The sequence below is a fragment of the Mercurialis annua genome, linkage group LG1-X (genome assembly GCF_937616625.2).
Source record: "Mercurialis annua linkage group LG1-X, ddMerAnnu1.2, whole genome shotgun sequence".
In the NCBI taxonomy this organism is placed as follows: Eukaryota; Viridiplantae; Streptophyta; class Magnoliopsida; order Malpighiales; family Euphorbiaceae; genus Mercurialis; species Mercurialis annua.
The window spans coordinates 13,417,385-13,487,140 of record NC_065570.1 but is presented as its reverse complement, the minus strand read 5'-3'; the positions used below and the strand labels follow the sequence as shown (position 1 = coordinate 13,487,140).

The window sequence follows — 69,756 nt, the reverse complement described above, 5'->3', positions numbered from 1 at the left end:
TAAGTAAAGGAAAAGTAATACTAGTCTGATATAGATCAATAGAGTCAAAGAATCGAGAAATGAGATACGTTGTAAAAGATGGATGTGAGACATATCAAGTAATGCCAAGAGTGCATTCAACTTCATGAGATTCAATACCAGGAAACCATGAAGTATAAAAAGGAAACATTAAGTTAAACTTCACACGTATGGAAACCGTGTGCAGATAGCACAGAAAAGACAAACAATATAAGAAGATTTTCATGGTCTAAGCAAGACCACTTCGATAAAGACGTAGACATATATATGGACAATTTGAACGAGGTTTGGTACATATGCCATAGAGCAGTTCTAAGAGAGACTCGACTCATGATACAAGATCATGAAATTGACAAGTTAACGCAGCAAAGCTAACAATCAACAACAAGGACATAGTATCTTTTCACTCTACGAGCAACTAGAGTGAAGTTAAGCATCATAAGAAGGAAAGTAATGATAAAACGATGGACATAAACTCAAGGGTAGTAGACTACAAGTGAGGCAAATACTTTAGATAAGTAATTCAAGTAATGAAAAAATTCAGAAATGTTGCTCATGGGAAGTGAGTGGAAGATCACCAAAGAACGACAATGTGAAACGTTTCATGAAAACAATGGATTCTAAAGGTAAAAGTGTACTATGCTCCAGAAGGTATAGTATAAGAAGTAAGACTTTAAGTCTTTATAAGGGGCAATAAGAATTTTTAAGAAGTGCAATACTTGATGGATAGAGTATTACTATAACTATGAAAATTCGAGGACGAATTTTAATAAGGGGGGAAGAATGTAATACCCCGTATTTTAAAAGTACCAATTATAGGTGCCACGAGGCGTAAGTATGAAAATATAAATCAAGAACGTCGAAATTAAGTTCAGGAAATAAGAAGCTAGACCGAAGCGGGTCTATTAAAAGTTATTGTAAAATAATAATTTAAGTGGATATTATTATTTTATAAATTGGGTTTCTAGCGGGACTAAGAAGAGATCAATAAAGTAAAATAAAATAAATGATAAATTCCGAGCTAATGAATTTTACGATAAAGTTCGTAAAATAAAATAAAGGAGCTAAGATTAAATTTATAAATTTGGACAAAAGTATTTTATTAAGCGGAATTTGAATATCGGAAAAGGAAAAAGGATATACATAAATAAATGGATCCGGATAAATAAATAATGTGATAAAGTCCATTATTTATTATTGATGAACTACCGTCGAGGTTTCATTTAATTACGAAAAAGATTTGAGATTAAATTGAAAAAATAAAAGTGAAGAGTTGATTTGGTTTAAGTGGGAAGTTTGAGGCACTTGTGTGTCCTTTTCCTCCACTAATTACCTAGTAAAATATCCACCACTCCTTATCATTAAGTCATTTGATGTCTTCATCTCATATAGCTTAAGATAGAAAAATCATAAACCTCCATTTTTCCCCTTAAGAACCGAACCCCTACCCCTTCCCCATACTCCATCAACTTTCAATCAAATTCATCAAGCTTGGAGGCAAATCATCACAAATTCAAGGGAGATAAAGGTAAGGCTATCTATTCATGGAATTATTGATTTTTTTTTGGTGATTTGATGATAGAAAGTGTTAGGGTTTTTGGTAGGTTTTAGTATTGTGATGTGTTGTTGATTTTGGTGAGTTTGAGGGTTGTGATTGTTGTAATTTGGAGCGTGTAAATGGAAGAATCTCGCTAGGCCTCGAGAGCACGTCGGAGTCGGACTCCGACGGCCGGAAACTGCTCCAGTGAGCAGCAATTGCTGCTCACCAAGAGCAGAAAAAAAAAATTCTGCTCACAAGCAGAATTCTGCCAAGAGCAGAATTCAGCTCTGCTCTTGCGAGCAGAGCTGAGCAGCTCTTAGAGGGCTGCAATCGCAGCCCTCGGCCGTCGTAGGGAGTGTAATTTTGACACTAAGACAGCCCCTATTCGAATGGTAATTGGTTCGGATTAATAAGAGTTTGTTTAAAGGTTTCGCGACGAATAGTTACGACAATTTAAGTTGACGTTGAAGCGTTTTTAAGAGATAATTCTAAAAGCAAGAAAAATGTATAAAAGATACATATTTAAAGTTAAAATGAAGTTGGTTATATGATAATAAGAATGGTGTTTAAGTCTAGTGTTAGAATTTTAATATAAGTGAAAAATTATAAGTTAAAACAAGGATTAGTACGTAGCGAGGAGCTAACTTTGAGAGAGGATTGCGAGCTGACGAAATGTCGGAATGAGTCGGTTTTGGTGTCATTGTGTTCGTTACGGAACAAAGAACAAAAATGTGGGACAGCCGCTGCCACAACAGTGGCATGATAGCTGCAGATTTGACTGCAAACAGCAGCCCTTAGGGCTGTTTTGCTGTCAATAAATCAGCCCGGGGAGGCAACTTCGGAGCTAATTTCCGACACCTTCGAGTTTGATTTTGAGTCCGAGGTCTAAATGAAAGTTGTAAAGGACGTCATGGACTATAGGAATATTAAATTTGTTTTGGATTATAACCAGTTTACGTGCTCTGTTTCTTAGCCCGAAACAGCAGCCATGGTGGAATGTTTTGCGGCCAAATATGACAGTTTTAGGGAACCAACTTCGGGACAAATTTTCAACACCTTAGGACTATTATTTCAGTCTAGAACCTAAAGGAAAATTGTAGATGGGATTACGGACTATAAGAGTGTTAAGTTTGTTTGGTACTTGGGCTATTTTACGGGAACGTTTTAATAGTTCAAAGTCGACTAGTTAAGCTAGTTTTGGAAAAACTAGATTTGAGTTAACAAAATGTTAACTCGTTAATGATTTGATTATTAATTTGACATTTTGAGTTAAAGTTGATTATAAAATATGGAAAAGGGAATTATTAAATTAATTATCGATTATCTCGATAATTAATTTAATTTAGCAAAATTGGATAACTAATAAATAACATTTGGACTAATGTTATTTATTACACGAAGTTATATTTTTAAAAGATTGTCGATTAATTCCGAGGCAATAGAAATGAATTTATTCGCTAAGTATTATATAGCTAGAACGCCTTCGGATTAGAATCCATTTTAATCGAGTCTAGTTATCGTATTTGTGTAGACCCGGCGAGGCAACTACCGACGAGACCTGGAACTCGAGGAGCGTGACATAGCGTTATCCGGTTTGGAAACTAGGAATAGCAAGTGGTGAGTTTATATTAATACTGTCGATTTTTAATACTTGCATTATTTTACCAAATGCTTTATTTAAATTGTTTTATTGCATTTAAATGTTTTAAAACCCTTATATAGATCCGATGAAACGAGCTATCTATTGGGCAACAATAGAACTGTGTGTACACCAGTCATAATAAACTGAATATACATAAAATACAAACGAATATTCAGTAAGATATGAAGCCATAAAGAATATCCTTTAATATCGACTGATGCTAGTAACTCGGTTGAACTATCTCGGGACTGCTTCAGAAAATGATTAATGCTAGTAACTCGGTTGAACTATCTCGGGACTGCATTAATCGAGATACAAGGTAACTCGGTTGAACTATCTCGGGACCTGTATCTCTCCCATTTAACTCGGTTGAACTATCTCGGGACTTGGGCCAATAACTAAGCTTTGAATTGTATCGGTATGATCGTAATCGGAAGAACATAATGAATAATAAATGTAATGAATAAGAAACATAATGAACTTAGGGTTTCATTCGGTTCCGTATTTGGATACATAAAAATATGTTTTGTTTTTATTAATTGTCTGCAGTATTATATGAACTCACTCAGCGTCGTCTGACCCCCCCCCCCCCAACAGTGTTTTATTTCAGGTGATAGTATTTTGAAGGCAAGGACTTCCATTCTTGTTCCGGAAGTCTGCAATATTTTAAGTATATGTATTGAAGTATGCTTCAAATCCTAGCGCTGCAGTAGTCAGTAGATGTCAGTATAAAAATAATATTTTGTGTCAAACGATATTTTGCTATTAACTCTGAGATGATAAATGTATTTTCATAGTTTATATAAATCACGCTTTTTATTCGTGTTATTTCTTTACCAATTATCCATGAATGGAATTGATTATTATTTTATGAATTGGCATAAGTTGAAACAGGGCAATGCTAAATGCGAGATATCGCTTTATAAGACCCTGATTTCTAATATCGTTTCGCATCGGTTTTCAGAAAGTAATTTAGATATTTTGAAATCTATATAATTGTATTGTATAAAGAAATTTTCTGAAAACATTTTACATAATGATATATGTTTGAATTGCGAAAAATTTCTACTCATTTTTAGGCTTGCTACGGGTTTCGGAGCTACCACTCCCACTCCCTAGCGCCGGTCTCGACCCTCGATTTTGGGTCGTGACAAAGTTGGTATCAGAGCAGTTGGTCCAGGATACCACTGCTTTGTGTGTCCGTCTACCTAAGGACTACTGCAGCACATAAGATTCGAGTCATGTATTTGATCAGTTTTCATTTGATTTTAAAATTTTCAACTCTCCTCTCTAGGAAGCGAGGCTGTTTGTTCGTTCGATAGGATTGTTTGACGAGATACGCATGCGTAGATATTCTGCTTATGCATAGATATTCAACTTATGTTTAAATGTTCGTTGAGGCGCTTACATGTTGCTTTTGCGTGGAAATTTGATTATATGGATGTGCGCTCTTCGTGTTAGTATGGTATAGCCGTGTTGCGATTGTTTAGTTTATGATTCGGTAATAGATTGAACGATTTGTGTGTTATTAGAAGAATGGAAGATCAAAGGCAATTGGGTGTTCATGCTATGAGTGCACAAGGTGTAGAAGAGGCTTATGGTGGATCCTCTAATTTCATAAGGGAAAATGAACATGTACAGATGGAAGAAGTAGACCATGAACAAGTTGAAAATCAAGGTAATGCTGGAATGGAGGATGCATTAGAAATGCCGCAACAACTTGATGATCAAGAAGATAATATGAATCAAGATTTTGAAGAAGAGGCACCAGTATTAGAAGAACAACCACAACCCAACATCAGTATAAATCAATTGCTACCAGGAATTGCTGTTATGCAAAGTTCTGTATTAAGTATGAATCAGCTTATACAGCAACAAGGTCAACGTATTAGTGAGCTGGAGAATAGGTATGAGATGTTGGCATGTAGGCAGTTAACCATATTAGGATCTAGATTTCATAATGGTGCACCGGAAGTGTTAGAAAGATCCGGACAAGGTACCCATGAGTCACAGGTAAGGCCCATAAATCTACAAGAACCTATAAGAGTTAACCCAAACACGAATGTTGAACGTGTAAGAGGTGATCATATCTACCAAAATCTCAGGTTAAGATATTCAGACCTCATACCATCAGCTTGTCCAATGTGTCGAGAACAACTAGGTGTTTATCGTTATGAGATGGGCGCTTGTTTTCTATGTGGGCAATTTGGACATTTTGCAAGAGAATGCCCTATTTTAGGACAAGAGAGATTTCAGGCAGGAATGATGGATCCCTTTGATCAGCAAGCAAGACCAATGGTTGGGGAACCTTATGGAGATACTCGATGGAATGTCTATGAAGATAGACATCAAGTTCAAGATTATGGACGGAGAAGAAACAGGCGAATGGGGAATAGGCGTAGATTTAGAAACTCAAGAGTTGGTCCAAGTGAGCCCATTAACCTATGGGAACAAGCTACGACAAGTGGAACAACACAACATGCTCAAGATACTTCAAACCGTGATATCGTCAACCGAGGTATTATTACGTCACGAGCAAGTTATATATTTATGTTGCGCTTATTGATATACTGGCATTAAATGATAAACTGTTATGCGTTTAGTAAAGACAATTGTCTACCTACGAATATTTGGATTAGGTTTATCACCCACAGAGTTGAAAAGTCTAGTGAAGCTTGAAAATGTTTAAGAGAATTATAGAAAGGATTTGAACTTTTTGAAAATTTTGCTGAAAGTTTTGAACTCGCATGATTGTGGCCAGACATGTCATAAGCATACTACATTATGCATTCACTACTAGGAGTACACATATCATAAATGATGAAGTGCAAGCTTCTCCAAATCACTCGCTGTTTTGATCCTTAGATTCCACAAAAAGTTGGTAAAATAAACACAGTCCCGCTTTCTGCTCTAAGTTCAACAATGGTACTCTGCCATTTAAGTTGTCATTTGACCTAAAACAAGACTAGCAAGATGGCGAAGAGAGCGAGAATTTGAAGCAGATGGTTTTGCATTATCTCTGATTATGAAAATACCTGGTAAAACAATAATTGAAATTATTCATGGTTTGAGAAAAAACAAAGTACCCTCCACGTCTTCAGTTCAAAAATGAGATTGGAGAAGCAGAGAACCAAAAGATTTTCTACCGGTTGTCCCCAGATAAATGGTCAATCCTGAAAATTGGATATCTTTCCACGGTTCATATTCTCAAAAGAAAAAAAACAAAGTGACGAGCTAGGCACTGCATTAACAAAATTATTCGGAGGAATTGACAAATAAAAAAGGCAATTGGAAACTCTCCCACCTGCACACGCAACTTGTCATTCTCATTTAATAAGTTGATTGAGAATCAAAAACTAAACAATGACCGAAGAGGAAGATGTACTTAATTCCAAGTTTCCTGAATTTCCAAAAACTCCAAGCTACCCATGTCATCAACAAAGTTAAGATACGTCAAACAAATGTGACGCATTTGTTCTCAATAGCCAACTTTTCTTCACAGTTCTCAATAGCCAAACTCATCTCTTATTTGCAAGTCAATGTCTTCCTAACCATGATTCTAAGTTCAACATCGGTCATCTTACTCCAAGCATAACCAAACACCACTAAGTGCTGAAACCAAACACACAGAATTAATGATATAACATGAAACATAACATCAGTATGAAGCTGCTTAAATTATAGAAAAAATTGAAGTTTAAACTTTCAAATTTTTATACTCCAACTATCAACAGTGATGTCAGTTGATTCATCTTCATTAAAATCAAAACCAATTTCTTCTTTTATCTCGTCTGAAGATGTTACAGAAGATAACAAAATCTCCAAAAGGAGTGTCCTCTTTTTCTGGATTCACCAGGGTGGCCACTGCACCTGTATTGAAATCACTATATAACCAACTGGACATTTTTTCTCTGTGGTACTACTCTGCGAAACCGGTCTACGTTTGAGTTGATGAGGGTTAATAAGCCAGGTCATCTTCATCTATTCTGTTACTTCTTCTAGAAGTAATGCAGTTTACAACTTCTGCATTTTTGGTCATTGGATTCCTTTACTCTGAGCCTCTCATTGGTGGTTTCTCTTTCACCTGGATTGCTGATCTGGAAGAGCTGAGCTCCTTGCTGTGCACATGTGAAGATTGCTGCTGAATGCATCTGGACTGATCTTAGTTGTTAGATTCATTTTAGTAGCTTAAGCTTGTATCACACACTGAATGTGTGTTTTCTGTTTCTGTTATTCTCCTTTGCCACATCAACAATAGTTAGTTATGCTGATGTAGTATAAAAGGAAGCCTTGTATTCTTTTATTGGTTAATGAGAAAAAAAATTCATTTTCCTATTATGGTATCAGAGCAATTCGCTCTCTAATTTTCTCATTCATTTTCTTGGTTGCCAAACAGAAAAACGGTTATTTTTCTGATCATCTTCTTTCTCTTGTTTTTGAAACTCAAAGCTTAAAGTCTAACAATGGCAGATAACTACAGACCTGAAGATATACCTTCAAGTCCTTATTACCTTCACCCAAGTGAAAATCCTTCACTTCTTCTGGTTACAAATGTTCTCACTGGTCCTAATTACCATTCGTGGTGTAGAGCTATGAGAAAAGCTCTCATATCGAAGAACAAGCTTAGGTTCATCGATGGAACAATTGAGATTCCTGACAGAGATCATGCTTCATTTTATGCCTGGGATAGATGCAATAATATGGTGTGTTCTTGGCTGACAAGAGCTGTAAGTGATTCAATCTCAGATAGTTTATCTTGCATAGACAATGCCATTGATGTTTGAGAAGATTTAAGGGAGAGACTTTCTCAAATTGATTCAATTAGAATCTCTGATTTGCAAGAAGAAATTTTTTCTTTCAAACAAAATAATTTGTCAGTAACAGATTATTTTACTCATCTCAAGATGTTATGGGATGAGTTTGCAAGTCTAAGGCCTGTGCCTAGGTTCTATTGTGTTCCTGCTTGTTCCTGTAGTTTGTTGAAAACTATAAAGGATTATTCTACAAATGATATAGCAATCAGCTTTGTAAAAGGATTAAATGATAACTATGGAGTTATCAAGAGCCAGATTATGATGATGGAACCTCTTCCTCCCATAAATAAAGCCTTTTTTATGATAATCCAACATGAGAGAAAATTTGGATTAATCAATTCAAGTAATGATGCTATTGCTTTTATGGACAAAGGAAACTCTACTGATAATCATGATGATTGTGGTAGTTCTAAGCAAGGAGAGTCATATGTGAATTACAGAGGGAATTTTCATAGTTCTGGAGGTCATGGCAACTCTGGAAACTATGGAAAACAGAGGAAATTCAACTATAGTCAAAGCAAGAAGCCAATTTGTTCTTATTGTGGCATGGAGGGTCACACTGAAGACATTTGTTATAAAAAGCATGGATATCCTCCAAACTACTTCAAAAACAAGAGAAACAACATTCCTCAAGCTAATCAAGTTGAGTTTGATAATCAGTATGAACACTCTAGTGCAGACTCTTATGATAGGGAGATCCCTTTTAAGAGTGAACAATCTGATGCTCAGTTTCCTTTCACAAAGGATTAGTATACAAAACTCTTGGCTTTGATTCAACAGAATGGTGGCAGTTCTCATGTCAACACAATTTCATCTCATTTTAAGCCTGACAGCAATCCAGGTACTGAAACACATTTTTGCTTTATAACAGAAAAGTCTAAATGCTGTGATTGGATAATTGATACTGGTGCCACAGATCATATTACTTGTAATATGGAATTATTCAAATGGTCAAAAGTTGTAAAAGGTATGGTTGTTAAACTACCTAATGGACATCAGGTCCCTGTTGACAGAATTGGTGACATTCAACTTAGTCCCTATCTCATGTTAACTAATGTACTATATGTACCTGCTTTCAGTTTTAACTTGATATCCACAAGTAAACTGACAAGCTCATCCTCTTTGTGCTTAATCTTCTATCAAAATGATTGCATAATTCATGACATGTTCAAGATGATGATTATTGGATCAGCTAAAAAGGTCAATGGACTTTATGAATTACAACTGAAGACAGCATCTCACTGTAATTCTGTTACTACTCAACCATTTTCAAATGCAGACTTATGGGATTTCAGACTTGGACATCCATCAGCACAGAGGATAAATAAGATTCATGAATTAGATCCTAGAATAACTTGTTCTAAGAGTTCAGTTTGTGATTTTTGTCATATGGCAAAACAGAAAAAGTTACCATTTCCTGTTAGTGAATCTAAAACAGAAGCTATTTTTGAGATCGTTCATATGGATATTTGGGTGTTCTTAATGCAACATAAGTCTCAAACAAGACAGTATGTGCAGCATTTCTTCTCTTATGTTGCAACACAGTTTTCTAAGAAAATCAAACTTCTTAGAACTGATAATGGAGCAGAGTTTAATATGGTTGATTTCTTTGCTGAGAAAGGAGTAATTCATCAAACTTCATGTGTTTATACACCTGAGCAAAACAGTGTTGTTGAACGAAAACATCAACACATACTTAACATAGCCAGATCTCTCAAATATCAAGCAGGAATACCAATTTTCCTATGGAACCACTGCATAGAGCATGCAGTACACTTAATGAACAGAATACCATCTCCTGTTATTGATGATTGATCCCCATATGAGATTCTTTTCAGCAAGAAACCAGGTTATCAGCATTTGAGAGTGTATGGTTGTCTTTGCTTTGATCCTAGAGTAGTAAAGGGGATTTTCATTGGCTTTCCAGCTCACACAAAAGGTTATAAACTCTACAATCCTGTTACTAAACGTGTTTTCATTTCAAGGAATGTAATATTTCATGAAAATTGCTTTCCTTTTCTAGAAAACACTGCACACAGATTTTCACAGTGTGTTCCCTCAAATGCTCCTTCCTTTTCTCATACCATTGATCCTGCTTTTGATTCACCACTCATACCTTCTCCATCTGCTCCAACTCTTTCTCCAAATTCTCCATGGAATTCTCCTCCTGTTCTTCCCACTCACACTAATCCCATTTTTCAAACTGCTGATTTCCCAGTTCTCAGAAGAAGCAGCAGAACAATAAAATTTCCCTCTACTTTAAAAGACTTCCACTGCAACCTTCCTTCTCACTCAGCAAATCTTCTTACCACACCACATCTTCTTTCAAATGTCTACACCTATTCAAATCTATCCCAGACACACAAAGCCTTTTCAGTAGCTCTTACTGCTGAAAAAGAACCTACATCATATAATGAAGCAATAAAACATATTCACTGGCAAAAGGCTATGGAAGCAGAACTCACTGCTTTAATGGATAATGGTACATGGTCTCTTTCAACTTTGCCAACAGGAAAACAACCCATAGGATGCAAATGGGTGTACAAAATAAAGTACAAGTCAGATGGTACTATTGAGAGGTATAAAGAAAGGCTTGTTGCCAAAGGCTTCACTCAACAACCTGGTTTGGACTATAATGACACTTTTAGTCCTGTGGCTAAAATGACTACAATAAGAACCTTACTTGCTGTTGCTGCAATTAAAGGTTGGAAATTGGAGCAATTAGACATCAATAATGCCTTTTTACATGGTGACTTGCTTGAAGAGGTTTACATGACAGTCCCTCCTGGTTTTCAAGCTTCAAACAAAGTCTGCAGGCTTCACAAATCCTTGTATGGATTGAAACAAGCAAGTAGACAGTGGCACAACAAACTAACCGAGGCTTTAATATCCAAAGGTTTTACTTCTGCTCCTTCAGATCCATCACTCTTTATAAAACACAGTGAGCATTCCTTTATTGCTTTACTTGTGTATGTTGATGATGTGATTTTAGCCAGTGATTCTTCCTCTGCAATCTCTGATGTCAAGACCTATCTACATGATCTTTTCAAGATAAAAGACCTTGGTCCTCTGAAATATTTTCTAGGACTGGAGGTTGCCAGGACCACTGCTGGTATAAATCTCAGTCAAAGAAAATATACATTAGATCTTTTATCAGAAACAGGCTTCTCTGATGCCAAACCTGTTCCCACACCAATGGTCAACTCTAAAAAGATGTCCAAATCTGATGGAGTGCCCCTTTCTGATGTTCAAGTTTACAGACAACTAGTTGGCAAGCTGTTATACTTATGCACCACCAGGCCTGATATTCAATTTGCTATTCAGCAATTATCTCAATTTATGGCTTCTCCCACTGATGTTCATCTCAAAGCCATTCATAGAGTCTTGAGGTATCTTGCATGGACACAAGGAAATCAGTTTCTGGTTACTGTATTTTTCTTGGAGATTCATTAATTTCTTGGAAATCTAAGAAACAATCAACTGTTTCTAGATCTTCATCAGAAGCAGAATACAGAGCTTTAGCAACTCTTACTTGTGAGTTACAATGGCTTCTTTATTTGCTTAAAGACTTGTCTTAATCTCATCCTCAAGCAGCTGTTATCTTCTGTGATAGTCAATCTGCTCTCCAACTTGCTCATAACCCAGTCTTTCATGAGCGTACTAAGCACATAGAGATAGACTGCCATATGATTAGAGACAAACTTCAGAAGAATATAGTTCATCTTTTGCCTGTTGCTTCTGCTGGGCAACTAGCTGACAGTTTCACCAAAGCTTTGGCTCCTGCTTTGTTTGATCAGGCTGTATGCTCCAGCTTGAGGGGGCATAATAAGCCAGGTCATCTTCATCTATTCTGTTACTTCTTCTAGAAGTAATGCAGTTTACAACTTCTGCATTTTTGGTCATTGGATTCCTTTACTCTGAGCTTCTCATTGGTGGTCTCTTTCACCTGGATTGCTGATCTGGAAGAGCTGAGCTACTTGCTGTGCACATGTGAAGATTGCTGCTGAATGCATCTGGACTGATCTTAGTTGTTAGATTCATTTTAGTAGCTTAAGCTTATATCACACACTGAATGTGTGTTTTCTGTTTCTGTTATTCTCCTTTGCCACATCAGCAATAGTTAGTTATGCTGATGTAGTAAAAGGAAGCCTTGTATTCTACAATTCATTTTCCTATTAAGGGTGATAACTTTTCTTAGAAGACTTTCTAATTTGTTTAACTTCTCACTAATAGATCATAGAGTTGTTTTCTTCTATGGCTGTCATACACCCTTTGTCCAACGGCTCAACTACACAATTGACCAATTCACAAGAACTCTTCGTTCACACAGATATGGAAAAAGCATTAACATTTAAATTGATTCACCAAATCAAGCATAAACAGCTTCAAGTGTGTACCTGAAAAGTCAATATTGCACCACAGTTTCCATGTAATCAACACTAATATAGGACATGATAAAAAGGCACCACAAATAATGCAAGATAATATACTCCTCGGTGCTCACCAAACAAGTAACCATCGAAGCTGTGCTCCCTCTAAGAGAATCCTGTAATATGCGGCGAGTCAATTTGACTTCTCGATATAGCACTCTTGGCTTGTTGTATACAGTGCATAAATAATATTTGATAATGAGGAATTTTCTTGTAGGCTTCATTTAAGGTCCTATAATCATTACATGACAAACTAAAGGCTAAGAAGTGAAGACTAGATAACTACCCAAGCTTAATTGAGTAGGTGAAAACATGACCTGCCAAGTCTATGAGGCTAAAACAGCTCCAAAGCCATCACAGCAAACACCAATCAGAAGAATTCCGTGGCTTCTTTGATGCATCATTAAGAATTGAAATATCTTTTGCTCCTACCTTGACATATCAATAGAATAGTGGACATGGCCAATGACATTAATCCTAAAACTTCATCAGTACCCTCTAGCATCAAAAGACACATTAACGCTAGGATTTATATTGTGTAATTCGAAAGACACTTTAACGCTAAGTCAGGTCAGAAGAAGCATATGATATATGTATGACCAATTTTTTAACAAGAATGGAACATCAAGTTTAACAGATTCTTTAAGAAAAAGTATAATCAGTAGTAGCAGCTCCAGTGACATAGCCTGGAAATTATTAACTGGATACCCAAGCTTAATTTGAGAGGTAGGTGAAAAAATGACCTGCCAACTCTATGAGGTTAAAACAGTTCCAGAGCCATCACTGCAAGGAGATGAGTTTAACCTCTTGAAACTCATATATAGAATTTAGCTGGGACTTTAGATTATCCTTTGAGGTGAGTTTGAGCTTGTTTTGAGTTCTAACAGATCACAACACTATCCATGTACACTACTAATGCATAATGTGAAATCTCCACTTTGCTGCCTCCAAAGCACATCGATACAATATGTTAGACTGCATGCTTTCTTCTACCAGGGACATAGCCTGGAAATTATCAAGCCCAATTCACACAATTAAGATCACTTTCATAGCAGTAATAGAGAGTCACAAGTATATTGTGATGTAACTTATAGAAAGCATAAAACAATTCAAATTGAATTTCATTTGTAGTTTATCATCTGTAAAGGTTAAAAAAATTGCCAGAACTCTGTTATTTTAACTAAAAAGTTTGAATGAAAGAGAAATCATGCCTAAAATGTCATAGTAATGCCAAAAACAATTTAATTGAATTTGTTTCATATTTCATAATGGCTTCTCTTAGGATATTATGTACAATTTGAAACACACTTGACGCCAAAAATTATAAATAAAGTGCAGCAGCTCTAAAAGTTGAGTCAGGTCACAAGCATATGCATAATATATGTATGGCAAGGTTTGTGAATTCGAGTTGTGCGTCTGGTGTCGTGTTTGAATATGCGTTGTCACTAAGTATGTTTGTTGATTGTCTAGTGAAACTTGTGGAAAGTTGGTTTTGATTAACGATTGTTGTTGATATTAATGACAACGGTTAAAGGAAACTTTTTTTTTTTTACAAATTACGGAAACGTCTAGTTACAAATTCGTTTGCAATCGGGAAGTAGTTTTTCGTATAGATTCAATAGTATTCTAACCTCAAATTCTACAAAACTTAGAAGGCATTTTGAACCAAGCAACAATTAGCAAAAATTTCATCCTTAAGATGTGAGTTTGTACCTGGTATGTTCATTAGATTCCACAAAACTGTCTATGATTATCGAAATACCTAGCAAAACAATAATTGAATTATTCATGGTTTGAGAAAAAACAAAGTACCCTCCACTTTTTCAGTTCAAAAATGAGATTGGAGAGCAGAGAAAAGAAAGATTTTCTACCAGTTGCCCCCATTCTCAAAAGAAAAAAAAACAACTAGCTTGATGATTTTGTCTGAGCAGCAGAAGAATTTGAACTGGCCAAAGGCTGGTCTGGCACTGCGCATCAAATATTCCGAGGATACAGAATTAATGATATCAGTTTGAAACTGCTTAAATTACAGAGAAATTGAAGTTTAAACTTTCAAAATATTACTCTATGAAACAAACCAAAAAATAACTTTCAATCCTCTTTTACTGGATTCAACTCTTTTGAAAATCGCTCTTCAAGAACCAACAAAAAAATAACTTTCAATCCAAAAGTGCAATCTAACAAATATCTCCACAACAAGTTATCGATAGAAACAATATCATCTCATCTCTTGCCACACAAGTTGATTTGTTTGATATGTGTTAATTGTCTTCGGATTCGAGTCATGTCTGTAAGTCATCGTTTTCATTTGTTCTGTTTTTAAATGCTTCGAGTCGTGTCTGTACGTCATCGTTTTCATTTGAATATAGTTATATATTTGTTGTTCTGTTTTTAAATGCTTATAACGTGTTATTTTTGGTTGCCATGATTTGTTGTTGGACGGTAATGCCGTGATTGCATTTTTTTCAGTCGAGATTAGTTTACAAAGTTTGTGAATTCGAGTTATGCGTTAAGAGGGTGGTGTCGTGTTAAGTATTCTTGATTGTCTAGTGAAACTTGTGGAAATTTTGTTTTATTAAACGATTGTTGTTGATATTGTTAGAATAGTTTATGAACACCTAATTGCCCAGACCCATCGTCATTATTAAATTGTTTTTCCATGATGACATTGTTAGAATAATAAGAAAGAAACTTTACATGAAGAGCGCAAGAAAGATATATCTAGAAGAGAAGCGTACCTCGAATATGCAGCTCTACATACCATCTTCAATTCACGTAGTTTGCCCTTTTGTTTTGGTTCAATTCTATTCTAAATTTCTCTTCATTTGACAACATTGTCAATTCTACAAAACTTAGAAAGTAAACACAAAATTTTCAAGAAAAAAAATACTAATATTCAAGAAATTTCACCTAAATATTTGATCTTCTTCAGCTCACGAGCTAGGGCACTGCATTAACAAAAATATTCGGAGGAATTGGTAAATAAAAAAGGCAATTGGAAACTCTCCCACCCTGCACACGCAACTTGTCATTCTCATTTAATAAGTTGATTGAGAATCAAAAACTAAACAATGATGCAACATGCTTAAAGTATACCGAAGAGGAAGATGTACTTAATTCCAAGTTTCCCGAATTTCCAAAAATTCCAAGTTACCCGTGTCATCAACAAAGTTAAGATACGTCGAACCAAATTCACTTCCAGGAACAAATCACAATAACAAGTAATACACTATCTCATATGTGACGCATCACATACTAACCTGGTAGGTTTATCTTTTAAGAAAGTCATCCAAGTTTTTCTTCACAGTTCTTCCTCAATATAGCCAAAGTCATCTCTTATTTGCAAGTCAATGTCTTCCTAACCATGATTGTAAGTTTAACATCGGTCATCTTACTCCGAGCCAAACACAGTGAAGTGCTGAAACCAAATAATTCCACAGCTTAGTTAGCACACAGAATTAATGACATAACATGAAACATAACATCAGTTTGAAACTGCTTAAATTATAGAAAAAATTGAAGTTTAAACTTTCAAATTATTATACTCCAAAAATATGAATCACTATCAACAGTGATGCTGACAGTTGATTCATCTTCATTAAAATCAAAACCAATTTCTTCTTTTATCGTCTGAGGATGTTACTGAAGATAACAAAATCTCCAAAAGGAGTGTCCTCTTTTTCTGGATTCACTAGGGTGGCCACCACACCTGTATTGAAATCACTATATGGACAACAAGCTATTGATAGATTACAATATCATCTAATCTTTCAGCCACACAAAGAGTTGATGGTGTGTAATTGGAGTTTTTGGCTTATAACCAACTGGACATTTTTTCTCTATGGCACTGCTTCTCTGCGAAACTGGTCTACGTTTGAGTTGATGAGGGTGAAAACTTTTCTTAGAAGACTTTCTAATTTGTTTAACTTCTCGCTAATAGGAGATGCTATCATAGAGTTGTTTTCTTTTAATTTGTTCAACTACAAAATTGACCAATTCACAAGACTCTTCATTCACACAGATATGGAAAAGCATTAACATTTAAATTGATTCACCAATTCAAGAATAAACAGCTTCAAGTAATTGTGTACCTGAAAAGTCAATCGTTGATTGCACCACAGTTTCCATGTAATCAACACTAATATAGGACCTGAAATTAAAAAGGCACCGCAAATAATGCAAGATAATATACTCCTCGGTGCTCACCAAACAAGTAACCATCAAAGCTAGACTGCTTCCTCTAAGAGAATCCTGTAATATGCGGCGAGTCAATTTCACTTCTCTTGGCTTGTTGTTATAGAGTGCATAAATAATATTTGATAACGAAATTAACGATTGGTTAATCTTTGGAACTTTCTTGTAGACGTATCCTTCATTTCAGGTACTATAATTTTTCATTACATGACAAACTAAAGGCTAAGAAGTGAAGACTAGATACCCAAGTTATATATACACTACCCAAGCTTAATTGAGCAGGTGCATGACCTGCCAAGTCTATGAGGTTAAAACAGCTACAGAGCCATCATAGCAAACACCAATCAGAAGAAGTCCATGGCTTCTTTGATGCATCATTAAGTATTGAAATATCTTTTGCTCCTAATAGAATAGTGGACATGGCCAATGACATTAATCCTGAAACTTCATCAGTACCCTGTAGCATCAAAGACACTTTAACGCTAGGATTTATATTGTGTAATTTGAAAGACACTTTAACGCTAACACTTATAGATGAAGCATATGCATATATATGTATGACCAATTTTAACAAGAATGGAACATCAAGTTTAACAGATTCTTTAAGAAAAACAACTAGAATCAGTAGCAGCTCCAGTGACATAGCCTGGAAATTATTAAGAGGTAAAGACTAGATACCCAAGCTTAATTTGAGAGGTAGGTGAAAAAATGACATGCCAACTCTATGAGATTAAAACAGCTCCAGAGCCATCACCACAAGGAGATGACTTTAACCTTTTGAAACTCACATATAGAATTAGCTGGGACTTTAGATTATCCTTTGAGGTGAGTTTAACCTTGCTTTGAGTTCTAACAAATCATAACACCTGTCCATGTATGCATAATATGAAATCTCCACTTTGCTCCCTCCAAGTCACATCGATACAATTGTGGACATGGTCAGGTGCTATGATATGTTAGACTGCATGCTTTCCTCTACCAGTGACATAGCCTGGAAATTTATCAAGCCCAATTCACAGAATTAAGATCAATTTCATAGCAGTAAAAGAGAGTCACAAGATATACATTTTGATGTAACTTATAGAAAGTACAACAATTCAAATTGAATTTCATTACTAGTTTATTATCATCTTTAAAGGTTAAAAAATTCGCCAGAACTCTGTTATTTTAAAGAAAAAGTTTGAATGAAGAGAAATCATGCCTAAAATGTCATAGTAATGCCAAAAACAATTTAATTGAATTTGTTTCATATTTCATAATGGCTTCTCTTAGGATTTATAATGTACAAATTTGAAACACACTTGATGCCAAAAATTATAAACAAAGTGCAGCAGCTCTAAAAGTTGAGTCAGGTCACAAATATATGTTTGGCAAGGCAAATTCTAACAAGAATTGAACATTTGAATTTAAGAGATTTTTCAAGAAAAACAACTAGAATCAGTAGTTAATAGTTTTTTTCTCATCTTTAAAAAGTTAAACTAGCCGAACTCTATTCTTTCAACTAAAAAATAAAAACAGCATTTAGAATGAAGAGGAAGCATGCCTAAAATGCCATAATAATATCAAAATGCAATTAAATTGAATGCCTGCCAGCCTGCCTGCACATATATTTCATGTAATGCTGAAATTTCATGAAACGCCTTCTCTTGCGATTTATACTGCGTAATTTGAGAATTAACGCTAAATATTACATGTAAGAGATTCTTCAAGTAAAACAACTAGATTCAGAACTAGCAACTCTCAATCAATGAAAAAACTCATAAGAAAGTTAAACGCAAGAACAAAAATCAATTACCTGCATCTGAAAGAATCCAACTGATAGCAATACCTCCGGCTACAAGGATGCAAAGCCAAAACCCTAATTAATTAAAAAACAAAAGAAAAAATTGAAACCCTAGAGAGACTGATCAGAGATTATTCACCTGGTATGAGGATTAACTTCCGCTGGTATGAGAATTTCATGTGAGTTTTGAGAGATCTTGTTCTTGTGTTTTCATAAACGAACAAGATTTTGATTTTGATTGTGCAGAGAGAGGAATCGATGAAGAAAAGATGTGAAATGTATATGACCGTTGGGAAAGAGGGATATTTATATGAAATATATTGGGCTTTTTACATAAACATCTAACATTTGCAAAAATATTACTTTTATACGGGTAAGAATTTTCAATATGAAAACTACCATCCACGCCGGATATTATTACTTTTATACGGAACAAATATATATACTACTCCAAGTCAAACCCTCATAAACTAAATAATTTTCTCTCTCCTCAAATTTTTCTCTCCCTTCTCTCTCTCAACTCACCTTTTGTTTTTCGCACCAATCTGTCTCCGCCGTTCCATTTCCATCGTTTCTCTTCCATTGTTCCACCTCTGCCGTTCCATTTCCATCGTTTCTCTTCCATTGTTCCACCTCCGCCATTCCACCTTCGCCGTTTCGTCTTCATCTCGCCGACATCTTTCTTTTATCGTTTTGATTTCAGATCTGAATTTTTTTGTTCTTTTTTTTTTCATTTTCAGATCTGTAATTTGTTAATTTTTTACTGTTTTTTCACCATTAAACATATATAAAAGAGTATCTTTACAGAATCTAATACTCATTTCATGTTATGTAGAATGATTTTGTGATTTTATGGAATACAATTCTGTTATTTCTGTATTTTTCTTGTGTTTCTGCATTTTTTTTAATTCTGCAGAACGATTTGTTTGATGATGATTGATTGCTGAATTATTGTAATATCACAGTGTTGTTGATTTTATGTTGACTTTATGTTGATATTATGTTGATATTATGTTGATATCAACTGATTTTTTTTATTTTAACATTGGCAAATAAAATAATATTGTCTGTGAAATAAACTAAAAAATTAAATTAAATTAAATTAAGATTAGATAATGATACGGTAGCATCATGGAAGAAGAAAAATAATGAAGTTGAATTATTGTAATGATATAGTGTTGATATTGTGTTAATTTTCGGTTGATATTTTGTTGATTTTAGCATTGGTGAAAAAGAAAATAATGATGTTAAATTATTATAGTGTTACAATGTTGATTTTATGTTGATATTGTGTTAATATTATGTTGATATTTAGTTGATTTTATCATTAACAAAAAAGAACACATTATATGTGAAAATAAGATAAAAAATTGAAATTAAATTGAAAAAATAAAAATTAGTATAAAAAGATTGAAAAATTTAAATCAGTTAGTTTATTACATATGTTGATATCAACATAACATTAATACAATGTCAACACAAGATCAATATTGTAACATTATAATAATTCAATATCATTATTGTGTTTTTCACCAATATTAAAATCAACAAAATATTAACCGAAAATCAACACAATTTCAACATTGTAACATTACAATAATTCAACATTTTTACTTGTCTTCTTTTCCAATACCAACATATCATTATCTAATATCAGTTAAATTTTTATTTTTTTAGTTTATTTCACGGACATCATTATCTTATGTCTATGTTAAAATCAATAAATACCAACTGATTATCAATATAAAATTAACATAAAATCAACAACACCGAAACATTACAATAATTTTATCAATCTACCATCATCAACAAATTGTGCTGCAGAGTTAAAAAAACGCAGAAATATAACCAAACATAGTAAAACTGCAGAAATAACATATTTTCATTCCATAAAATCATAAAATTATTTTATATACATGAAAATTAGTATTACATTCTTTAAATATAATCTTTACACATGTTTAATGGTAAAAAAATTATGGGCTTTTTACTCAAATAATCAACATTCATGTTTGATTTACTTTTATACCAACACATATTTGACATTTTAAAACTACCATGCAAGGGAGAAATTATTACTTTTATACCATCCATATAAATAGAACCCTCATAACACAAACCTTCATAATTATAATTATTTTCTCTCTCCTCAATTTTCAATTCACCTTTCACACAAATCTCAGATTTGTTCTTCGCACCAATCCGCCTCCGCGGTTCCATTTTTGCCATTTTGCCTCCACTGTTTCGCCTTCGCCGTTTCGCCTCCGCCGTTTCGCCTCCGCCGTTTCGCCTCCGTCGTTCCGCCTCCGCCGTTCCGCCATCTTTCTTTTATCATTTTGATTTCAGATCTGAAGTTTTTAATTCTTTTTTTTCATTTTCAGATCTGTAATTTGTTTATTTTTTTACTGTTGTTTTCACCATTAAACATGTATAAAGATTATATTTAAAGAATCTAATACTCATTTCAAGTAATGTAAAATAATTTTGTGATTTTATGGAATAAAATTCTGTTATTTCTGCATTTTTCTTGTGTTTCTGCGTTTTTTTATTCTGCAGAACGATTTGTTGATTTGATTGCTGAATTATTATAACGTTACAGTGTTGTTGATTTTATGTTGACTTTATGTTGATATCAACTGATTTTTTTTAAATTTTTACATTGACAACTAAGATAATATTGTCTGTGAAATGAACTAAAAAAATTAAATTAAATTAAATCGAGACTAGATAATGATATGATAGCATCGGGAAGAAGACATATAATGATGTTGTATTATTGTAATGTTACAATGTTGATATGGTGTTGATTTTCGGTTGATATTTTGTTGATTTTAGCATCGGTGAAGAAGACAATAATGATGTTAAATTATTGTAATGTTACAATGTTGATCTTATGTTGATATAGTGTTGACATGGTGTTGATTTTGGTAATGGTAAAAAATATAAATAATGATTTTGAATTATTATAATATTACAAATTTGAATTTATGTTGATATTATGTTGATTTTGTGTTGGTATTTTAGATTGGAAAAATAATTTATTAATCTTTGGTTAATTTAATGTTGATTTAATGTTGATTTTATATTGATATATATAAAAAATCAAATATATGATAAATAATAAATTTTGATGAATTATTAGCAAAAATAAAGGTAAATAAATATTAAAAATAAAAATTAGTGTTAAAAAAGATTTACAAAATTAATACTATCCAGTTTATTAAATGTTGTTAATATTATGTTGATATTGTGTTGATATAAAAACTGACAAAAATGTCAACAATAAATAATGTACACATGTTGATTTTATATTGATTTTATGTTAATTTTGAATTGATATTTGATGACAAATAGTATACACATGTTGATTTTATGTTGATTTTGTGTTGATCTTCAATTAATTTTAGGAATATGCGCATGTTAATTTTAGGTTGATTTTAGGTTGACATCGAGTTGATTTTGCGTTGATTTTGATTAATATAACTTAAATAATTGTACATCAATAAAATTCAACATTGATTTTATAATAAAGTTTGTACGTAGAACATAATATAAGGAGCAAAAAAACCAACCAAATTTCAAAAATGCCGAAATGAATTTAGTACATTCTAATAAATTAGCACTCTAGAAAATGAAAGTTATAAAAAATGGCTGAATACCAATAGCATATGTTTATGTAGGGAATTCCATAACGTTTATCGAGAAAAAACACAAAGAGATCAATCATTCAAACAAATATGTGCACTCCACATTCCATCCTGCTGCTTTTCAAATAAACATCTATTCCGCAAACTTACAGGAGGCATTTATTTCACAGACAATATTATCTTGTTTGTCAATGTTAAAAAAAAATAGTTGATATCAACATAATATCAACATAAAGTCAACAACACTGTCACATTACAATAATTCAGCAATCAATCATCATCTACAAATCGTTCTGCAGAATTAAAAAAAACGCAGAAACACAAGAAAAATGCAGAAATAACAGAATTTTATTCCATAAAATCACAAAATTATTCTACATTACATGAAATGAGTATTAGATTCTTTAAAGATAATCTTTATACATGTTTAATGGTTGAAAACAACAGTAAAAAATAAACAAATTACAGATCTGAAAATGAAAATGAAAAAAAAAAGAACAGCAAATTTCAGATCTAAAATCAAAAAGAGAAAAGAAAGATGGCGCGGCGAGATAAAGGTGAAACGACGGAGGCGAAACGACGAAGATGGAACAGCAAAAACGGAACGGCGGAGGCGGAACGGCGGAAGCGAAGGAATAAGAACGTGGAAAAACTCTGCTGGACTCGTGGAGAAGAAGAAGGAGCCGCCAAAATTCAAGAGAAAAAGAAGAAACAGTAGAAAAGTAAGAATTTAAAGAAATTAGGTTACAATTTTAATTTTGGATGGTATGAAATGTAAACTTTGGATTTGGACTGTATAAAAGTAAACTTGGGCCAATTATCAGTATATTGGGTAAAAAGCCCAAAAATTATTGTGACTTAAAAACAGTTAATAAAACAATTTCTAGATCTGAAAATAAAAAGAAGAAGAAGAAGAACGGTGAATCTTTTTATCTCAAAATCTGATCATATGCCTTTAAAAACTTTTTAAAATCGTTAAACACTTTTGATATCTATTCTTCCTTCCGACAATAAACTCCGATTCATATCTGAAAAAGAAAACACAAAAATAAGAGAACGGCGGCGGCACAACAAAGGCGGCAGTGGAGCGGCACTGAGACTTGATGAAGGGCGACGACTATCAGAAGAAGAAATCGTGAGGAGAAGAAGAAAAGAAACCATTACTTTCAGAGAAAAACGAAAAAGAAATTGCCAATATCAGAGCTAAGAAAGAAGTTCGTAAAAAAAAGAAGAATTAAAAAATTTAGGTCAAGAAAGTAATAAAAGGCTGTATGAAAAGTAAAGAAAAATGTTGGCCCGTATAAAAGTTATTGGGCTAAGAAATCCCGTAAAACATATAAAAAGCCAAATATATTCGACCGTTGGGAAAGAGGGCTGTGAAATGTATTCGATCGTTGGAGCATTAGCTGTTGGGCTTTATGGGCCGCGTTTTTTGTATGGATGGGCCGCAGTTAAGCCCAATAGTGAGCCTCAAGTAAATAAAGTGCAACAACAGAAGCAATTGACGAAGCAGAGAAAGAGATCGAAAAAAGATGAATACTGATATCACAGCATCCACCAAACCGGAATACCCAGTCATAGATCGCAATCCACCGTTCACTAAAGTCGTCGGTAACTTCAATTTCCTCGATTACTGCCGTTTAACCACCATCTCCGGCATCTCCGTCACAGTCGGTTACCTCTCCGGTACCATTTTCTTCCTTCTTTTATGGCTAACCTGTAGAAAATGTTTGTATTATTTGGAAATTTGATTGAAATTATGTTCTTTGTAGGGATAAAACCAGGTATTAGAGGACCATCCATGGTGACCGGAGGCTTGATTGGGGTACTGGGTGGTTTCATGTACGCTTATCAAAACTCTGCGGGTAGGCTCATGGGTTTCTTCCCTAATGACGGTGAGGTTGCTAGTTACCATAAACATGGGTTTAACAATTAGGGTTTTTGCCATTCTTGTAATTTGGATGAAAAACATCAACATCTTTTCTTTGAAGAGGAGGAAGAAGATGATGGTAATAATTAAATTGTTCTTTTTGAGACTTTTATCGTTTTGATTGCTCAACTTTGGAGATCATTTAGGCTTCTCAACCTTTTCGTATTTGCTTTATTTACTGTTTTGTTCGATATTTTTTTCGCAATCGACTTTTATTTGATGTTTCTGAATGAATGAAAATGTGTTGCCGACTCTTTGGTTTTAATATTATTTGAGAAATTTATGAATTGGTTACTGCCCGGAGATGCATAGTGCAATAAACAATGGATTGTTTAGGCAAATATAATGAATATTTCTAGGTTGCGACTGTGTTCTATTGGCTACATCTGGGCTGCAGACAATTGGAAGTGGCACTCATTATGAATGCATCCCAGTGGTAGGAAGGAGTAGACATTTTGTAGTCAGCAACATTTTTTTATCAATTCTGAAGAGAAGAAGGTCTTGTTAGATATATGGTAGCATTAGAGTATGTTTACTTAGAGAGGAACCATGGATGGTAGCACTGAAAATGGCTAAAAGTCCACTTGTTTCACCAAGAAAGGTCTTAGATCTTAGCTAATAGAGGTGCTGTGACAGTTGTATTTTACTATTTTCCTTCCCTAGGAATTGCAGGGGGTTTACTTTTTTATCATTAGAAAAACAGTTCATAATCATGGCTTGAGTTCAAATCTGTTTCGTACCGAGTAAATTTTGATAGAAAAAAGGGATGTGTTGTCAATTAAAGATAGCTTTTCAGGAAAATGAAATTGATCTGTATTCTTAAAGACGGAGGCAAGGTTAGCCGCACCATCATACATGAGCATAATGTATGGTTTCCCTTCAAAATTATGAAAAGTACTAATGATTATGCATTAGAAGTACTTGACAACATCTGACAATTTATTTATTGAAACATTCATGCTAATAATTGCAGAAACAGTTCCAATGTGCAACGGTTGAAAGTGGAATGGCTTTTGAATATTGCACAGTCCTAGGAACTGCATATTGTGCTCATCAAGAGAATGTTACCGTTAGATATTGTAATGTAAGATTATGTATGTGGGTAGTTTACTTGGATGGAACCATAGTTTAATGTTCAGATGTTCTATTAACAGGGTTCTCAGTGATCTATTTAGTTTCGTGATTAGATGTGCTGCCCTTGAGTTATGTGCTTACACTGGGCATGTGGTTGTTAGGCTTTTGATGCACGCATTAACCTAGTTTATGGATTTTAAACCTGCTTGTGCTACTTGCCTATTAAGTTTTGAGGATTTCATCTTTTGCAGTATTGTAAATTTGAGGTTCCTTTAATGCCTATCAGAGACCTGAGTTTTATTGTATTGCGATTAGTTTTTGTGTCGTCTCATTTTCTTGTTTGAAAGCAAAAGTTCGGCTATCAGTGTTGACCATGAGATTTTATCGCAATGTTTTTTTTCTTGGAACCATGTCTAATGATTCTGATTGATCTCAAGTAGTTGGGGAATTAGGCATAGTATTAGTGGTCTGCTATTCTAGTTTATAGTAATGATGTTGTCATTTGGGGTTGCAATCTTATAAGGATCACGCGTTTTGCTGCTCATGTTTTTGAAAACCTTTGGCTTGTGTTGTGATCAATATCCCTCTCCTTGTTCCTTTTTTCGGTTCTCAAAAGGTAATACATGCATCATTCATGTAATTATTTGGTTTCTATCTTGGTTTATTTCTGTTTGAACTCGATGAACTATGTTTTTCACTCGGTGCAGATTGCTCGTAATGCACCTTACAATGAGTTTTCTAACCGGTGTTTAAGATTTTGGATTCAAATGGGAGATCAAATGCTTGGCAAGAGAAGTACAATTTCCCAGCTGAAAACTCAGCCGTCTTCTTTTTCTGATTTATTAATCTATGTTTTCTTTCATAAACTTGGTTGGTTGGAACTTTATATTACATATTTAATTCCCTTAAAAACATTCATATCATCTATTGTTTTAGAGTTCTAGAAAACCGTGGTTCATATCTTCTTCTTTTAGGTACAGTACATGTATAAAACCCAAATGAGTCATTACAAGAAAATGACTAATTGGCAATGTTGATGGCATATGCCGATTTTAGGCTTTGTTCACTAAAGGATAGCATATTTTTAACTTTCATTGGTAGTGTGACATATTAATATAGATGGTGGAATTGGTAATCCCAAATTTTGTGGTAGTATTGGTTCCTGGAAGCTGTGAGGAGGTAACCAATCTGGGTGGTTGTCAACGATAACAAGGTGTTCTCTATTTGCATTATGTTTACCTCTACTCTGTCGGAGAGACTAGGTCTCAGACTCGCGACAAAGGAGGTCGAAACAAGGCTCTTTGATGATGACTTGCTTCCGTCCATTGCATATCAAGAATCAAAAACTCTCCAAAGAACAAAAGAAATTGAGAATCAATTCCCACAAACGTTATCACATGATAAACAATAAAGTGATCTTGGATCCAAACGGCCATAAGTCCATCTAAAGAGAAAAAAAACACGTCAAAAAGATACTCGAAGGTTTTCCCACGTTTCCTCCGCCGATTAAGTAAGTATATGTAGGAAAAGAAGAGAGAGAAAAAAGTGTGAAATGTAGAAAGACTCTTAAAAATAGGGTTTTACCCGAAGATGCATATAAATAGAGAGTTAATATTTCAAAAACAAATTGTTAAGTGTCTGTCATTCTTTTAACGATCCATTGTGTTCCAAGGATGTTTGTGATTCATGTAGTTTGTTACCAAAGGATATCAATTTAAATATTGATTACTGGACAGAAAATAAATTAAAATCAGTGGAGGGTATTAAACAAGATAAATAAAGTGTGGATAGTTTTCTTAAAATGAAAGCAATGCATACAAAAACTAGAATATCAACTTTGCACAAAGTAGAAATCTTCTTTAATATTATCAAATTCTCTTTTCAACAAAGAATAAATTATAGAAATGCTCACATCCATATAGCTAGAAATGCACAATTCAGAGAACTGGCAATACATGTTGCTTCATCACAATGCCATCATACTTAAAAATATTTTTGCTAGCTCTAATCTTTGTTGCTTTATCTCCCCATAAAACAGGTACGTCTCTATAATAACACAAACAATTAACGATTATATTAATACGTTTTGTTGATTCATCTCTGTTTGGTCATTTTTAAGACGGAGAATTTGCGGAATGGTGCATAGCCGACGAGCAAACACCAGATGAAGAGTTGCAAATAGCCCTTGATTGGGCATGTGGAAAAGGAGGAGCAGATTGCAGAATGATAGAAGAGCACCACCCTTGTTATTTGCCCAACACTGTGAAAGCTCATGCTTCTTTTGCCTTCAATAACTATTATCACAAGTTCAAGCATAAAGGAGCCACCTGCTACTTCAATGCTGCTGCTATCATTACTGATCTTGATCCAAGTAATTACATTCTTTATTTTATTCCCAATTGGTCTTTATCTGGGTTTTGCATAATTATAATTTAAAATATAATACTCACTCCGTTTCAAAATAATAGTCCACATTTTTCTTTCACACGGTTAAAAAAACGCAATTAATACTCTAGTTTTTCATAATTTTATCTTCATTTTTCTTATTATACTCTTATTAAATATTATGTCTAATTTACCTTTTAAGCTAATGACATGAAATGATAAACCTTAAATAAAGATAATATGGAAAAATCAACGCTATAAATAATTGTGATTTATCAGGAACATAGACAACTATTTTGAACAAAAAACAGAGGAAATTGGACTAATATTTTAGGATGGAGAAAGTACTATTTTATCAAATTTCTTATACTTTAAATTGGAGTAAAAAAATCAACTCGCTCCATATATACAAATCAACTGGTTTAATTTTAGTTTACTTTTGAGTTCTTTTTTATGCGTGCTTCAATCCTGTATTTTTGTAAAATAAAATAAAATTCAATTACTTGTGAAATTAATTTTCCCTGCTAGTATTTTTATAAATATATATTTTTATTCGGATAGTATTAAAAAATCCCCAAAATTTAGCGAAAACTAATAATATAATTTTGTTCATCTTCCTTCCTCCACATACTTATTTATGTTATATATAAATTAATTTTAAACTGCATTTAATACTATGAAATTGCTTTTCAGAATTATAATTCGAATTTAAATGCTATGCAAAACAACAAAACTGTAATTCGACGGTTTAATTCTAATTTTATGATTGCCAAACGCACTTTTCATGTATATTTATTTGAGGTATAATTATATTTAGCAGATAAGACTTTAATAATATTCAAGTAGAGTATCACCTTTTTATTTTATTTTCTTTTGATCGTCTTGTAACAGGTCATAACAACTGCAAATATGAATCCATTCCTTAAGTGAAAAGATTGAAGATTTTGAATATAAGTGTGGGCTAATTTATTTATTTATCTATGTAATTTGGCAGCCTAATTAATTTTAATTATTGACCTTTGTACTGATGTCTGAGTCGTAATATATATTTGTAATACTGAATATTCAAGTAGATAAATAGAAATATTAATTATAAATTATAAAACAAAACACATCCAAGAAATAAATAGAAGAGTTTTAATTAAATTAATAATGAAAATTTATATTTATATTTTTTATTCATTTTGACATATCTTTTCATATGTATCCATTTGGATTAATAAATTTAAAATCCATTAATTTTAAATTTATGGAATATAGAATTGATAGATTTATAAATTCCACCGTTTGGATTCATGAATATGAAATATATAAATTTATATGGATATATTTGAAATATTGAAATTATAGCTATCATTAATTAAAAATAATTGATTTTAACTTTTCCATCTAAAAAGTGGGAAAGTAAATGATGAATTTTGAAGAATGAAAGATTGTCACGACCTATGAATTTTTATGATATTTTTTGCACCAAAGGTAGATTTTCATAAAATGAATAGTTTTGTTGCGAAATCCATGGAGGATATTTTCAAAAATTCCTCAATTCATGCGGTGCCTATAATTTTATAATCCGTCAGCGCCAATAAACAATTATTTTGAACCATAAATTAACTATCTTTAAAAATTATCTCATTTAAAAATATCCAAAATAAAATTAACTTAATAATACTTCAAATTCTTATTTAATAAGTTTTTTTTAGGAAAGAAGTAGAAAAACTAAAAAATTGATGGATCCGATCTTCTTGACGGCTTAACCTGCAAGACAAAGAGAGGTCAGACTGCTCATTGGACGGTGGTTATCCGATAGACACTCCGATGTTAAAGTCAGTCTAGACTTTACTAATAGTTTAAGAGATTATTAATTGTAGTTGTAATTATGTTATGTGTTTAGACATACCTCAACCTCTTTATATAGTATAGTAGTAAGCAGGGACAAAGTTAGGATTTATTTTTGGAGGGGTAAAAAAAGAAAAATTTAGATAGTTGGAAGGGCATGAAAGGATTTTCGGCGGCCGGAGTTAGCTCCGGTGAGCAGCAAACGCTTTTGCCAAGAGCAGCCCTTCTGCCCTTGTAGACAGCAGCTCTGCTCGAAGGACAGCCCTCAGATGTCAGGGGAGAGGGAAAATTCGATGTTGTATCGGCCCCCGTTTGAGTACATTTGAGCTTAAGTTACAAACGTGAAAGTGGTAAGTTGCTAGCGATGGATTGAGTTGTTCGAAAAATGCTTCAAAAAAAAGTCTAAGAGATGAAAAAATGTCTGAATGCATTTTAAGGTTAAGTAGAAATTAATTTATTAGTTATTTAAAATGGTATTTAAGATTGATTGTGAGAAAATGGAATTAAATTAAGTGTTTAAAGTTAGAGATAAAAGTTTAAATTACGATTAAATCTTAACGCTTTAAATTAAGTGTTAAAAGTTAGAAATAAAAGTTTAAGTTACGATTAAATCTTGACGCTTAATAAAAATTAGTTCGATGAAATGTCGATTAGGAGTTCGACATGAGTTGAATACTAACATAATGTTAGCTATTCGAATAGTTGAGATAAAACTTGGAACGTTTTGATTGTTTATAATTTTATTTATTTATTAGTACATCAAGTTGCTAGAAGTTTTATAAACGTCTATTCAATAGAATTTTGGACTTAGGATTGCATGAAATTGGAGATAGAAGTTTAACTAAAGTTCAACGAAAATAATTAAGAATTATTATGAGATCTTATAAAGGTTTATTTAGTTAGTTTTACGTCGGGGTGAGACGCAATTAAATTATAGCAAATTAATTTACGTTTTTTAGGTCTATAAGTCTATCAAACAAACTCTTACTTCGATTAATTTACGTCTTATCTAGATCTGAAAAGGAACGCGACTAACGGGCAAGGAGGGCCTTATGCTAGACGGTAGTTAATCGATCGAGGTTTTAGGAATATCAAGCGGTGAGTTTATAACATTTACATTTGTTGTATTAAATGTGCATTACTTTTCAAATGTGAAACTTTATATGAATTGCATGACATTGTTTAATTATCGAAATTTTTTAATTAAATTACATGCATCATTTCATTAAAACAATTATAAGTCCCATGGAATAGGCTTTCCTATTGGGCGGCAATAGGAAATGTGTGATCACCAGTTTTGATCTGTGCTCTTAGATATATGAAATGGAAAGGAGGATTACACTTTCGTAGATACGAGGTTAACTCGTTGGAACTATCTCGAGACCCGTATATAGTGAGTTAACTCGGTCGAATTATCTCAGAACTCACACCTTGGGATTAAGTAGTCGCATGAATTAACTCGGTTGAACTATCCTAGGACTATGTCATGCGGTAGCGGTTAACTCGGTCGAACTATCTCAGGACCGTACCACTAAGGACTAAATAATCTGATATTATATGCTATGGTTACAACGATTCTCGGCTATGAATGATTTATTTGGGTATATGGTTTCATTCGGAATTTATGCTTGGGTGCATACGGATAAATGTTTTGCTTTGTTTTCTATAATACTCAATTGTAAACTATAAACTCACTCAGCGTCGACTGACTCTCAAATAGTTTTTCCTTTCAGGTAAAATATTTTGACGTGACAGACTTCTATCCTTGTTTAGAAGTCCGTATTTTGGAAGTATGTACTTAAGAAGACGTCGATTGATAGTGCTGCAGTAGATGTCAAGTCCTAGTTGTGTATATGATATAGCTAAACGGTTTCAGTTTCTTATCAACTCTGTTATGTAAATAAAGTTTTAAACTGCATTTTTAACCGTTTATTTTATTTTGCAAACTGGGGCTATGCTTGATGCGTGACATCGCATCATAAAACCCTAGCCTAGTAAACACCGCTTCGTTTTGTTTATATTATACATTATATCGCGAAAAATTCTTACTCGTTTTAAACTTGCTACGGATTTACAAATCTCATTCTCTAGCGCTGTCACGGCTCGAGATTTTAGATCGTGACAAGTATTCAGTTTTTCGACATTATCTCAAAAAACTTCAATTCTGCGTACACGCCCGCATCAGTTAGTTATACGAAAAGTTGACTTTGTTTAGCAATTACGAGTGTCTATTTTTATACTATATCTGTCTATCCCATTTTCGGAGATTCCATCGCGTATGACGAATTAAAATTATTGACTTCATAATTTATGTATTTAATAGCACATACTAGTCAAAACAAAACAAATCTTCAAAATTCAGCATGCAATTAAGAAACAATTACATGAATTAAGACACTACTGGAAACATTGGCAGAGTCTTAATAAAAAAATATTCATAAAAGTTGTGATATTATTAAAGAAGATAATGAATCAATGAATCATGATACTTGGCTTGCAGATTCATAGTTTCAGACAGCAAATGGTCAAGAATTCATGATTAAAAATTGAGTGCCTAGTTGGTGATATTAGCTAGTGGAACTAAGTAGGTGAGCAGTAAAGTGGAGCACAATGTAGTTTCTCCAAAATGGCTATTTCTCTAATTTGATATTCAAAAAAAAAATTCAAAAAAGAAATAGAAAAATAAATGGGAGATGATTTAGAGAAAATTTGTTTGATCTTATATAGATTTACTAGTTTACTTTGATGTGATTTTAAATCATTTATTTTGATTATAAAGTTTCAATTTAATTAATTCGAATGACTAAATTTATATTTTAATAAAAACAATAATGATTAAAAACATAAATATCAAGTTGATTTTTTTATCATTAGGAAGAAAAGATTTTTGGTGTTTATAGGAGATATTAATCCCAAAACTTTTACAAAATTGAATGCACACACCATTAAAGCTATATTTCATAGATAATATCGAGTTGATTTTTAACTATTCATGAATTTTTATAAACGATAAAGTATAATGTTTAATAAATAATGAACTCCCATAATCACATATGCAAAATATAACTTAAAATATATAAAATTACTATCAATAAATAAAATTATAGTTTATTTGTGGAAATAATTTAAATATTAAAATAAAATAATTTTAAAAACTAGCGACTCATAATTAAATATCAATTTTACATGAAAATATGCAAACTTCCTTCTATAGATATTTATAGTTTCCAATTCAATTAAAAAACAAGACAAAAAGTACAGATATTCTAACAAGATACAAATTGATTAACAATTTAATTTTTTTAAGCAAATTATTATGAGGTCCGACATATTTATTATAGTTTATACTTTAATCTCTCCTTTTTAAAAATCAAACGATGGGATTTGTTATTTTTATTTTCATTAACAGTTTAATGTATCCATCTATATTTGGTATTGAGTTTTATTTTTAAAAATGAGGAACAAAATTGTTAATAGAAACAAAAGTAATAGATGAAATTGTTAGGAGAAAAAAGATGGGAACTATATAAGTTAATTCAGTTGACTAACAATTAAAATGGACGGAAGGGTAAATTATTGAAAAAATTAAAAGTGAAAATCTATATTTTTTAATTTTTAAATAGAAGGGAAATAAATATGAAAAATCTGTAATTTACACTTTTTTTATCCAAACTCCATAAAATTGTGGGAAAGCATGCCACATTACCTACCTCAAAAATGGTCCACAGTAAACTATCCTAAACACTTCATCATTTCATCATCCTTACTCTTATCTGTATTTATGGTTCTATTCTCCAAAACTGATTTTTCTTTTCGTTTTTCTTTTACAAAATTACATGATCAATTCATTAAATTGTTATATTATTCAAAAAAAAAACTATCATCAATATTATAAACGATGACTATGAAATTTTAAACTAAAAAAATATATTGTTTCATAGTTAAAAGTACTTTATTTATACCAAAAAGTGTAAAATAAATTATTTTACTATACTCAAGTAACCTAAATATAAAATTAAGAAAAAAATTTATTTAAGAAAAAAATTCCTACATAAAAAATAGCAAATTACCGACAAAATAATTATTGTTTAGTGACGGATTTCAACCTTTTGGCGATGAAAAATTGATTTAATAATTTTTTTAGCTTTTTAGCGATAAAAATATTCGTTGCTAAAAAATTGTTTTTTAGTAGTAAATATAGAATTCAAGAATTTAGAATATATTGAAGAAATTGACTTTTTATGCTTTATTGTGGGATTAAACACAAAGCCAATATCCAATTCTAAAATACCAGTGAAAAAATGTTAATCAAAGTTGTACAAAATATTCTAAATTTAAATGTATTTGTAAAAAAATCTCAACACGGGAAAGATAAATTAGATCTTTTCGGTCCATAAATATTTATCGCTTTGGAAGAAAATTAGTTCATGATGGAGTCAAGCCTGCCTTCTGGATTAAACTTGTAAAATAGGGTAGAAGGTCAATTGTACGGTGGGTATCTGATTAACTCTCTGATGATAAAGCCAGTTTAGGCTTTGAGCAGCTTTTCTGTATATAAAATGTAATTGTGTGTTTAGGCATACCTCAACCTTCTTATACAGTTGTGAGAGAATTTGGTTGATCTCCCATCAAATCCATAGGAACGATTGTACTTGATGTCAAGCTAGGGAGAACAAGGAAAAGTAAGAATTGCCCACACGATTTAGTGTCGTGGAAATCGACCTGCCGTACAACGCAATATTTGGGAGACCATTCCTCCACGATTCGGTAGCCGTAACAAGTGTGAAAACACTAACAATGAAGATACCGACAAAGTAAGGAATCGTTATAGTACAAGGAAACCGAACCACGACGAAAGAATGCTACGATCTGGCGATAAAGGAATCTTTGGAAACTGCCCATTGAAGAAATTCTCAATCACGACACTGAAGAAAAAGAAACAGCCCCGGAGGGCGAGACAATGAAGCTGAAGCTTAAGGTGGAGAAAAAGGTAAACCTAGGAGCGAGCATGGACCCCAAAATTGAAAAGGAAACCGTAAAAATGCTAAAAAGGAACATTAGAACGTTCGCCGCCAAAGTTTCAGAGATCGTAGGAATAGACCCACACGTCATAACCCACGAGCTGAATGTAGCAGAGACAGTGAATCCAGTTAGACATAAGAAAAGGAAATTTTCGGAAGAAAAACAAAGAATGATAGCTGGAGAAGTGGAGAAATTCGAGAAGTTTGGATTCATCAGAGAAGTGCACTACCCTGAATAAGTAGCCAACGTGGTGATCGTAAAGAAAACTAATGGAAAAAACAGGATGTGTGTAGATTACACCGACTTAAACAAAGCATGCCCCAAGGATAGCTACCCGCTACCAGATATTGACCAACTCGTGGACTCGACCGCCGGACATGCAATGTAAAGCTTAGCGGATGCTGCCGAAGGCTATCATCAGATATAAATGAAAGAACAAGATCAAGAGAAAACGTCATTCATCACTAAAGGAGGAACCTACTGCTACACGGCGATGCCCTTCGGGCTGAAAAACGCTGGAGCAACATACCAGAGGCTCATGAATGTTCAAAGACGAAATTGTAAAGCGAGTCCAAGTATACGTGGACGACTTAATCATCAAGAGTGAAAACGAGGAAAGCCATGTAAAAGATCCGGAGGAAACATTCAAGATCCTAAATAAATTTGGGATGAAGTTGAACCCGGATAAATGCACGTTCGGAGTACAAGGAGGAAAATTCATGGGATTCATGATATCCTAGAGAGGAATATAGGCGAATCCGGAAAAGATCAAGGCGATAATGGACATGAAGGCACCTCGAAATATAAACGAGGTTCAAAAGCTCAATGGGCGAATCACCGCACTCGGAAGATTCATGTCCTGCTCGGTCAAAAGAAGTTTGTCGTTCTTCAATGCCCTAAAAGGGACACAAAAACTCGAATGGAATAGAGATTGCGAGGAAGCATTCAAGGAACTGAAGAAATTCTTGACCACACCACCATTGCTTAGTCGACCGTTAAAGGGAGAAACACTCTACTTATACATCTGCGCGAGGAAAGAAACCATAGAGGCAGTGATGGTAAGAGAGGAAGATGGCAAGTTGAAACCAATTTATTATATCAGCCGAGTTCTAAAAGGAGCGGAAACGAGGTACCCGAAGATTGAAAAAATGGCGTTCGCCGTAGTGACTACAACTAAAAAATTGAAATACTACTTCCAAAGCCACAACATGGTAGTAAGAACAAATCAACCTCTGAGAAAGGCGATTCAGAGGCCTGAAACGTCCGGAAGACTCGTCCATTGGTCCATCCAACTTAGCGAACATGACATCCAATACGAACCCCGTCATACACTCAAGGCCCAGGCCTTGGCGGATTTCATAGCCGAGATACCTCCTGGTGAACCAGAAGAACTTGTACCAGAATTACTAAGGGAACTTTACGTAGATGGAGCTTCAAATGAAAAAGGAGTAGGAGCGGGAGCTATTCTCAAAGGACCTAGAAAGGTAAAAATCAAATACGGAGTAAATATCAAATTCGCCGCTAGCAATAACGCTGCAGAATATGAAGCCCTAATTGCAGGACTCGGTTTAGCTCTGGAAATAAAAACATAAATTCTGAAGATCTACAGCGATTCTCAGCTAGTAGTAAATCAACTCAATGGAGAATACCAGGCTAAAGAAACAGGAATGATTGAATATTTGGAGAAAGTCACAAAACTATTTCGGAGATTAGAAGCACAGGGAGGACAATGGGAAATTATACAATTCTCACGAGAGGTAAAAATCGACGTTGACGCCATTGCCAAATCAGCATCCGAGCAAGGAGACCTATTCATGAAAATGCAGCTAAAGGAAACTCTCGAATCACCAAGTATCAAAGAAGAAGAAATAATGACTATTGACGAAGCCGATTCCTGGATGACCCCGTTAATCAAATACTTAGACCAAGGAGAATTACCAACAAACAATATTGAAGCCATCCGAACCATCCGTAAATTTGCCAAATACTCGTACCACAATAGAGTTCTCTACCGAACCTCATTAACTCACCCTTGGGCAAGATGTGTCTCGCACGAGAGCGGAAGCCTAATCCTGAAGGAAATCCATGAAGGAATATACGGGGCACACGAAGGAGAGGTCACCATCGCAAGAAAAACAATGCTTTAAGGCTACTACTGGCCGACCATCAAAGAGGATGCGAAAGCCCTGGTAAAAAAAAAGTGATAAATGCCAAAGGCACAACAATGTTAGTCACAGGATGGCGGTACCACAGGTAACTCTAGAGAGTCCTTGGCCATTCGCCACATGGGGAATCAATATAGTAGGGCCATTCGAAACAGGAAGAAACCAGATGAAATTTCTGATCATAGCAGTCGAACACTTCATAAAGTGGGTCGAAGTAGTGCTAGTCTCAACCATAACCGCTGCTAGAGTGGAAGAGTTCTTTAAAAACGAAGTAATATGTCGATTCGGCATACCTCACAAAATAGTAGCAGATAATGGAAAGCAATTTGATTGCAAAATATTCAAGAAATTTTGCGAAGACCTGATGATAAACCTAAAATTTACACCAGTGGCGCACCCCCAGAAAAATGGGATGACTGAAGTGACGAACCGAACTATAGCGCAGGGGATAAAGAAATGATTAGCCCAATATAAAGAAAATAGGGTAGACAAACTCTACAGTGTCCTATGGGCCTACAGGACGACCCCAAGAAAAGGAACGGGCGAGATACCCTTCAAGCTCGCCTATGGCACTAAAGCCGTAAATACCTGTAGAGATCGGTATACCAAGTATCAGAGTAAACTACCCGGAAGAGGCGAATGAACAAAAAATAAGGCTATGCCTTGACCTACTGGAAGAGAGGAGAAACCAAGCAGGAATTCTAGCTGCAGCTTACAAGAAGCAAGCTGTCAAGTATCACAACAGGAGAGTGAACTCGAGGGAATTTCAAGTGGGCGATCTCGTTCTACGAAACGCCGATATTGTCAGAGGAAATGTTGGAGTAAAGAAAATGCAGCCAAATTGGGAAGGACCCAACATAGTGGAAGAAACTACTGGAAAAAGCGCGTATAAGCTAAAAATAATGATTGGATCCATGGTCCCAAGATATTGAAATGTAGAACATCTAAGAAAATACTACCAATAGACTAGCTCGTAGCATGTACATGTTTTTTTATTATGAAATAAAAGAAGATTCAACGACAAAATATATACAAATTTAACAGACTTGTTTGAGTCTTGGTTAAAATAAAAAGACTCGTTTCAGTCGAAAAACAAACATAGCTGATCCGTTTGGATCCACAAACAATTTATATACATTTGAATCTTAATTGGGTTTGCGATTATGCATTCATGAAGTTTAAATTAACTTCGAAAAATAAAAAACAAGACAAACAAGAGTTTAGATTAACTCAGAAAATAAATAACACTGGACAATGATTGGAAAAAAGATCAATTATTAATTAAAGAAGAAGTGAATTACAACGCGATTTACAATGGATCCGCCATGATCCAGTACAAAAATCAAGCAAAAGAAAAAAAAAGCTAAGCTATCTTCTTCAAAGCATCCTATTTTTGCTTGTCCAGCTTCGCCTTCACCTCTTTAGCGAACGAGGACGGGTCTAGATGATTCACCCCAGAAAGGTCAACGCCAGGATTCTGCTCCCGCAACTTTGTCCCGATAGCCAACTGGTATTGAGTCATCACCTGGGAGTAAAAACCCCCGGAATAGCCCAATCGACGGCAAAGGCGCTCTTCCTCCTTCTTCAGCTCATCCCGCTACTTTGTGAGAGCATCTGAAGAGGACTTTAGAGACTAGATCTCTTCGGACAAAGTCCGAAACCGAGTCTCTAAGGCCGCGATCTCCCTCTCCTTGGCGGTTTTAGAAGAGCACAACTGTTGGGTCAGACCCTCCGCTTTACCAAGAGCGTGTTCCATCTTCAATTTCTCCGATAGCCAAGACTCGGAGTCTTTCTGAAGCTTCTTCAGCTGATCGACCGCATCTCGACGGTGTTTCTCTAAAACGGCGATTGACTGAACCACCTACAAGGAAAAAGAGTACAATAAGTACACGATAAATACTTCATAACAAATAAAAAGATGAAATGGAATTTACCGAAAAACCGCCGAGACAGGCGAACTCCGCGAGAGCATCGCCATGATCCTGGTCTATGGATTTTATGTCCTCCTTAATCATAATATTCTCCATGCAAGCATGAAGAATTGCAGCGTTCGACAGACGAGGGAGATTCTGAGCATCCGCCCACGCAACAAAGCGAGGTGCTTCGCCAGGAGAAGTTTCCTTAGAAGCCTTCCTTTTCTTGAACCGCTTGGAAGAAGGACAGGTCTGATCCTCGGAAGGCCTCTTCTTGCCAACAGATGGCACCCCCTCCTTAGGAGTTTCTGAATCCTTTGGTTGAGGCAAAGCAGACTCGAAACCAACAGCCAAAACCTGATCAGCAGCAGGTGGAGTATCTTTCGAGCTCGAGCTCCGGACAACAGCAAGGATGGGGATGACACCACTAGTCACTTCGTCCATATCTACAGTCATATCAACATTAAAGTTGTCAAGTAGATGATCAAGAGAATTCGACATCCTACAAAACGACAGAAAATAGCAAAGGTTAGAAAAATACCTTCTAAAGGAAGATCCGCCAAAAGTAAATCCTGACGATACAAATATTTATCTAAAAGAACGTTGTGTTTGGGTTTTTCGGTCCGGAAATCCGACAAAAGTGCCAGGGCGAAGTCTTTCTCTTCGTCAGATAAAGAAGGAATAGAAGAAAGCGAAACTTTATTACTTTGAGTAAAGGTTCACAACAAAGAAGAAAAATAAGCATGCTGGACCAAGAAAAACTTCAGAGTCAATCCCTTCAAAGACGAAGGAAGAGAAAAAAAAGACTGATTCGATCGACCACCAGAAAAAATAAAACTCCTTTCGACGGGAGAAAACATAAAAATAATTAAATAAACCAAGAGAACGCTCTTGGCTGCGAGATCTACATGACACAATAAAGGAGCAAATAATGTGAACTGCGTTTGGATGAAACTGGCCAAGAGGAAATTTTAAATTATAACAAATATCTACAACTAAAGACTCGAGAGGAAAACGAAGACCCGCTACGAACTGTTCATGAAAAACGACAATTTTAGAAGGCGAGTATGTACTATGATTTGCCTGATACGTTTTTCCGGACCTCCCAATAGTGTATGACTAGGGAAAATCAAATTCTTTAGCAAAATGTGTTATTTGCTGAACAGATAGAGAACTTCGGGTATGCTCTAAGCCATCACGAGCACCCCGAATCCCTTATACTACTTTTGACATTTTAAAATTAAAATGGGAGGGAGGGGGGAACAAGGAAGAACAATGAAATTTCGAATTTAAAAGATCAAAAGAAGAAAAAAAGGGAAGAACAAGAAAAACAAACAATAAACCAAACTCAGATATCAAAAACAGAAGATCAGAGGAGCAAAAGGAAAGAAAAAACCTTAAAATCAAATAGGTTCTATCAAAGGAAAGATATGGAGCAACCTTAAAACGCGAAATCTTGAAGATGACTAACGCAACAAAAAAAATAACTTGCTTAAAGAAATCTGGAAAGTTTTGTAGAAAAATAGAAGTGAAAGAAGAAAAACGAAAAATGAACATTTATATTCCAAGAAGTTGGTATCAGGAAGTTGAAGAGATGAAATCCTAAGGGTCGCGTCAGATGAATGACAAATGGCAAAGAGAAGAAAAATAGAAATCTTGCTGGAGAAGTAAATCGACTCGCCCGAATATAACGACTCAGCTCCAAAAGAGCTAAAATTTACTAATGGGGGGGGGGGGGGGGGGCTAATGATGGATATTGAATCCTATTTTAACTACAATGAAGCTGAGTTGCAGAAGATCTATTCTCAGACGATACCGGACTTCTAACCAAAGAACCAAAACGTACAAAACAGGTGGCCGAATCCACAGGATCCGCCACGACCTATCCGACAGGAATAATGCCGAATCTCCGAGGATTCGGACAAAGCGCGTCGACCCTGGAATTCGGACGGATTACCAGATCTACTGAATATTCTCGAGTATCTTATCTATTTAGATACAAACTCCAAATTAAGAAGATAAGCTCTAACTTAACAAGGCGATACTATTTAGGAAGACGTTTCTAAATAGGACTCATGTATAAATAAGGAAGATTACTCCTAATCAGGGTCAAAATAAGATAGGATTTACTTTCCTACTACAACTCTACTAGGTATGCAATCATGTACTATAAAAGAAGCATGAGGTATGTCTAAACATACAACTACATTCATATACTCAAAACGCTGCTCAAAACTCAATACTGACTTTAGCATCAGAGAGTTAATCGGACAACCATTGTCCGTTAGCTTCTACCCTGTTTTGCAGGTCGAATTCACCGGATCAGAAGGTAAACTCCATCAGTTAATATAAAATAGCTATGTCAATTAAATCTTCAGACCCCAAATCACTTTTATTATTAACATTAAAAATAGTATGTTTTTACATAATCAAACGTATTTTTAACTGAATTATCATTGAGTTGGAAATTATTTAGATTCACTGAACCTTAGGACAATAATTTAGTAGTAAAAATATCTCTCTATAGTTAATTGATTAATTAAAATTTAAAGTTATGTGAGTATACATTTTATTAGTATAAGAATAAGAAGATGTTTAGTATTATTCTCTCCGGTACATAATATTTATTGCATTTGAGAATTTTTTTAGTTTATAATATTTATTACATTACAATTTTAAGAAAATATTAATTGCTATTTTTCAAATTTATCTCTAACGAAAAATAGTTTAATAAGATTAAAAAAAACTAGTTAAATATAAAATTAGTGATAATTAATATAATATGGACAATTTAATAAATATATATACAATTAAAATATATTTATTAGTCTTTTAATTTGTGTGAAATAGTAAAATGCGATAAATATTACATATCATTAATACTAAGAGTTTAATAAATTGCACTCTCCACACCTACTTTATTATGTACACCTATTAAATTAGTTAAAATTTCTATTTAATCATTTATTAGTAACTTGTACATAATAAAGTAGGTGTGGAGAGTACAATTTCTTTTGGTTAAAATTGATTTGCTTGCTATTTTTCAAGCGAAAGTTTTCATGAATTTATCTTTAATTTAATGATAACTAATATATAATGCTCTAGTGCCATAATCAACGGAGAGTCTTTTTATTATTCTAAGAGAGCCTACTTATCCATCCAATTAGTAATTGTGTTTTATGTGATATTCAATTCGTTTTTATATGATTATATAAGACTAATTATTAAAATTCAATTTTTATGATATAATTGAAATAAATTTATTTATTAAATTAATAATTAATTAAATAGAATTAAATATATTTTTAGCAGTAGATTTTCAACACAATTGATAAGAGTAATTAGATTTGGTTAGAAATAGAATTAGATGCTATAATGAAATTTATAATTATAATTATAATTATAATTAAGTCTAGAGGTAATCGTGTGGTTTTTGGTGGTAGATTTTAAAGCATATGAGTATAATATTTATTATTAATATTAAATTAGTTAAGAATTTTTGTAAAAGTAAATATAATATATTCAGTTATAAATTTTTATTTCATATTGAATTTATTCTTCTTTTAATTTTATAATAACCATAATTAAATAATTAACTTAATTTTATTATTTTCTATCAAAAATAATAATAAGATAGAAATTTAAATAATAATATATTGATCAAATACAGTATTTTAATTTTGTTGTTCAATCAAGTTAAAAAATAGTTATTCCTACTAATTTGGAGACAATTTAGCTATTTTTTACATATTAAAAATTAAATTGGAGATAATTTAGTTATCTATTCTAATTAGGATTTTAATTATAATAGTGATTAATTAAATAACTAATTAGTTAATGACTATAAAACCTTTATTTATTAGTAAACTGAAAATAATTATTCAGTAAATTTGTTTGTCCCCCCATCCGTGCTTTTATATATAATATAGATAGAGAAAGGGCTTTTGGCCTTTCTTTTACTAAGATAGAAAAATGGCCGTTTGGCCTATTTTAATTTTATTTACATAACCATTCTTATAAACAACTGGTGAAGGATTAATATTTATAAATACTAATTTTTAAATTAAATAATTGTTTTTCTAACAAATTGTCTTTATTGTCTATCAATTATTTAATTCAGTTCTCTTAATTTTTTGCATAATTTTCTAACTTAATTTCCTAAATCATTAACTTAATTTTCAATATTATTATCTAAACATTTTAATATATTTCAGTAAAAAGTTACTAATTCTATAATATTTTATATTTAAAAATCAATCCACATCTAATTTTACATAATTCCTTTTCCTTGTTTTTATATTATATTTATATAAATTACTTTAATTTATTTTTTTATGTACTAATTATAATAATTGTATTTTTGGATTATTTAAATTGATTTATTCATGGAGAATGAAAAAATTGATTAAACTATAACAAATAATAATTTTTCGTTATTTTCATTTCATTTTATTTATTAATAATTGATTTTATTTTAGTTTAGTTTATTGATAATTGAAAATTAATTTTATTTTAATTCATTGATAATTGACGAATTTCATAATTTGAAATTTTTGCAAATATTTAAAGAAATGGCTTGATAAAAGCTAATTAAAACAGATTTATTTAGGTTATTAATAAATTTGTTGTTAGAATACCAAAAAATGTCAACTCTTATAGAAATATATTTCGGCCACAACTTTGGGGTAAAGTCGTGTTGAGTTTGATTTTACGGATATAATTGCTGATCATGAACAACAAATTTCAATCAATGAAAATGAAGCCAATATTAAATTTAAGATAAAATGAGACATGTATATATGTTTAAAAGGTTCTTGTTAATCAAGTTCAATTTAAATAATAAAACGGGTGATAGTTTAGTATGCTATACTGAAAGACATATTTTTGTGAAAATTGATGGAATCTATTTTATAGCACTTTCAAGATATTATACACAAATAATGCAATTGACTTGTGTTGAACGCGATTAATATAGAAGTTTATTATAATATTTCTATTGCTATTTATTAATAAATTTTATATAAATGATATTTAAATATTTATTATTTACATGTCGTTTAGTCCGGGCTGAAATTAAATCCTGGATCCGCCACTGATAATAATAGCTATAGACATTTTTGTAAGAGGTATCGTGTTCGAACCTCCCTCGCTCTCTTTAAGTATAACAAAAAAAAGCCTAATTCATGTAATTATTAACATAAACTATTCTTATATATTTGCAGTAGCATAGCATAGTGAGAAAAGAAACCTATCCGATTTTTGGTTTGTCTTGACTTGAAATATATGGATTTCTGTCGTGGATTTGTTTGAACAAATTATTCTAAGATCCTTTATATTTATTATAATTCATAGTTTAGACAATCCTTATTTAAAATCAAACGATTTGACATCTCAGTTTTAATTTTGTAAACTAAAATAGTTAATAATTTAAAATTTACTTTCCAACGATTTGATAACTCAGTTTTAATTTTATAAACGATTTGATATAAACATAAAGAAATAAAATTTAATACTCATATGTTTTAAATTTGTATTTATTAAATCATATACTATTTCTTTTTCATTTAAGTTTTTTATAGATAAGTATTATGAGCATGTTGTCTAATCGCTGATAAGTAACACAATTATTTATCACGTCATATTTTATGAGATTAATAATTTTTCAAAAATTAATGTAATGATGTTAACTTTTCAAATTTTTATTTGATATAAACTATAATTTTCATAAAAGAATGGGACGCTAATGTTTTGTAGATTAGCTCCTTTTACGCCTTTACAATGAGTTTAATGCACACTCTTTTTCCGTCAAAAATATTTAAAAATATAAAATAAATTAAATACTAAATAAAAACATTACTTTAAAAAAGAAATGGGGCATCATAAATTGGAGTATCTGGTTCATATTGAATAGTTTATGAGTAGTTAAAAACCCTATCCAACCCATTTACCTTGGGGCAAGCAACTATTGCCTCTTCCTAGAAGAAAAATAAAACCAAGGCACGTTTTTATCTCTTTTCCCTAATTCACTCTCTTTAATACAAAGATCAGCCCACTGCCTTGCCCTTGCATGCCATTTAATGTCATATTTTAGGGCTTCTTTTTTTATTATTCGGACCAGTTGGCAGCTTTGTAAACTTCCACCAAACAAAGCCAAAAAGAAAAAGCTCTTTTTTGTGGTGTCTATATAAGTGGAGGAATGCTTTATGTCATTTGAGAATTCTTGTCTTCATTTCTCTCTTCATCTAAGATTCACTTTGTTTTTTTGTTTAAAATATGAGTTATTTGGGCGTTGGTATTAGCCCTGGAAATGTACCAGTCTACCATGGTAGTAATTTGAAGGTGGTTGATAAAAGAGTGAGGCTTGCAGAGCTTCTACTGAGGTGTTTGATCTGCGGGTTAGGTGTTCTTTCAGCTGTTCTTATAAGCACCGATACCCAAGTTAAAGAAATCTTCTCTATTCGAAAAACTGCTAAGTTTACAGATATGAAAGCCCTCGTGTAAGTTCATCCTCTTCGTATATTTTTCAGGTTCTTTAAGGTTTGTATGTAGATTGCTGAAGTTTGTTGGTGTTGGTTGAGCAGGTTTTTGGTGATAGCAAATGGGATAGCTGCAGCCTATTCGTTGGTGCAAGGAGTGCGTTGCGTGATTTGTATGGTTCGAGGGAGCGTGCTGTTCAACAAGCCTGTAGCGTGGGTCATCTTCTCGGGAGATCAGGTATAATTAAATGGTTATAGTTTCTGGTTATGATTGCACCATCATCAAATACAGATGCATCATTCAATGCATGGTAGCTAACCCAGGGCAGGACCCATTATTTAAGAGTTGATTCTGAATTGGGTGCACAGTTGGGTAGGTGGGTGGTGCTAACCTGACTCGTTCCATTAATGTCTTGAACTTGTCTCATTCCTGGGGCTGTCAATTTATGCCACTCACTTGCTAACTGTTTGTGTTATGAATATCAACATCAACATGGTCACACTTGTAAATGGAAAAGAAATGCTGCCTTGTGGTAATTCTTTTTTTTTTTTATAATCGGTGAGGGAAAGCGCTTGCGGGAGAAATCGAACCCACGACCTAGCAGATTGTTATCTAACGCTTATTCTATTTGAGCTATAATTTATCAGTCGTTATTGTAATATTCAAACAACATAACTTCATCCATAACTTGAAATAATCAATTTTTGTTGAATATTGATACTTTAGTTTAGTCTTAATTTAAGAAATTTGTAGGAAAACTATAATTTATAAATATTTAAAGTAAAAAGAATATAATTTATAAATATTTAAAGTGAACATATAAAATGACAGATCACTATGCAGATTACTCTGCATTTTATTTCATCTGATGTTGCATCGGAGAGAATAATTCGCATATATGTCCCACATGGCCTACACACTTGAGATAATGGGGAGACCATTCTCATGATGGCAATCATGTCTTTTGTTAGTCATGCATCTATGCATGATCATTTAATGCCTAAGATACACGAGCAATGTGGTGCTCAATTGAAACCCGAAACCATAAATATTTTTTTTTTGTTGCGGTGAATCATAAAGCAATATCATGTAAGAAAACTAATGAGGGGCTTGTAGATTCGGGAGTGGGAGCTTAGTTTTTCAACATGCGTCTCTAAAATTGTCACACGAGGAGCATGTATTAGGCAATTGATGTTTATACATGCTAGAAAAATCCATCAATAGTATCAAGATTTATCGCACCATCGGCATGACCGACATGTGACAATTGTTGATAAAGAAAATTTTTGGTTTCAGATTAATTGTTAATCATTTTTACATATCAAGTCTTGATGCATCAGAGTTGAATTCGGTTCTAATTCGGTTCTATGTATTGGCACCTAAATGCTAACCTATAAAGCATGAAAACGAAAAACGCTAAAACAAAAACAGAGAAACAATGATTCTTTATAAAAATATATCACAAATAAGAATCTTGGAGTTTCAATAGTATTTTTCAGAGATTATAAACGGATCGCGAAAACTTAAGACTCGAAGAAGTTATGGTCCAAAATAAATGCTAAAACATTAAGTTGATTGTGCAGGTGATGGCATACTTGACGCTGGCTGCAGTGGCAGCGGCTGCACAGTCGGCTGCGTTTGCGAAGCTCGGACAACCGGAGCTACAATGGATGAAAATATGCACAATGTATGGAAAGTTCTGTAACCAAGTAGGGGAGGGGATAGCAAGTGCAATGTTGGTTAGTGTAAGCATGGTGGTGCTGTCCTGTATCTCGGCGTTCAGCCTCTTCCGCCTGTACGGGACTAACAAGGCCAAGGATTGTATTAGGTGGTAGCTCTATGTGTATGATCCTCTCTTAGGTTGTGGGCTGTGTTACATATAAGATGATGAAGCCAAATAGTGTGGGACTTAATTTGTAACTCTCCTGTTTAAAATAAAGCTGTTTTCTTTTTTAAATTTATTTAAACTGAATTTACTTCACTTATAAGAGAAATAAATATGAAGATCCTGTGAACCAACTAATTTTCATATGTTAATCATTCAGAATTGAAAATAAAATTCATTGCGATGTGCATCGAACTACACATGTGAACCAACTAATTTTCATATATTTTGTAAAACCTCGTTCAGTCAAATGCAAGCCGTCAATCAATATAATAATTGGGTTGATTGCAAATTAAATCACAAAATTTAATGTGATTTACAATTGCAATATTAATTTTAAAAATTTGACAATATCAGTCACCAACTTTTTTTTGTGACAAATCAGAACATCGAGCTAAAAAACACTAACGTGAGCATCGTAATACATACTCACGTGTTGTTATATGATTGGTCGATGTTCTAATTTGTCAGAAAATGACAGTTGGTAACTCATATTGTCAAGTTTTAAATCACGCGATTTGGACATGCTTTGAAAAGCATATAAACAATACAAGCATACACAATCAGAAGTTGATATACATATAACGTTAGAGATACTTTTTAACCTTATAGACTCGGAGTGTCTAGCACTCATCTGTCGTTTGAGCAGTCGATGTGGTCAGAATCTAGCTTTTATCAAATACGGAAGTTCTTCGTCTCGTCGATACGATTCCACTGGTGTGAACTCGGGTCGATTCCAAGTTCAAACGAATCTGAATCGCGTCTAGAAGTTACTGGTTTTGTCGGGTTTAGGCTTCGAGGCCCTGATGACATGGCAGATTACAATTTTGGGCTTCGAGACCCGAGACGGATTAGGTTTGACCCATTACAAATTAAGAACAGATCATACAACTAATTACAAATATGTGGGGTCAAACAAGGCCAAATTCCGAGTTCAAACGAATCCGGAAACATAAAAATAAGGTCTAGAAGCATTTTGGAAGATTTGAAAATGTCCGAGGTTGAAGAACAAAGAAGCACCATGGCGCCACGACAGGCAAAGGGGCAGATCCTCGTTTGGTTCGATTTTTATGCAAATTCACTCGGAAAACGATCACAAAGCACAAAAAACATACTTGAATTGATTAATAAACGTTCTAAACACTTAAGAACATCCTAAAACATGTTTCTAATCAAATTTGATGGCAATCATATCAAGAACATCAAAGAACACAAAGCATGACAATCATGGCAGTTTAAACTACAAACACACGTTCTAGGCATCTAAATTAAACAATGTCGACATACAATGATAAAGAATACATATAAACAGGCAACATACATGTTCAAATATGAATTTCATGACAATCTTATTAAGAATTTAAAGGCATGACAATTATGGCAAAAACAGTTTATATCCAGAACAGTTTTAGGCAATTTCACAGTAAAACAAACTAGCATGTGTTCTAACATATCAAATTAGCAGTTCTGAATTATAGGTGATAAAAGTGATGAAAAAATGTATTAGGTCCTCAGAAGTACTATTCTGAGTCATTGGCTCGTTTTCTGTTGATCCGGATGTGGAATCTAATTTCGGATCGATGCGTAGTAGTGCGTTCTTGAGTGATCGAACCATTTCTAACTTGTTTGATTGACTGGTGTATATAGGTTTAAATTTTGTTAGTTAGAGTTATGGATAAACAAGGGATTTGAAAAGTGTGTGAAGTGATAGACTAATTAGAGTTAGGATCGGGTGAAACTACTATTTAATTAATTAAATTCTTAACAAATCTTACAAGCTAAGTAAAAAGGGTTTAAAAATTTAGTTTGGTGCCCGAAAATATTAAAAACGACTTCTGAGACCCTAAGAGTTTGAATATGGTCAATTTAATCCGTTAAATTTGCAAATTGGCATGTAAACTTTTAAGATATTGCAATTAATCCATTTTTTTTTGACTTAAATCACAATCATTTTGGGTTTTTATAAGCTATTTGCAGCTAATTACGTTTCAATTATTTAAATTTGCAATTGTGCACGGATCTAACGAGTTTGAATCCAATTAAGCCGACCACAAGTCCGTCGCATAGCAAAATTTTCTAAAAATCATCATTGAACGCTTCTGTCCCTTATCACTTTTTACATGTACGGAAATAGGTGTCTACACTTATTAATCAAGAAACCAAACCAACATTTGAATTTTGGTTCGGTTTGATTTGATATACACCGGGAGCCGATCATAACCACCTGACTCAGTTCCCACCTCTAACCTTTGGCTATTACTATTAGTTCAGAAGACATGTGTCCGCCACGATCTTTATATGACGGTCATTATTATTAATTTTCCTAAGAAAAGAAAAGGAACGATCTTTTTATCACAATTTTGCTTCTGTTTCGACATTTGAGTCCCTGAAGAATACCAACAAAAAAGAACATCACACCAAAAGAAAAAACCCAATAGAGAGAAATCGAACCCCTCAAGTGCATAGCATAGCATATTAAATAGTGAAATTCAGAGATGTCGGAGAAATTCTCGGCAGCTATAAGAATTGAAGATCTCAGCGATTTCATTGCTCCGTCTCAAGCTTGCGTTGTTTCATTAAAGGGGTTGAAATCAAACACTGTCAAACCCAAAACCGATAAACCTCAGGTACTTCAAAAGTTCTGCAATTTCCTTATTGAATTGACTCATTAGCTGCTAAATTATTGATTCTTCTTAAGAAATATTTTCTTGGTTGCTCTAATTTTAGGTAAGGGTTTCAGTTTCCAATAAGCAACAGCAGCAGCAGCCGCAGCAAACTGCACCTGTTAAAATCTCCCTTAAAGACTGTTTGGCGTGCAGGTTAATTCAATTCTCCTGTGTAGTTCATTTGTTTTGTGGATAGCTTAATAATATATTTTGTTATGGTTTATGGAACATAGGAAATGGAATTCGATGTAGTGGTTAGTTAATCGATAGTGGTTAGTAGGCTGCGAACACTATTTAAAGTTCTTTGAAAATGGTTTATGTAATTTATTAAATGCCTTGTTTTACTTAGTTGAGAATCAATTTCATGCTTTGCGAACATGAAACTTAGTTCATACACTTTCCAACATATTCTTGGTGATTAGAAGAGTTCTTCTTTTCAAAATTTGATGTGAGATCTTGAGATTAATGCTGTTTATAATGCTTTTGGGTGACAATATAGTGGATGCATAACGTCAGCAGAGACGGTTATGCTTGAGAAGCAAAGCTTGGATGAATTTCTTTCTACTATTGATAAAGGAAGGGCGGTTGTAATATCTGTCTCTCCACAATCCAGAGCTTCTCTTGCAGTTCATTTTGGCCTCTCCCCACTTCAGGTATTCGGTTGGATTCAGCATATGTGGATATTTTTTAATGTTTTATTTTAAGTGTGAAAGTGAATATTTTTGAAATGCAAATTTGCAGGTTATTAAGAAACTTACTACATTTTTTAAATCTTTGGGAGTAAAGGCTGTATTTGATACAAGCAGTAGTAGAGATATAACTCTTATTGAAACTTGTAATGAGTTCATTGCACGTTATAAACAAAACCAGTCAAATGACGATGAGAGATCCAAGTCAACTCTGCCTATGCTTTCATCGGCATGCCCAGGTTCATTTCTTAATACATGATAGCTTAGTAATTGTATATAATCTTTTCTATTTTTGTTTGTGTTCTCCTCTCAGACCATGCCAACAAGCAAAAATGTTCAATTGATATCTTCTCTGCAATTGTAGGTTGGATATGCTATGCCGAAAAACAACTAGGATCCTATATTCTGCCTCACATATCTTCTGTGAAGAGCCCTCAACAAACTATTGGAGCTACCATTAAAAACCGTATATGCGAAAAGATGGGTCTTAGGTATTAATGCATTCTCGTTATTGCTCTTTGCATGGTGGCTTCATTTTCCTTGGTTCTCATGGATACATTTACTTCAGTAAGTTGAAATGTAGAATTGATGAAAAATTTCTTATAGGTCGGAGGAGGTTTACCATGTGACTGTGATGCCTTGTTATGATAAGAAGCTTGAGGCTGTGAGGGACGACTTTGTGTTTGAAGTGGATTCTCTGAAAAAGAGTGATGGTAGTCATATTAGTATCACAGAGGTCGATTCTGTTTTGACATCTGGGGAAGTCTTAGATTTGATCAAGGTGAGATGGGTTATCCATTTTGGTGTAATTTATGAGCATCCTCGATAAAATATTTGCTGGTGTTTGTAAAAAAGTATTCTTGCTTTAGTATGCTTTATTTCATCCACTTTTTGCAGTTAAAAGAAGTAGATTTTGCAGCCTTAGAAGACTCTCCTCTAGATAAAATGTAAGAATTTTGATTACCAGTTAAACCTTATCTATGTGTTGAAAGGATGCTAAACCGATAATCATCGGAGCAAATGTCTGCTGACTTCTTTGCAGGTTGACAAATGTTAATGAAGAGGGGCATCTTTATGGAGTGAATGGAAGCTCTGGTGGTTATGCAGAGACGGTATTCAGGAATGCTGCTAAAACAATATTTGGAATGGATGTAAAAGGTCCTTTGTCATTCAAAACTATTAGAAATACAGATTTTCGTGAAGTGACTCTGGAAGTAAGCACCTTCTAATTTTGTCCTTCAAAGTTCTATACTTCATTGCCTGTGAAGAATGCACCCCTTTCAATATCCTTTTACAGTCGTGTTAGGATGAACATAACTCATGTACATTTACATAGGCTAAATGTTTGCATCCCTATATAATCTTATCATATTGATGGATATTTGCAAGACATAGATTAATAGTTATTTTTTCTAGGGTTAATTCCTAAAAAAATCACGAACTTTACACGAAGTTTCATTTTAATCATGAACTTTAAAAGTTGTCATTTAAAGGCACGAACTTTCATTTTGTTTCAAATCTATCGCCAAAGTAAAATCCGATGTATTTTATCGAACCAAAAATTCCTAATCCTATATACTCTAACTAAAAGATAATAAAATTTAATGTCGATTTATAATTTGGGTCTTTCATTAATGGTTTATTGAAGAATTTAGTCAACAAAAATACATTGAAATGATAGATTTGAAACAAAATGAAAGTTCGTGCCTTTAAATGACAACTTTTAAAGGTCATGATTAAAATGAAACTTCGTGTAAAGTTCGTGATTTTTTTAGGAATTAACCCTTTTTTCTATTGTGTTCATATATTTGTGTCATCATATACTGCAGGTTGATGGACATATAGTGTTGAAATTTGCACTTTGTTATGGCTTCCAGAACCTACAAAATATTGTTAGAAAGGTTAAAATGCGGAAATGTGACTATCATTTTGTGGAAGTTATGGCATGTCCATCAGGTACCTTTCTCTCTGCTCCTTTTTGTGCCTCTCTTTCTGTTTGTGTGTCACTCTCTCTTTCTGTTTGTGTGTCCTTCTCTTTCTTTATCAGATACACACACATGCATGTATGCACACACGTGCACTCGAACACGCAATGCGATGTACAGATTCAGTGCTCTTAGATTAGGTGTAGATGTGCTATACGTGCATGTTGAACTTATATTTTACAGTGAATTATAGTTAAAAAGGCTGGCTTTTATATAGAGAAAGGTATTCCTGTAATATAATCTAATTTAGATATCTATTTTATTTTAAACTCTAGCATTTGTATTCAACAATTAGAATATCCAAGGTTTCAGATTTGGTTATTTTCTCTAAATGCTAGTAGCCAAACCTTCAAACGCCCACTGAATCAAATCTTTACAGAACACCTAAATTCCCAATTGGAGCCTTAAATGCTAAACGCTGGCTCCAGCAAAGCCAAGACATTATATTCAGTATGCCTTCTATATCAAACTAGAAGTGTTGTTTTAGCATTAACTGGTAGCCTTCTCGATCTAACAGGTTGCTTGAATGGTGGAGGTCAAATCAAACCAAAGCCTGGACAATCTCCTAAGGATTTGCTTCAGTCTCTGGAAGCCATTTACATGGAAAATGTGAGCATAATCTAATACTGTTTTTCTCTTTCCAGGATAATACATAGTGTTTGCACTTTCCTTTCATTGATCTGGAATATTATATCGAGAATATTTAGTCGTAGAACGATAAATTACTAGTATGATGGTATCCTTTTAATGGATCAAAATTTAAAATATCCCATCCTGATTAAACAGTCAAACTTTCTTTCCGAGAAGATTGTAGTGCATTATTTTTCCTTGGGTATATCAATTGAATTTCAATAAATGAAATTGCTTTTTCAAGAGAATCTGAAGATATGCAACTAATTTGTTTATTTTGTGCAAACATTCAAAAGATAAGTCGTAGTCTAGATGTTGAGGTTGGTTAAAATGAAATTTAATGTTATGGACTATAGTGTTTGCTTGTTGTAGCTATGCAAAGAGAAGTTTTGAGATTTCTACCCATCCCGTCTCTTTGTTCTTTATCTTATATCCTTCTCTTCGTCCTCCTATGCTTTAATAAATTACTATCTATCTTTTATAGGTTTTGGTAGCGGATCCCTTTGAGAATCCCCTTGTCAAAAGCTTATATAACGAATGGCTGGATGAGCCTGGCTCTGAGAAAGCTAAAAGATTTATGCACACAGAGTATCATCCTATTGTTAAAAGCATTACCTCTCAGTTACATAATTGGTAATGCTGGTCCCTACTTCTCATCTCATACAAAATATTGGAATTTCTCTTGTCGCCTATTCTCGAGCTTGTAGACTCCCGAGCAACATTTCAGCTTCACGCTCGTCCATGGGATTACTTTTTTCTGTGGCGTCCAATTTTGGTAGAGTAAACAGATCGATTAGTGTATCTCTCAAACTCTTGTATATGCAGTTACAATAGAATCATTTTAGATAGGAGAAATAATTGGAGATGGTGTTGTATCCTAATAATGTTATGAGGTTTCTGAATAATGTTATAATTGTTTCATGTACATACTGCGCTGTCTGCCTGTTATTGACACGATAATGTGATGTATTAATTGCCTAATTGAGGCAGCATTTAGAGACTTTATATGGCTGCTGCAGTCCTTTAATAAACTCAAATCCACAGAGATGCATCAAATCAAATCAAACTAATTAGTTAGTTCAATTGGTTTTTCGATTCAATTTATACTAAAAAGTAAATTGAAATGTTTTATTTTCTAAACCGTTCTAAACTAAATTGATATATTTGATTGATTTTTCATTTCAGTTAATCTTTTAATGAAAATCTTGATCTCGCTTCCTCAACATGTCGTCAAATTTGAGAATGCAACTATATCGATAACTAGGTGTTAAGATTGAGCAGAATAAAGTGTCCAGATTTAGTGCAGTTTACTAATACTTGGAAAGGCGGCATCAACATGTTGTGGTTTGATTCTGATGCACATAAGGCACAAATAGAAAAACTTTCCATGACTAGTAAGTAGCTTTTCATTCTTTATCGCAAGTGCTTCATTCGCACCATATACAGCTTGCAACTTCTGCTGATGTCTCAGTTTTCAACACCAATTATAATCTATGATAGACAAAAAAACGGGTAAAGAAAATCAAACGATGCTTCCTTACAACATCATATATATCTGAGCTGCGTTTGCTTTCCGTACGTGCTTTTGTTCTTATCAGATCTGAGAGCTTTTTTCCCGCTGTCTGCATTATTTTTGCTCTGGTAGCAATCTGAACTTCTCGATATCTTCCTGGTACGAGAGCTCAACTTTTGCATGTTGTCATTGCTCGATCTTTTCTCAAGTGGAGAATCATAGCCGATTGCCTCAAACTCCTGCAAGATATCAGTATCTCCCTTGTGAGTTGTGACACGACTCCATACAGCATAAATGGAATCCAGTACCAGATATAATAATAGAATAGACAAACTACTGTAATCAAGTTTGATAGAAATCTACAAAGATGAGTAGACGGGTGAAGAATATTCATAATATATGTATTTTTTATAATCTATTCACTTCAAGGCTGGTTTTGAACAAAAACAGTGGAAAGGAAACATATCATATAAAGAGGCATTTCAGGGAAAAGTGCAGCGGTAACCTGGGATTTAGTCTTGTTGGCATAATAAGGTGTTAAACACGGATTGAAGTCCTTTAGAAACATGTCGTCGGGACTACCAGGACTTGCAGCATCACAAGAGCTGAAATCCTGAAAATATAAATAAACATATTATTAAACAAGAAAGCTAAAAGGAAATTCGAAATCCAGTTGCTATCTTAAGTTTTAAGAAACATTTGTGGAAAGAAGAAACACTGAGACTATAGTAACAGTCCAGATAGAGAATTAATTGTTAGATAGTCTGTCAATTTTCCGTCAACATATTTTTACATGATCTCTCTGTAAGTATACTTACTAAGGATTTTGTGGCTTCTTCGTGATCATATGTCGGTGTCTCTGGAGAGCTGCTATAATGTTGGGTGTATGCTCTTGTATATTTATCAGCTTTCACCTGCTTATGGCCAAAAAAGCTATCATACTTCCCAATTGGTAATATGAATTAGCAATAATTACTATCACTCCTAAGGTTGGGTCTAATTCCATGACTTTTAAGTTTTAGATAACCGAATCTTTTGTATGGGGGTTTCAATTAAATGGAACCAAAAGACGAGAAAAAACTACAAGTTTCTAAATTGCAAGAGGAAAACAGTAATTTGGACGTAATTTCAAGGGGTGATAGTATTTATTCTTTTATAAAGTAAAAACAAAATCCATAGTAACAAGTGGATATTGAAAGAGCCAGATCATATTGAGGTGTATGTATTAGTGAATGATTTATCACTGTACCTTGTAATCCTTATCTACCTCAGCTTATATGGAAGGCTAATTACATACTTAAGTATGCATCCAAGAGGTACTAAATAGCTAGCACTCGTCATCTATTTCGCTCATAAACCCCTCCGATCCTAGATTTTAGCATTTTGTTTTCACATCCAAAAATGCTTATATAACTCCAAAACATTATCTTATAGCCTATTCTTGTAGAACATGTCGTTTCCCGTTTCAGCATATCAGTTTCCATGCTACATAGAATAGAACATGCTCATCAAGAAAATACATTGCTAGAACACTTCATTTTTTACTCTTTTTTTTAAGAAAATACAGATTCCGGCTTTAATTGAAATGCCATAAAATAGAACATGCTCATCAAGAAATATGGTTTTTATGAGAGAAGTATTGAGCTAAGGAAATGAACTAGAGTGAGATGAGCCAATATTCAGCAACGGGTGCATATGAAATTGCAAATGATTCCTGAATCAAGAAAAGAAACGATACCTCGGCAAGATCCTCAGCAAGGAATTGTAGCTGGTCAGTGAGAGAAGTGACCTGCCTCTGGAGAGTTGGGATGAGTTGTTTGGCTTGCTTCAATTCTGATCCTTGTTTCTCTAATAGCTCCTGAACCTGAGGATTCATTACCTCAGGAAAAAGAACTGCACTTTTCAGTGACCTGATCTCTTCCCTTTGCTTCAAGCACAAATCTTTCAACTTCTCAACCTGCACTTACCATTTATAATTACCATTATCTAACCATCCAAAATACACATACTAATGGCCATATTTGGCAACAAATCACTATTTAACTCAAACGAATTCAAGTAAATTATAAATTCAAAATCCAAATTAACAGGTTTAGAAGTAGCAACATCATTTTAAAGTCTCTTCTAAGCACTTATTTATCACCTAATTAATCGAATAGCATCTAGAATTCAACAAAATCCAATGAACATATAGTTCCTTCTAATCAACTAATGACCAAAAATGAACTAACCCCAAATTCATAAATAAATCAAAAAATGCAAACAAAAACTAAAACCCGAATTTAATAAGTCGAAAAATCAAACACACTTCTCTGTTCTTCGCCTCGAGCATCAACTTCAACTCAGCAATTTCCATATCCTGCTCTTTACTAGCACTCAACAGCTCTCTCTCACTCCTCAGAACCATAGCCAGTGTCCTCGTATTCCCGCTATTAACATTCCCTTTCACCTCCGTCAACGCCTTCACCGCCTTTTTCCCGCTCTCCTTCTCTTTACCAAACAGCTTCTTCTGCAGCCCAGAAAAGCCGGAACCTTTCCTGGCAGTTTTCTTCAAGTCCTCAGCTATCAAATCACAAGGAATCACCAGCCCTGAAGAAGACCCTCCTTTACCCAACACTGGTTTCTTATTCCCCATGAATTTCTTGACCATTGAAGTTAAATTATGATGGTCATTGATCTTGGGTTGGTTGAGTTTGAGTAACGCTCTTGAAGTGGGTTTTGTGGGTGGGTTGAGATTGAATTCTGTGGAAGAAGATGGGTCTGAGAAATGCGAGGATGCTGTTGATGATCTTGAATCGTATGAGTTGTAACGAGAAGCCATTGATTATGTTTGTATGATCTGGTTCAAGAAATAGAAGAGTAGGGTAAAGGAGGATTTGGTGGGTTTTGAAATGTTTAAAGACGGAGACAGGAACACGTAGCAGCTGCTTTTGTTGGCGCTGTCTCAATTCAAATTTTTACGAGGCGCGGGCGGACATCATTCACATAGGTGCATTGCAGCTTTCTCTCAATAATTTATACCTTATTTTAAAAGTATTATTAGTATTATTATTTTTTCAATTGTTTCGCACGTGACTAGTAATGTGATAATAATATAAATCATAATTAATAATTAAATTTAAATAATATTAATAATTGGTTATTAAAATGGTTATACATGTTTTTATAAATTATCATATTAAAATAGTAATGATTTACTATATTTAATAATTAAAGTAGTATAGTTTATGGTATGAATTATATTTAATAATTAATTTATAAGAATATTAAATAATAATTTTTTTATTAATAAAATTTTAGCTTCTATAACCAAATACATATTTAATTGGATTATGGACTAATAAATGGCTATACAATCTTTATTTAAGAGATCAATTAGTAATAATTAAAGTTGACTAATTTAAACATAACCCTATTCTCTCCTCCATTTGCCATCTCTTAAATAAACACTATTATTCTTGATAACTTGTGTTATATCCTGCGGTTGGGCTCCGCTCTCAATACCTGAAATTCACAAGACAACCGTTAAAGAGTCGCCGGCGTTGAACTCTGGCGAGCCCTTTCCGACGGTCAAGTTAGTATTTTAGTGAGAGAAAAAAGAAAGAAGTGAAAGGTGAAAGTGTAAGAGTGAGAAAAGAATATTACCCCTCTCTCTTGGTGTTGGTTAATTATTTATACTTGTTGACTTTGTTGGGATCTTGAGGTGTCTGATCCTTCCGTTCTGTCAGATTGATTTGGGGATGGTTGTCAAGACTTTTCTGTTTGTTCGTGTTCTGTCTCTGTGTCAGCGAATGTTTTATGGTCTTTTGGAGATTTCCCTCTTTATACCGTTAACTGTTGTTTATGATGGTGGTGTTAATATCTTTCAGCTCGGTATATCCGAGGATATTCTGATCGTCCCTGATACTGTTGCATGTGGTGACTTCTTACTCGGGAGTGGCTGCTAGGTCTTTATATTCTGATTCTTGTTAGGTTTATTTAAGATGCTATCTATGTCTGTTTGGTCGGAGAGTGAGTTGTCCTCGGTGGTTAGTAGTGTGATTACGGTGATCTTAAAAGTAGGTGGCGCATTTATGCTCGGGTTTTGGACGGTCCGTTTGGTATGTTATCACAAGCCCCTCCTTCCTGCGAGACCGAATATTTATGTTCGGAATTTTCCGAGTTGTCCTTTTAAGTTTGGCTGTGTTGACTTTTGGTGGATGGACATCTGTCTTGTGTTTTCAAATTATGGCGGTTACTTGCTGATGACGTTTCGTTTGTGTTGCTTGACACCTGTCGGTTGGGCAGTAATGGATGTCTTTAATGATGGCTTTTTGTATGTTTGCGAATGTTGGGTTGCACCTGCTCGGTCTTTATATATTGTTTTGCCATTTTTTCGTTTTTTTTCTTATTGTTCAATTTTCTCTCTCTTTATTTCTCTGTTATTGTGTTCTTGTTTTTCTTGTGCTCAAGTTTGTTCAAGGCCTCTGTTTCGACTATTCATCAGTAAGTTTGCTTATTTTCTTTCTTTGATCTTTTATTCGTGTGTTCATTTAGTAATTGTTGTTTGTTCATGTGTATTTCTTGATTTGTTCTTTATTTTTTTGGGGTAGGATAGTCGTGCCAGATCCTTCGGCTGGGTTCACTTTTTCTTTTATTTGTTTTCTGCCGTGTGTTATTTATAATATTAGTTTAGTACCTATGTCTGGTGAAGAGGATTCTCAGAATAAGGTGGAAGTATTGGATTACGAGGAGGGTGATGATGCTATTGACCCGGTAGATCCGGAATGCTTAGATTCTGAAGCTACTTCTTCGGTTTGGCCGAGAAAATTGTTTAAAAGTAAGACCGAGACTGCCGAGAAGAGACAAGTTTTGATGGAAACTTCGTTTGCTACCGTGAGATCGACAGACTTAGTCTATTGGTCTAAACGATTTAAGATTCCTGCCGAATATAAATTAGAGTTATCTCCACTTTCCGTGACCATAAATTCTCCTGTAGATCCGGGTTATATGGTTATTTGTTTGGAGCATTTGCAGTCTGGAGTTAGGTTTCCTTTATGTGATGAGTTGAAATTTATGCTCCACTTCTATAGGATGCCCCTTAGCCAATTTCACCCTAATGCTATTAGGCACTTATTTACCCTTCTGAATCTTTATAAGGCTAACGACATACCTTTCTCGGTGTGACTGTTTGCTAGTATTTATGGTATGATATTTGCTGGACCTTATGACTTTGCTACCTTCAAAATATTGAGGAAAGAGAAGAAAATTACTGAGAATGTAACAACTTCGTTGAAGAGGTTTAGGGTGGAGTGGTTTAGGGTGCAGCATCCTACTGAATTTGCCGACTTCCCTCAATGTTGGCTTGCTAGCTCGCCTGAGCATAAATTTGTTAGGCGAGAGAATGCCGAGCGTGGGCCTTATGATCGTCTTCGGGCGGTTTTGAAGAGGAGTGGGTCAGTTGATACTTATAAGTTTGTTCCTAAAGTGGAGTTGGTGACGGTTGATCCTAATGCGGAAGGTTGTTTTTAACTTGTGTACCCGTGCTTTTGTTATGTTTATTGTGGTTTTTAACTGATCTTCTTACCGTGTTTGTGCAGTGTTGGATCTTACTGTGATGGAGGATGCTCGTAAGTCTCGGCCTGTGAGTAAGGAAAAGGCAAAGAATGTTGAGTCTGTCAGGACTGGGAATATGCCAGCAGCCACTGTTGTTATGAATTCTGGAGCTGGGTCATCTGAAGTTCCGATTAGCGTTGTTCCTGTGACCACTGTTCCGATCAAGGATGATGTTGCCGAAAAGTTGCAAGCGGCTAGCGATGTGTTAAAATCTCGTACTAAGACAGTGGTTCAAAGGCGCCCGAGTGCAGAAGTGGATGATGATAGCTTCCGTACTGGGGATGAGGAATCAGATCGGGTCCCTTTTGTGGTTGCTTTGGGGGCTGTTGGCGTAAAAGAAACCGATGATGTTTCAAAAAAGAGGAAACGAGATGGGAAGCAAGTAGTCGAGGAGACGTCGGCTGATGTGCCTATTGCTGAATTTGATATTTACCCTGCAACCATCGCTGCTTGGTTGAGGAGGAAGAATTTGACTGCTTAGGTGGATAGTTCTAGAACGGCTATAAAATTGGCTACGACATCATTTCTTCCTCGAGATAGGACTTTGCTGAAGCATACTGAGCCGAAAGAGTTTGTCGGACTTGGCATGAGTTATCTCCTCCAGGTGATTACTTTACTGTTGTGTGAATTGGGCGAATATTATTTTTATTCAACTCGTTGCTCGGTTTTAACTTCTTTTCTTTTTATGCAGGCTATGAATCATTTTGTTTGTGCCGATGTGTACCAAAGGATTTGGTTAATCAAGCTGTTGAAGACCATGTTGCTGCTACTGTTACTGTTTCCTCGCTCGAAAATGAGCAGCTTGCTCGGGCTAATGTAGAGTCATTAATGGCGTACCAAAGAGGAGAGTTTAGGAAGGAAATTGCCGAGCTGAAGACTTCCTTGGAGACTGCTATTAAACAGAGTGAGGAACGAGGTTTGCAAATTTCATCGTTCGAAGACGAGAAAAACAAGTTGCAGCAAGAGTTGGTGGGACAGAAAGAAGAGTATGAATGTAAACTGGATTTGCAGCAGAAAAAGCTGGATGATCTTGCTCGGCAGTTGTCCGAGTCTAAGTCTAGTGTGGATGCTGCCAAGAAAGCCCAGTTGGTCGAGTTTGGTCAGTTAATTCGGTATATTGAAGAAGACCTGGTTCATCGAGTGGGTCCTTTATTGCCTTTTGGGGTGTCTTCGGACGCATTGCACTTGGATATTGTGGAATTATATCCTAGGATGATTGCAGACCGGGAAAAAGAGTTGGAGGAGGATCTTGACTGGGAGTTAAAGGAGGCTGTTGATGCTGTCAAGGGATCTGACGTTGATGTGGGTGCTGACGGGGATGAACAACCTCTGGAGGTTCGTGATTATGAAGAGGCTGGGTTGAGTGAGGGAGTTGCCGTGTCGGGCACTGGTGTGTCGGTGCCCGATGATGTGAATAATGCTAGTATTAGCCCTTAGGCTTTGTCTAGTGCCTATTTGTTTTGTATTTTTCTTATAGAACTAATTTGCTCGTATGTTTGAGAATTGGCTATAAATTTTTATGACATCTTTGTGTTCGTTCTTGCTTTCATTTAATAAATTTTTGCTTCTGTTACCGAGTTGGGTAATTACCCTTTTTATTTTGTGCCTGAGCAAGTGTTCCAATTACCTAGCTGGGTGATTACCTTTTCTTATTTAAAGTGTTTGAGCGAGTGCTCCATTTACCGAGCTGGGTGATTACCCTTTCTTTTTTAAGGTGTCTGAGCGAGTTTTCCATTTACCGAGCTGGGTGATTACCCTTTCTTTTTAAGGTGTCTGAGCGAGTGCTCCATTTACCGAGCTGGGCAATTACCCTTTTTTATTTTAATGTGTCTGAGCGAGTGCTCCACTTACCGAGCTGGGCCATTACCCTTTTTATTTTGTATCTGAGCAAGTGCTCTTGTTAACATTTGTTTCTTTCAATTTTTCTTTCTTTATTGTGGGGGAAAAACCCGCATTCTTGTCTACAACTTCCTTTTGACTTGAATGCGGATGAGAAAACCCCCGACTGACTTGACTACATTTCTTGCTTACTGATAGAATTTCTTGAGGACTCCCGCGTTCCATGTTCGAGGTAAATCCCGACCTGACATGTATTGCAAGTAGTATGCTCCACTCTTGCCTACTTTCTTTACCGAGTATGGCCCTTCCCAATTTGGTTGGAGTTTTCCTACTCCTGCATTTCCTTTTGTAATGTCTGCACGACGCAATACCAAATCTCCGACATTAAATGTCAAAGGCTTGACTCGCTTGTTGTGGAAGTTTGCCATTCTTTGTTTGTATGAATCGATGTGTGCTAGGGCCGTCTCTCTTTGCTCTTCCAGCATGTCTAGGCAGATTTTCATGCTCTCTTCGTTTTTGTGCTCATCAAAGTAATGTACTCGCAGTGTTGGCATGCCTATCTCAATGGGGATCATGGCTTCGCACCCATAAGTCAAACTATATGGCGTTCTTCCTGTTCCTGCCGTCGCCGTGGTCCGATATGACCATAGAACGCTGTGCAATTCCTCTACCCATTTTCCTTTGGATTCGTCTAATCGTTTTTTTCAACCCGTTGATAATTGTTCGATTGGTGACTTCGGTCATCCTATTAGTTTGTGGATGGGTGACCGATGTGAATCTTAGATCGATTCCTTTGTAAGCGCAGTAGTCCCTGAAACCCTTACTGTCGAACTGTTTGCCATTGTCCGTGATTACTACCTTTGGTATGCCGAACCTGCAAACTATTTCTCGTCTAAAGAATTTCAGCACTCTGGATGCTGTGATTTTGGACACTGCTTCTGCTTCTACCCACTTGGAGAAATGATCTACGGCTACTATAAAGAAACGGACTTGCCCTGCTGCCGTGGGGAAAGGTCTGACGATATCGATTCCCCACGTATTGAACGGCCATGGGCTGATGATGGGTGTTTGATCAGTGGTTGGCTGATGATGGACATTCTGGTGAAGTTGACATTTTTCACATCTTTTTACTGGCTTGGCTGCGTCGTCTGACATGGAAGGCCAATAGTAACCTTGTCGAACTGCTTTTTGACAGAGAGCGAGCTGAGCGATATGGCTGCCACAAGCTTCCTCATGAATCTCTTTGAGGACATAGTGTCCTTCTTCTTTAGTTAAGCATCTAGACCAGGGGTGTGTGTACAACTTGCGGTATAGCACACCATCTTGATAAGCGAAGTGAGGTGCCCTTCTCTTAATTTTCTTGGCCAGGTATTTGTCCTCTGGTAGGATGTCGCTTTCTATGTATGCAATTATCTGTTGCATCCATTCATCCAGTGGTTGAGTAAGGAAGATTGCTTCTGGATTTTTTATGCTGCTATGATGTTCAATAGAGAATGGCACCCCCGGTATCTCGTCCTTTGCTGCTCCGACTTTGGCCAGGACATATGCTCTTTCATTTTCTGATCTCGGGATCTGCTCCAACTTCCATGTTCCCCAGTCTTCGCTTATTTTTGTCAATAGTTCTTTGACCCGCTCTGCATATTTTTTCATGTCTGCATCTTTGATTTCATAAGTTCCTAGTACTTGGTTGACTATTAATTGGGAATCACTCTGGATGTTGATTACTTCGGTTTTGACAACTGTGGCCATTCGTAACCCTGCGATCAGCGCTTCGTACTCTGCAGAGTTGTTCGTGGATGGGAAGTCGAAATGAATGGATTGTTGTAGTTGGATTGAGTGTGGTCCTTCTAGGACAATCCCTGCTCCTAAACCGGATGTATTTGATGCTCCGTCTACCTGGAGATTCCAGGAAATTGTGCTTGTGTCAGTCTTGCTCGGTTGATCGTGTGAGGTCGTCTCTGCCACAAAATCTGCTAACACCTGAGCTTTCAGCGCTTGTCTTGGTTCAAACTTGATGTCGTAAGAACCCAATAATACCGACCAATTTACCAATCTTCCCGACGTTTTTGGTCTGCCCAGCGCCTTTTTGAGTGGCTGATTAGTTCGAACTATGACTGTGTGAGCTTGGAAGTATCTTTTCAATTTTTCCACTGTGAGGATCAGAGCGAAGGCGAACTTTTCAATCTTATTGTATCTCAGTTCGGCTCCCTTAAGAACTTTGCTTGTGTAGCAAATGGGATTTTGCTTTCCCTGATCTTCCTTGACCAGTATCGATGCTACTGTCTCATTGGTCGTTGATAATTATAGATAGAGTGTGTCGCCAATTTTTGGTCGGCCGAGCAGGGGTGATGTAGTTAGGAAGGTCTTTAATTCTTTGAAGGCTTCCTGACAATCTGGATTCCATTCGAAATTCTTGACGTTCCTCAAAGTTTTGAAGAAGGGAAGACATCGTTTGGCCGAGCAGGATACAAAGCGTCCGAGGGCTGTGATTCGCCCGTTTAATTTCTGTACCTCCTTGGCCGTGGTTGGTGCTTTCATTTCCAGTATAGCTTGTATCTTTTCCGGGTTTGCTTCGATACCTCTTTGTGAGATGAGGTAACCAAAAAATTTTCCTGCTGGAACTCCGAAAGCGCACTTGTCCGGGTTTAACTTGAGTTTGTACTTTCGTAATTTCTGGAAGACTTCTTCCAAGTCCTTTGCATGATCTTCCACCTTTACCGAATTTACGATGATGTCATCAATATATACTTCCATGTTTCGCCCAATTTGGTCTTGAAAGACGAAGTTCATCAACCGTAGGTAAGTGGCCCCTGTATTTTTCAAACCGAAGGGCATTTGCTTGTAACAATATGTGCCTCCGTCGGTAATGAAACTAGTTTTCTCTTCATCGTCTTTATGCATCGGTATCTGGTGATAGCCTTGGGCGGCGTCAATGAAAGAATAAACTTCATATCCGCTGGTAGAGTCTACCAGTTGGTCTATATTTGGCATAGGGTAACTATCTTTTGGACATGCTCGGTTTAAATCGGTAAAATCGATGCACAATCTCCACTTTCCATTTGATTTGTTTATTAGCACCACATTGGACAACCATTCCGGGTAGTATACTCGCCGTATGAACCCGGCTGCTAGTAATTTGTCTACCTCATTCCGGATAGATATCTGCCTGTCTACCGCGAAAGCTCGTTTTCTTTGTTTTACTGGTTTGTGGGCGGGGTTGACATTGAGTTTGTGTGTGATGATGTTTGGGTCAACTCCCTCGATTTCTCCTGGGGTGTTGACAAATTCAACATCATTTCGAACGCGCATATCAGTTATGTCTTTCTTGGCTATGTCGGGTAGATTTGCCCCGATTTTGACTGATCTTAGGTTAACACCCCTTAATCGTACGTCTTCCAATTTTCCATGGGGTTCCAACTTGCCTTCATCAGAATCAGGTATTTCCATTGTTTCGATTGCTAGCGTCTCTGAGACCTTTTCCATCGATACCAAGTAACACATTTTGGCTATGTCTTGTCGGCCATTCACTATTACCACCCCTTTTGTCGTTGGGATTTTCATTGATAAATATCGGATGCATGTCACTGCCCCTGTAGCGTAGACCATTGGTCGACCGAGGATAACATTATATTCCAGAGGCATATCGACCACCATGAATAGTGTCTTGAACTTGACTGTAAGACCAGTTAGTCCCCCCGACGGATTCCCATTATCTTGCCTGAGTTCGACCGTCAGCTCGGCCACTCCTTCTGCTTGTACTGGGGATCCTTCGTGGCCTACGAGGGGTGTAGTAACCTTTTTTAAGTTTAGCACAGAGCAACCAATATCGAGGTAACCTTCCTTGGTGATTAAATTGGTTGAGCTTCCTTCATCTATCAGCTGCCTCATAACCCAGAAATTCTCGATTAGACCCGATATGACTAATGGATCTTGGTGAGGAAATTCGAATCCTTCTCCATCTTCTGAGTTGAAACTTACATCAGGCATAGTTTCTGTTGTGGCTATGTGCATTACCAACTTTTGCCTCTTTTTTCGACCTCACTTGTATTCAGGGTTAGTTATTCCCCCGGCTATCGTGTTAATGACTCGGCCACATTTTGTCTCTTGGGTGGTGGACCACTGTCCCGCCTGGTGTTTTGATTAGTTGGGTTGCTTCTCCCGGCTGTGAACGTTTTGCTCTGGGCGACAAAGTCCTTTAGTCGGCCTATTTGTACCAATCAGTCTATTTCCTTTTTGAGGCTACCACACTCGTCGGTCACGTGTCCATGCCCGTCATTTGTTTATCTCCTTCGTACTGCATTTTAGGTGGATATCGGACTGGCTCATTGTTATTTTGTATCCACATTAAGATATGGGATCGAGGAGTGTTGAGTGGGATGAAGGCTTGATCTTCTAGCTTCACTGGTCAATGCGTTTCTATCCGAGGTGGTGGAGGTTGACGCTGTTCCCTTGAGTCGAACCTGTCTGACCGGTGGTGTTGGTTGAAAACTGGCCTTGGTGTTGGAATTTGGCTTGTTGTCTGGGCTGCCTTTCTCCGCTGCTCCTCATCTAGATTTATGTAGTTCCACGCCCGATCCATGAGTTGGGCATAAGTTTGCACCGGGTTTGTGATCAAGTTGTCTCGGAACGCCGTCATAGTTGTGTTGTCTTTCATTGCATCGATGACTGTGTCGTCATTAAGATTTCCCACCTCTACTGCTTCAACGTTGAACCGTCCTATGTAGCTCTGAAGGCTTTCTCCCGGTTTTTGATAACACAGTTTGAGGTCGCTGGACTTCTTTTTTCGTTGTATGCTCGGCGCGAAGTGAGTTCGGAAAGCTCTAGACAGCTCGTCAAAGCTTCTTATTGACCTTTCTTTTAAGCTTTGGTACCATATCGCCGCTGGTCCTTTTAAAGTAGTTGGGAATAATTTGCAAACCGCCGCCTCAGATAGGCTTTGTACCATCATGACTACCTGGAAACAACTCAGGTGGGTGATTGGGTCTCCGGTTCCATTATAATCGTCGAGCTGGGGTGTTTTATAGTTCAGAGGGAAGGGTTCGTCTCGAATTTTGGCTGACAACGGATTGCCAATATTCAGGAAACTGGTGCTTCTTGGTTCCCTTCGCTTAAATTTTTCCATCTCGGTTCGTACTCTTTCTGTTATCTCTTGCTCCAGGTTTATCTTCAAACCGGGTCCAGCACCCGAGCTGTGCACACTTTCTTCGATACCCGCTTTAGCGTTTTCTTTGGTGTTTCTTTGGCCCTTTGGTCTGCTTGATTTACTAGTTCTTCTCCTGGTTTGTGTTGTTTTGGCTGGTTTTTTTCTAGGGTAGGTTCCTTTGGTATCGTGTGCGTCTGGTAGAATTCGGGCGGGTGTGGGGCAGTTTCGGGTATGTATTGGGGAATAATGGCGTTACCCCTGGAGATGGTTGGCGGCTGAGGTCGGACCTGTTGAAGAAAAGCTAACTGTTTGGTGTGGAATTCGATATACTCTTGTATTTGTGCCAGGGTATGGTTATGATGTTCTGGTGTAGGAGGGATAACGGAGGTGGGTAGGAGTGTGCTAGTTGTGGTCGGCGTAAATGTGAGGTTGACTGGAGCTATGTCGGGGCGTAGAGAAAAGTTTTGAGCCATCTGAGTTGTAGGCGTGAAGTATGAAGTCGCTGGGAGGGTTCCTGGTAAAGGCATTCGCCAAGGGTGCTGATTGGTGAGGCCAGAGGTGGTTCCTAGTGGTGCACTCGGACCGGACGAAGTATTGCCGGTTGCTTTTTTGGGCGGGGCGTTTGATCCCTCTTCTGCATTATTGTCTTGCGTGTTTGTTTCCCTTTCTGGCGGGTCGTTGCCTTCTGGTGTATTCATTTTTAGGATTTCTGAGGGAGTTAGAAAGGGGGATCTTTCTTGTTTTTCTTTCCCACAGACGACGCCAATGATAACTTGTGTTTTATCATGCGGTTGAGCTCCGCTCTCAATACCTGAAATTCACAAGACAATCGTTGAAGAGTCGCCAGCGTGGAACTCCAGCGAGCCCTCTCCGACGGTCAAGTTAGTATTTTAGTGAGAGAAAGAAGAAAGAAGTGAAAGGTGAAAGTGTAAGAGTGAGAAAAGAATATTACCCCTCTCTCTTGGTGTTGGTTAGTTATTTATACTTGTTGACTTTGTTGGGATCTTGAGGTGTCTGATCCTTCCGTACTGTCAGATTGATTTGGGGATGGTTGTCAGGACTTTTCTGTTTGTTCGTGTTTTGTCTCTGTGTCAGCGAATGTAATATGGTCTTTTGGAGATTTCCCTCTTTATACCGTTAACTGTTGTTTATGATGGTGGTGTTAATATCTTTCAGCTCGGAATATCCGAGGATATTCTGGTCATCCCTGATACTCTTGCATGTGGTGACTTCTTACTCGGGAGTGGCTGCTAGGTCTTTATATTCTGATTCTTGTTAGGTTTATTTAAGATGCTATTTATGTCTGTTTGGTCGGAGAGTGGGTTGTCCTCGGTGGTTAGTAGTGTGATTACGCTGATCTTAATAGTAGGTGGCGCATTTATGCTAGGGTTTTGGACGGTCCGTTTGGTATGTTATCAATTCTTTGTCTTCTTCAAGGCCATCGCCGATAAAAATTTCGATCGGCGGAGGTCTCGCCTTCTTTTATTTTAATTTTTTTGTTTATATTTTTTAAATTCGATGATTGTTTTATTGCTACTTTATGCTTTTTATTTTATGGTTAATGTTATCTCTCCTTCTATGGATTTTATATTTTTCTGTAGGCCAAACCCATCCTAAAACCCCTCTACTTTACATTTTTGACTCAGTAAGCCCCTACCCCAAAGTTCATCACGGCTGGGTCCCTTTACTTTCATTTTTGACATTTTGAGGCTCTTACGTGGATGAAAAATGGCAAATGTAATTCACTCTCTTGATTCCTTCCCGAAGAGCAGAGAAAACCAAGTGAAAACCCTGCAGAAGACGAAAAAATCAACGCTACTTGCTGATAAAGATCAGCATTACTAGACATGCCCACATTTGGACAAAAAAGAAATGTTGAGATGATGATAGATTAACATTGGCATGACGAAATCAATTAGGGATATTTTGCTGCAATATATACCTAACTTTTAAAATGAATATATGGGAAAAGAAATATAAGCAACAAACAGCAAATATAGATGCAAAGTGACAAGCTTAAATGTAAATGACAATACAAGCGACAAACTGAAGAGACTTGTGACCTAGGAAAAGAGCCCCATGGCTGGAATTAAAGTGCAATTATTTACATTACACAACCAGGAAAATTAACAAACATAATACATAAACAACAAATCAAGACTACAATTGGGCGCCGACAGAATACGTAAACATAAAATCAAGACGACAATTGGGCGCCGCCGCCAGAGCAAACATGCCCTGCCCATGAACAACGCCACCGCTACCAATACTAGTCTGAATCTTACACGGAACAGATGGCAAAATGTAAGATATGGGTACCGCACCAATAGTAGTAGAAACAGGGTCTGACGGTACGCTACAATTGGATCCACTGGTGAAAAAAAGTAGTAATTTGGTTACTGTTGGAGTTCCGGCGAAGGACTCACTGCCGGTGACGGTGGTGTGTCACCATGGACATAGGGAAACAGCTAGATATTTGTACTCGGTAACTCCGTTTGATTTGCTGGAACCAAAAAGTGGAGCTTATGGATCTTTGCTTCTTCATGAATCCATTTCAAGAGAAATGTTTGGTATGCTTAATTACTGATATTCTTGCTATTAAATCAATCAAGTGTGAGTTAATTGTTTTTGGCTCACAAATTCAGTATTTTTCAAGAAGAACAAGAACAAGAAGAAGAAGAACAAGAACAAGAAGAAGAAGAAAAAGGTGCACAGTCATCACTTATTAAAATTACCATCTTACCATTTATGTAAAAATACAATTACATGTCATCATTTATTAAATTTTCTTTTTTCAATGTGACTTTTTTCCCTCTCCAAATCTCACTAACGGAGTGAATTACACTTGCCATTTTTCCATCCACGTAAGGGCCTGAAAATGTCAAAAATGAAAGTAAAGGGACCCAGTCGTGACGAACTTTGGGGTAGGGGCTTACTGAGT

General features: G+C 35.2%; 10 protein-coding genes and 1 long non-coding RNA gene across 15 annotated transcripts in view; 8 read left to right on the top strand and 3 right to left on the bottom strand.

The window, feature by feature from the left end:
- Positions 1-590, top strand: part of LOC126665666 (uncharacterized) — a 6,915-nt gene extending 6,325 nt beyond the window's left edge. For all 3 annotated transcript variants that reach the window (XM_050358527.2, XM_050358530.2, XM_050358534.2), the window contains one exon: positions 1-590. This exon is cut by the window's left edge. The gene's annotated coding sequence lies outside the window, so the exon portion shown is untranslated.
- An 822-nt stretch (positions 591-1,412) lies between these two features.
- LOC130014544 (uncharacterized) lies at positions 1,413-7,397 on the top strand. 2 transcript variants are annotated; one of them, XM_056106123.1, is made up of 3 exons: positions 1,413-1,546; positions 3,090-3,175; positions 3,798-7,397. In XM_056106123.1, exon 3 carries the CDS (start codon positions 4,737-4,739, stop codon positions 5,778-5,780), a length of 1,044 nt encoding a protein of 347 aa, XP_055962098.1. In that variant the 5' UTR covers positions 1,413-1,546; positions 3,090-3,175; positions 3,798-4,736; the 3' UTR covers positions 5,781-7,397. The 2 variants fall into 2 exon arrangements, with proteins under 2 accessions (XP_055962098.1, XP_055962099.1); XM_056106124.1 differs by lacking the exon at positions 1,413-1,546 and having other exon boundaries at positions 1,924-3,175.
- Positions 7,398-7,663: 266 nt separating this feature from the next.
- On the top strand, positions 7,664-8,764 carry LOC126665339 (uncharacterized). Its single transcript, XM_050358112.1, has 2 exons — positions 7,664-7,978; positions 8,105-8,764. Exons 1-2 carry the CDS (start codon positions 7,664-7,666, stop codon positions 8,762-8,764), a joined length of 975 nt encoding a protein of 324 aa, XP_050214069.1.
- Positions 8,765-17,415: 8,651 nt separating this feature from the next.
- LOC126665668 (uncharacterized) lies at positions 17,416-18,704 on the bottom strand. The gene is made up of 3 exons (XR_007637676.2): positions 18,561-18,704; positions 18,434-18,472; positions 17,416-17,629 (listed from the first exon to the last, which is right to left on the bottom strand). It is a non-coding gene; the product is annotated as an uncharacterized LOC126665668 (long non-coding RNA).
- Positions 18,705-23,561: 4,857 nt separating this feature from the next.
- On the top strand, positions 23,562-24,139 carry LOC126665416 (NADH-ubiquinone oxidoreductase 20.9 kDa subunit). The gene is made up of 2 exons (XM_050358225.2): positions 23,562-23,754; positions 23,841-24,139. The coding sequence occupies exons 1-2, from the start codon at positions 23,601-23,603 to the stop codon at positions 24,002-24,004; spliced, it is 318 nt and encodes a 105-aa protein (XP_050214182.1). The 5' UTR covers positions 23,562-23,600; the 3' UTR covers positions 24,005-24,139.
- A 117-nt stretch (positions 24,140-24,256) lies between these two features.
- LOC126665415 (PLASMODESMATA CALLOSE-BINDING PROTEIN 5-like) lies at positions 24,257-31,271 on the top strand. 2 transcript variants are annotated; one of them, XM_050358222.2, is made up of 4 exons: positions 24,257-27,110; positions 27,192-27,443; positions 30,307-30,391; positions 31,027-31,271. In XM_050358222.2, the coding sequence occupies exons 1-3, from the start codon at positions 27,044-27,046 to the stop codon at positions 30,357-30,359; spliced, it is 372 nt and encodes a 123-aa protein (XP_050214179.1). In that variant the 5' UTR covers positions 24,257-27,043; the 3' UTR covers positions 30,360-30,391; positions 31,027-31,271. The 2 variants fall into 2 exon arrangements, with proteins under 2 accessions (XP_050214179.1, XP_050214181.1); XM_050358224.2 differs by lacking the exons at positions 30,307-30,391; positions 31,027-31,271 and adding an exon at positions 28,349-28,603.
- Positions 31,272-35,094: 3,823 nt separating this feature from the next.
- LOC126665324 (uncharacterized) lies at positions 35,095-36,462 on the top strand. The gene is made up of 2 exons (XM_050358093.1): positions 35,095-35,799; positions 35,917-36,462. Exons 1-2 carry the CDS (start codon positions 35,095-35,097, stop codon positions 36,460-36,462), a joined length of 1,251 nt encoding a protein of 416 aa, XP_050214050.1.
- Positions 36,463-44,588: 8,126 nt separating this feature from the next.
- Positions 44,589-46,831, top strand: LOC126666268 (CASP-like protein 2B1). The gene is made up of 3 exons (XM_050359277.2): positions 44,589-44,890; positions 44,975-45,107; positions 46,454-46,831. The coding sequence occupies exons 1-3, from the start codon at positions 44,667-44,669 to the stop codon at positions 46,703-46,705; spliced, it is 609 nt and encodes a 202-aa protein (XP_050215234.1). The 5' UTR covers positions 44,589-44,666; the 3' UTR covers positions 46,706-46,831.
- A 2,229-nt stretch (positions 46,832-49,060) lies between these two features.
- Positions 49,061-53,652, top strand: LOC126664887 (protein NAR1). Its single transcript, XM_050357499.2, has 11 exons — positions 49,061-49,382; positions 49,483-49,574; positions 49,921-50,074; positions 50,163-50,349; positions 50,475-50,601; positions 50,717-50,891; positions 51,008-51,057; positions 51,153-51,324; positions 51,940-52,066; positions 52,613-52,704; positions 53,210-53,652. Exons 1-11 carry the CDS (start codon positions 49,251-49,253, stop codon positions 53,360-53,362), a joined length of 1,461 nt encoding a protein of 486 aa, XP_050213456.1. The 5' UTR covers positions 49,061-49,250; the 3' UTR covers positions 53,363-53,652.
- Positions 53,653-54,107: 455 nt separating this feature from the next.
- On the bottom strand, positions 54,108-57,214 carry LOC126669541 (uncharacterized). The gene is made up of 5 exons (XM_050363386.1): positions 56,547-57,214; positions 55,977-56,195; positions 55,057-55,152; positions 54,744-54,851; positions 54,108-54,477 (listed from the first exon to the last, which is right to left on the bottom strand). Exons 1-5 carry the CDS (start codon positions 57,057-57,059, stop codon positions 54,271-54,273), a joined length of 1,143 nt encoding a protein of 380 aa, XP_050219343.1. The 5' UTR covers positions 57,060-57,214; the 3' UTR covers positions 54,108-54,270.
- Positions 57,215-66,077: 8,863 nt separating this feature from the next.
- LOC126665309 (uncharacterized) lies at positions 66,078-66,794 on the bottom strand. Its single transcript, XM_050358071.1, has one exon. The coding sequence runs from the start codon at positions 66,792-66,794 to the stop codon at positions 66,078-66,080; it is 717 nt and encodes a 238-aa protein (XP_050214028.1).
- Positions 66,795-69,756: the final 2,962 nt, after the last annotated feature.

Bases quoted from the DNA above. Each gene is read 5' to 3' on its own strand.
- LOC130014544 (XM_056106123.1), top strand. From the start codon at position 4,737: ATGGAAGATCAAAGGCAATTGGGTGTTCATGCTATGAGTGCACAAGGT.
- LOC126665339 (XM_050358112.1), top strand. From the start codon at position 7,664: ATGGCAGATAACTACAGACCTGAAGATATACCTTCAAGTCCTTATTAC. The intron at 7,979-8,104 runs GTTTGAGAAGAT...ACTCATCTCAAG, and splicing joins GCATAGACAATGCCATTGAT to ATGTTATGGGATGAGTTTGC.
- LOC126665416 (XM_050358225.2), top strand. From the start codon at position 23,601: ATGAATACTGATATCACAGCATCCACCAAACCGGAATACCCAGTCATA. The intron at 23,755-23,840 runs GTACCATTTTCT...TGTTCTTTGTAG, and splicing joins CACAGTCGGTTACCTCTCCG to GGATAAAACCAGGTATTAGA.
- LOC126665415 (XM_050358222.2), top strand. From the start codon at position 27,044: ATGCCATCATACTTAAAAATATTTTTGCTAGCTCTAATCTTTGTTGCT. The intron at 27,111-27,191 runs GTACGTCTCTAT...GTCATTTTTAAG, and splicing joins TTTATCTCCCCATAAAACAG to ACGGAGAATTTGCGGAATGG. The intron at 27,444-30,306 runs GTAATTACATTC...CGTCTTATCTAG, and splicing joins CATTACTGATCTTGATCCAA to ATCTGAAAAGGAACGCGACT.
- LOC126665324 (XM_050358093.1), top strand. From the start codon at position 35,095: ATGGACATGAAGGCACCTCGAAATATAAACGAGGTTCAAAAGCTCAAT. The intron at 35,800-35,916 runs GTAAAAATCAAA...TAAATTCTGAAG, and splicing joins TTCTCAAAGGACCTAGAAAG to ATCTACAGCGATTCTCAGCT.
- LOC126666268 (XM_050359277.2), top strand. From the start codon at position 44,667: ATGAGTTATTTGGGCGTTGGTATTAGCCCTGGAAATGTACCAGTCTAC. The intron at 44,891-44,974 runs GTAAGTTCATCC...TTGGTTGAGCAG, and splicing joins ACAGATATGAAAGCCCTCGT to GTTTTTGGTGATAGCAAATG. The intron at 45,108-46,453 runs GTATAATTAAAT...TTGATTGTGCAG, and splicing joins TCATCTTCTCGGGAGATCAG to GTGATGGCATACTTGACGCT.
- LOC126664887 (XM_050357499.2), top strand. From the start codon at position 49,251: ATGTCGGAGAAATTCTCGGCAGCTATAAGAATTGAAGATCTCAGCGAT. The intron at 50,075-50,162 runs GTATTCGGTTGG...GCAAATTTGCAG, and splicing joins TTGGCCTCTCCCCACTTCAG to GTTATTAAGAAACTTACTAC. The intron at 50,602-50,716 runs GTATTAATGCAT...AATTTCTTATAG, and splicing joins TGCGAAAAGATGGGTCTTAG to GTCGGAGGAGGTTTACCATG.
- LOC126669541 (XM_050363386.1), bottom strand. From the start codon at position 57,059: ATGGCTTCTCGTTACAACTCATACGATTCAAGATCATCAACAGCATCC. The intron at 54,852-55,056 runs GTAAGTATACTT...TTATATTTTCAG, and splicing joins AAGAAGCCACAAAATCCTTA to GATTTCAGCTCTTGTGATGC. The intron at 54,478-54,743 runs GTTACCGCTGCA...GATATCTTGCAG, and splicing joins CCAACAAGACTAAATCCCAG to GAGTTTGAGGCAATCGGCTA.
- LOC126665309 (XM_050358071.1), bottom strand. From the start codon at position 66,794: ATGGAAAAATTTAAGCGAAGGGAACCAAGAAGCACCAGTTTCCTGAAT.